Genomic DNA, 72,089 nt, shown 5'->3' with positions numbered 1-72,089 from the left:
ACACAGGTGGAGTGTTCTGGGAGGGGGGAGCAGAAGCCAATCAGAACACAGCACGGGAAAGGGGGGGGGCGGCAAGCGTAAAAGGGGTTCACAGATAGGGAGGCGGGCAGGAGCTATTCTAACACTCTTCTCACCAGCATTGCAGAAAAGCAAGAGCGTGGGAAAGAATGATATCTGAAGAGATGTAAACTCAGAATATTCTACGCTGTATAAATTCAAAAATACCAACAAATCCTAAGCAAGAAATTGAAAAATCAGTCTAAACCTAGAGACATCAAAGGCATTCTGAGGAACAGTGGAGACAAAGGCTTGTTGAAAACAGGGAGGACACATGAACTTCAAAGAAGGAAGGTTTAGACAGACATCCGACTTCTCCACCGCCTCAAACTAAACACGAATGCCAAGCCCAGATCCCACATTAAACAAAACTGTCTTTTAAGAATGAGGAAAAAATACAAATCAGAGCCCCGATGTGTACAAACTGTGTACAAACGTGTACAACATTCTCAAGGCATAAGACATAGGAGCCAACTGAAGGTGTGAGGCAGAAGATTTAAAGACCTAAACACGTGTAATAAACCTAAATAAAATGAAATATACAAAATAACAATCTATGGCAAGGTTAAAAGAAGAATCTATAACAATAACTGACATACAGTATTCAACAGGAAAATAATGAGATTGCACCTTAGTTACACAGTGTACTAAAAAATCAGTTGCTAGTGGATGAAAAGCATAAATGTGAAGAGGAAAATTATCAGACTTTAGAAAATAATTTGTAAGACTGGTTCTTGCATGCCGTGATGAAATTTCCTCTCAGGTTTCCCCAAGCATAATGGAAAAGCCCGATAGACTGAGAACTTCTGTCCATGCAAATTTCCATACATAGACGGAAAATATGGATTGTGAAATAGAAGATGACATTTGCAAACTACGTGACAGAAGAAAATGCTGGCATTTAGAAAAATACAGAGCTACACATATAGCATCATTTTTTTAAAAGCCACAAATTCAATTTTAAGGAGAAAAAAATGACTTATGCAAACATAAAACAAAAAGAAAAAACTGAAGAGATCAAACTCAATCATAATCTTCACAGGAATAAAAATTTAAACTACGGTGAAGTACCATTACACACTCTCCCTATTAGCAAAAAATGAAACACCTGGTCGTACAAGGCCCTGGCGTTGATACAACACAGCAGCAACCCTTCTGCTGCTGGGGGGGGGGTGTCAGTCAGTAAAGCTCTCTGAGCAACAGTTTGGCGCCATTGGATAATTTTACTCCTTGCTACAGGAGAAACTTTGGCCAATAGGCCTATGCCAGGAGCCACGCGCTGGGATATTTCCCGCAGCGTTGCCCATTGTAGCTGAGGCAGGAATGCTGCAAGTCACAAGCTGCATATGGCAATGAAAGAACTAGAGTGATGCAAATGAATAATACGGTGACGCCCAAAAAGATACATCAGGACACTATTTACACATAGTTCAAAACCCAGTCAAGCGACTCTTGTGTTTTCCAGAATCTCTGTGGTCACCACAGAGTCGAAGGTACTTCTATCAGCTTGCAAGAGGTGACTGTCAAGTTTTCAGGGGATTGTTCATCATTGGTGACTTGCAATTTACCATTGTGAGAGTGTTTATTTATAGCACAAAAATCAGAAAATGCTACCGGTTAGAGCCTTGGGATATTTTTTTCTCCAGAGAACTACTTGTTGAACATTTGTCAGCATACTGCCGGCCGAGGGGCACCAGACCTTTGGGAGTGATCCCGGCGGCCTAGTTCTAGATTGGGTGGTGTTAATCAGCCTTCCCTCCCTGCATAGGCTTTCAACTCTCATGCATTTTTGTGTTCTTTTCTGTGTAGGTGAGGTCTCACAATAAAAACAAAACGTTTCTCTATGTATCTATACGTCAGGCTTTGCCACATCTGGAATGTCTTTCCGTGATGAGCGTGACACGTGGTCTGGCCTCGTGGCTTCCCAAGCCGGCCAATGGCCGAGCCCGGACTGTCCAGTTCGGAGCCCACGCTTCTGCCGCACGGGAAGCTGCCTCCGGTGTATCACTGAGCTTTTGTACCCTTTCCCATGTGCCCCTTTTCAGTGTCCTGCTCAGGAGGCTGGGGGACGGAGGGGAGTGGTGCAGAGTCACTGTCGCAGCACTGGAAGAGCAAAAGCATGAGCCCATCCTGCCAGTCGCATGGTGGGGTTGGTGCCCCAACGGTTCCGAGACCGTTGATTCTAAGACGCCTGGTGCTCTCAGTGTACATGACCTCAAGCAGCCCCGCGGGGTCACGAGCACCCAGAGGCTGGGGGTGTGAATGCAAGTGGTCAGCATGCTCTGCTAATAATCACTGGATCGTATTTTCTTAGTGCCTCCTTTAAGACTTCTGGAGAGAATTGTCAGAGTCAGAGACATTTTAGATTACGATTGCTTTTAGGTTTCACTTGATACTTTAGAAACAAGTACACTATAAATACAAATCTCTTTTCTTCGATAGCTTAGTTTCTGTTCCATGTCAGAGCATAGGTTTTATTTGTGGTATCTGGATTTTTCTCCGTTAATTTTATGCCTGAATAGATATCTTTTCACCAAAAGATATCTTTTGTGTGTTGGGTAAGTGCATTTTACTAACAAAGTAAAATTAAGACTGCTAATTAAAAACTTGGTATTTAATATCACTGGCTGCAAGACAATATAATTTACAGCTTTGAAATTCCCTGTGATGGAATACAATCTTTCTTCACTTTCTTCTGGGGGGGAAAAATCATGCCTTATTAAGCAGACTCCTGAAACTGTCACGCTCTTATCAGATTACAGAAAGCACTAATCCTTAGGCCACTCATCTGACGCCCCATTCCTGAAGTAATCCGTGTTGGGTCTTGGCTGTTCTCTCTGGAGTTTGCGCCTTTGGAAGGGGCTGAGATCAGCCCTGCTGTGCAAAGTTACCCTGGCTTCGTGCAAAAGTGTCTTAACTGCAGATGTTCAACAAGAGTAGTTTGTGCTCATTGAGTCTCTTTCTTCCAACGATCAGTGGGACGGGAATTGTATCTGTGACCTTTAGAAGGCTGAGTGGAGGTGGTAGGAGAAGAACTAAGGATGATAAAAAAGAGGGAACAGAATAAACGAGGCCTTAGATAAACTTCATTTCATTCACGCATGGGTGTTTTATCTACCCAATTGCCACACGCTTCAAAGTTGTATATTGCATAGCTAGTCTTTTTTTTTGTCATTGCGAGAAAAAAATATTTGTAGGTGAGAGAACTTAGTTCTTAGGATCACGAATGACTACTCCTAATAAAGGTACGTTATTTTGGAAACAAAATCAGTGGGAACTGGGAGGATCCAGGTGGAAGAAATGCCTGCAAATGCGGCTTGAAAAACACTCCGAACGGACGCGAACATCACTACACACACGGCTTCTATCGCTGTTTCCATGGAACGTGTCCCGGGAAACGGCGATCTGCAGTTGTGGGGCTCCGAGCCGGGAGTGAAGGGAGGGCCGATTTTGAAAGACTAGCCTGTCAACACACTGTGTTCCATAGAACACGCCACGCCACAAGATGCTAAGAGATGCTCCAAGCAACCGATCAAAATCAGTCCGTGTTTCCACGATTCAGTAAACTTTGGAAAATGTGGCTAAAATAACTTGGGTTGACTCTGTTTGGGCAAGACCTCTGCTCATCCCACGGTAGAGACCTGATTCTGCACAATTTCCCATCACCCGGGACCGGGGCCAAGGGCCACTCTCTGTGTCCGTGTGCAAAGTAGCAATCTCTGGCTATACATCACGTGTATTTACAATCTTGAAATGTATATTAACGTCTCATGCAAGAAAGAGCTCAGCGAAGAATACTACGATGAGCATAATCAGACGGATGTTCTCAACAGGCAGCTGGGAAGGGTGTCTGGGGGCATTTAAGGTCAGTGAGCGGAGTGGACTGAGTTATTGAGGAGAGAAGTATAAAGGTTGACAAGCCCGGAGGCACAACTATAAGCACACTTTGTGCATACCGGCAGGAGGAAAAGTCAAGGACATGGAAAAAATGGAATTAGAAGAATGCACTGGCGTCCAGCAAGGACGCGGGAAGGCTGGTCACCTCTGTCGTGGCCACGGAGGGGGAAGCAGGGACGTGGTGAACTAGATCTCTTGAACTTGGTGATGAGGGTGTCAGTCCTGATCAACAAGGGGGCACCTTTGCACTGACGAGGCAGAGCCCAGGCAGGTGGTGGACGAGTGAGTGTAGAGACCTCGCCCTTCTGGGCTGAAATTCTATTTTGAATATGAGAGTAAAGAGGGGTGGGGGAGCCGTGGGCCTTACACCCGCAGGAGAATGGACCCACGATGTGGAGGAGGGAACGGGAGGAGAGAACAATGGAGACTGAGCCCAGGGCAGCACACGGCAAGGGGGAGGGTTGGCCAAAGGAAGGTAGGATAAGTAGGCTGACTTCCTTCTGTAAACTGTCAGGACAGACACTCATAAATGCTTAATTTCAGGAATCTCTTATCTCTGGTATTGCCTATGAGGCATCACGTTTAACTGAAGGTTTTCTTCTTATCATGTGTTCAGGTTAGTAGCAGGATTCAACATTTAGTTATTAAGGGTTGAGAGGTATACAAAGTAGCTGATTATATCTTTATCTTTTTTTTAAAATGAGTGACATTTTTTTCCTTTTTTAAAAAAGATTATATTTATTTATTTTTAGAGAGAGGGGAAAGGAAAGAGAAAGAGAGGGAGAGACACATCGATGTGTGGCTGCCTCTGGAACATTCTCTACTGGGGATATGGCCCACAACCCAGGCATGTACCCTGACTGGGAATTGAACCTCAACTTTTTGGTTCGCATTTCACACTCAATCCACTGAGCTATACTGGCCAAGGATATCTTTATCTTTATTGAGACTGTAATCTAGAACGTCATTCATAAGGACATTAAAATATTTCAGAAAATTTAAAAATACAGAGAATAAACTTGTCTTTAGTCACTCAGGGTTAAGTCCTTGATCTACATATACTCTTTGTAGTATTTTGCCACTTTTCAGTCCTGTAAATAGAAATTGATTCACTTGATACTGATATTTGATAAGCATTAATATTATAATTTTTTCAAATCAAAACAAATATTAACACAAGACCAGGATTTTAAACCTCATTTCAGCCACAAATATATTTATTTTAACTTAATATAATTATATTAAAGCCCACAAACAGTTTATTCTTGTGGGTTTGACTGAGTTTTTGTCAGACGGGTTTTTCCGTGGCTACGTTGAGATAATTGTCTGAGAACTGGTATTTTAAGTATTTTGATGGGATGATGGACTGTTGTAGGGTACAGCGAACACTGTACACAGTGTCTGTGCCTCACCCACTAGTTAGCTTCATTATAGCCCGCAGTTAATTCTGGTGAATAACTTATGTAAATGATGAAACTCGGGTGTTTTTTTTCTGCATTTCCCAACAATGAGATGTGAGAGTAATAAGTGTGGCAAATTTCTGACAGCAGGTACATGTCTTTGTTGCATTTTGAGAAAAGAATAATCCAAATACAAGAGTTTATTTAGCTTGGAGGTTTTCCTTTTCCAAAAGCTTTGAAAGTACAACCGAGAAAAAGCAGACGAAAAAGAGCTCCAGGTCTGATTCACATCTTAAGAACAAAGAAACAAATGAAAATATGACTATTGTCTTTAGCTTTATGTGATTGTGTGCAGTATCCTTCTATAATCTTTTCTGGTAATGAGGCTTAATAGCTGTCTTTGAGATATTAATGGAAATTGTCACAGACGAGGGAGATATTACTGCCTCTAATGAACTGAAGTAAGACTCAAAGGGGAAAAAAAAGAACAATAACTAAAATCGGCACAAATAAAACGAATTTAGCTAGTTTCTAAAATTTAACCCTATAGATGACTCTGACATCAACTCTAATGATGGGAATGCAGTATTTCTCAGTTTTCTCGAATTGCATTTGTCCAAGGCAACCGGCAGTTTCTTTTTTTTTAAATTTTCCATTTATGTGGTATTTAAAAATATCTTGACTTCAATTCTATACAATAACTAAAAGAAGCAATTTTTACATGGTTCAAAGGGTAAATCAAATCACTGGGTTCATTGCAGCAAATCAGAGGACAGATTATAAGGGGGAAAAAAACCCCCTAAACATTCAAGTAAACCAGTGATTAAAAATATAAAAAACAATGTAATAACTTTAATTGGATTCATCTGCATATTGAGCAGATGTTTGGAACATTTCAAGTTTAAATCGGTGTTTTTAGCAGCAGCGATACTACTGACTCTGCCTTTTTCTTTTTTTTTTAAATATTTTATTTATTTATTTTTAGAGAGGGAAGGGAGGGAGATAGAGAGAGAGAGAGAGAGAGAGAAACATCAATGTGCGGTTGCTGGGGGTTATGGCCTGCAACCCAGGCATGTACCCTGGCTGGGAATCGAACCTGGGACACTTTGGTTCCCAGCCCGCGCTCAATCCACTGAGCTACGCCAGCCAGGGCGGACTCTGCCTTTTTCAATGCTCACCTTCGGGTTCAACTAATTTTCAGAGAAATCAGAGCTTGAGCATTATCATTTCATAAATATACACGCTTTCCCTTGTTTCTCCAAAGCTGACTGGCGAGTGGCTGGCGGGTAAATGCCGTAGCGTGGGCGCTGCCACCTAATGAAATGAACGCTGGACAACTGCGCTGTCGGGCAGAGAATTATGAGGTTAGAACCTAAGTTATGATGGCAACCAGGCTTCTTTTACTTCTTTTTCCAGGGCACTCCCTGAGGAGCAAATTGTAAATAACGCCATGCAAACTTCCGAAGAGCGAGATGCATGCCAGGTTTCTGCCAGCCGGGGCCGCCGCTGATGTCTGATGGAGAAACGTGATTGTTAAAACGTCCCTGGTTTACAGTCCTGAATAATGCCGCGCTAATGAACAGGCTCCATGTCAGGCTTGAAGCGTCGGTCCCCTAGCAAGGATTCTTTATGATGTGGCTTATTCAAAAACAAAACTAGAAACGTGGAGACTGTTCTCGGCCCGACCTGCCTGCAGATGGATGCTAAATGTTTATTACTCTTTCTATGAAAATTGTTCACAGCACATATACAGCTATTCTAGTAAGACCTGACTGGTGAATGGATTGGTCTTGAAAATGGCATTCCATGTAAATCATTTATTTTGATTCAGGAGTGGAAAAAAAACAACAGATTTCTTATCCATTGCTGCATTCTTTTTTTTTTTCACTGTGATTTTCAGACATGTAGAACATTCCCGAAATTTTTAGACAGTTAATGCTGATCCTGTGCTTAAGAAGAAATACTTATTTTTCCCCTTTAACTGTGGGTATTACAAACAGGGATTAGTGGCCTCTCACTGCCGAGCTGTCAGCAGGGAAGCGGCCGGAGCTATTAACATTCTGTCCTAAGTGGTCAGGAGCTTCCTCCGGCGCTCGTGTCCCAAGGGCGCTGCGCCCTCCCGTCTGTGCTGTTTCGCCAGGACAGTCCCGTCCTGCCCTTTCTGATTGGCCAGTGCTGCTCAGCAGGCCCATGTACTAATTTCCCCGCAAAACCACCGAGTCTCCTCTGTTTAAAAAACAAGTGAAAGCTAAGTCTTCAATGAAGCTGTGCTCATAGGGACCTTCTCATTTGACTTCTACAGAAATACTCCGCTCCAGGAAAAAGAAAATGAAATGCAATGAATAGCTTTTGGACTACCTTTTATTAACCAAATAAGGCTCCATGTCATGCTGGTTGGTATCAGAACAACTGTTAAAAGTATCAGAAGGCCATTTGTGTAAATACTCTGAGGATCCCGCCAGGCCCCAGTGGGGTCCAAAGGCTACACAACATCCTCTTCTGGCTCTGGGCCTCCTCCCAATTGTATGCTCACCGGGTGTTCTGGACCCGTCCTAGTCTGGCACTTGTTTGCTGAAAGAGTAACACGAGCCCTGGCTGGCGTAGCTCAGTGGATTGAGCACGGGCTGCGAACCAAAGCATCGCAGGTTCAATTCCCAGTCAGGGCACATGCCTGGGTTGCAGGCCACGGCCCACAGCAACCACACATTGATGTTTCTCTCTCTCTCTCTCTTTCTCCCTCCCTTCCCTCTCTAAAAATAAATAAATAAAATCTTTAAAAAAAGAAAGAGTAACATGACACTGCGTATTTATAAGAAGACTGTCCCTATATCCTTGGTCACCTCGCTCAGCTCATTGACAAGGTATCGCATGTTCTCCCCCAAATGCCCTCACTGATAACTCTGTCTGAGCTGGGAATCAAAAGATAGAACGTGTTTTCCTAAGTTTGAGTATGTACCTGTCACCCGAGATCATTCTCATGAGACAACTGGTGATATGTTTTTGTAATTAATTCGTTAAGTAATTATTTCCTTCAAATAACAATCTGTGGAGTTCCTGTTTCCTGGTGGGCACTAGACGTGCGAACTGGAGCACTGGCCACAGTAGGCGCAAGAGCCCTGCCTCTACCCCCGGCACTGCAGAGAGAGGAGAGGGGACGTGAGCAGCTAGTCACGGTGTGTCAGATGAGGAGGCGTGCCGTGAAGACACATAAACTGTAAGCACGAGGGTGGCGAGAGCGGCCTGCTAACGCTCACACACCCGAAGCATCCATGCTGGGAATCACAACTTGGGATTCACCCTTCGTCTAGCAAACTCTTAGAGCGGACTGATTAGTCAGAGATGAGAAATTTAGTTGTGCTATTGGTAACTCAACTCTGATGCTTTTCTTCATTATATTTTTGCTCATGCTTTAAGCTTTAATCTGGACCTTCCACTTTTACGTGTTTCTAACAGAGTCATGTGAGTTAGCAAAAGGAATTCTGCCATCTCCTTCAGAGAAGGTTTTTGGGAAGACATAAACATTTAGCCAGGTTTCATTTAGATTTAGTTCTCTCTTGAGTCACATTCATTGCTAAATCTCCCTCAATTCTGTTAGTTTAGAATGCATAGATAGATAGATAGATAGACAGACAGTAGGTAGACTTACAGACAAACAGAAGCAGAGAGAATTATATTTCGGTTACTGGGATAACAATCTTTCAAATATTAGACTTCCACTGACAAGCACAACTCTTCCTGAACAAACTTTGTATGTGGTACTGCTTTCACTGCGAGCAATTCTGATGGAATACATTCCATTTTAAAATTAGTTTTATTGTGGCCAGAAAAGGCTGGTTTTGTGGACTCTGAGGAGCCAGACTAATTGTGACCCAGTTAGAATGGGACAGCCTTGCCTTTATTAAATGAAGTCCGAGGTTAGTGTCAGACAGCATTTATCAACCTCGGTCCCGCTCCTGGCTTCGCGGGGAGCCGTCTGAGCACCCGGGGTGTGCATGCGGCCCGACAAACCCAGCGGGGACAGGGGCAACCTGGATGACTCTTTTAGAGTCCGGTGACTCTTTCTTAAAAATTGATTCGTCTCTTTGACAAATCCACTCCCCCCACTCTTTTGGAGTGTAAGTGACATACATTCCCTTGAGAAATAAATAATCTTATAGCAACTCTCATACATATTTCTGTCTACCAGTACTAGCCTTTTTAACAGAATGCCCATTTAAATATTGTTATCCAAAAGAAATAAAACCTTCTTTTGTGTGATGTGCACTGTGTACCAACTTTTAATTTGTATTTCTTGAATTTTAAAAGTTAGAATTATTTACAGTGATTTACAGTTTCAGGGGATTCTAATTTATAGTAGAAACATTTATTTTATTGATTGGTAAATGAGTTTCAAGTGATTATGAAACTTTTGCAAAACATAAATCCATTTTTCCACTTCCATCTTCAGAAGAGTAAATTGCTATATAAAATTAGTTTTGCTTCTCATCCTAACTAATTACATACAGGAAGTTATAAGCAATAAAAGCCACATGGTACCGGGATTAGGGAACATCATACTTCCGTTTAGCTCATGTTTCTGCTCTTTTCTACTAATAGTCACTTTCTCACATTCGACAACTTATGAGTAGCCTCACATGAAATATACCTGTTTTCTACTGCGAAGAAATATTCTATTGTGTGGATAAAAAATAGAGTCTATTTGTAATAAGAACAGACTGTCCAAATGCTTAATTGAATCTCTGACAGTGCTTGTTCGATCATTTTCACCTGTAGCCTCATAGTAAATGAAAATAAAATCAATCATACAATAAGACAAATATCTAGAAAATTAAAATAAGCATATTAACACTGATGAATTGATTTGAATGACAAACATACATACTGAGGACATTTTATTATGCGACTAATAGTGTTTATTTTAAATATCTCCCACCCTGGCTGGCGTAGCTCAGTGGATTGAGCGCGGGCTGGGAACCAAAGCATCGCAGGTTCGATTCCCAGTCAGGGTACATGCCTGGGTTGCAGGCCATGACCCCCAGCAACCGCACATTGATGTTTCCCTCTCTCTCTTTCTCCCTCCCTTCCCTCTCTAAAAATGAATAAATAAAATCTTAAAAAAAATATCTCCCACACTTGGAGTAAATAAGATCTCTTTTGATATTAAAAGCCTTAGTGTTGCTGCTTTGACAAATTAAGATACATCATTTATTCATTCCCGACTCCACAAACATTTATGGAAATGATCTGTGTGCTGGGGTGTGGGCTAAAAATGTATACGAAGAGTTTCCTGGCATTTCCTGCTAAGGTGAAAGGCAGGCAACAAAGTCAATGATGAGGATGTAATGGGACTGTGTAGTACCAGAAATATGTCCGGGGGACAGAATGTAATAAAAGGGAAACTTTGCACACGGGTCAAAGAAGGTGTGGCACCAGGTGTAATACCTCAGCTGTGCCTTGACAGATAGCTAGAAGTTCACCAGGCAAAGCCAGATGGAGGGTGAGGATGGGAGATGTTCCAGGCAATGGGGGAAATCAGGATCTTCAGTAGCGAGCAAGGATGACATATGCAGGGAGCACAAACCAGTTTAATGTCATCAGAGACAGGATCCTCCCTTTCCAGGGATTAGGCTTGGACTAGCTCACAAAGAGCTTTAATTAATTTATGAACTCCAAAATGATTGGTAGAGAATCCAAGGGAGTTTTCAAGTACTGTGTTCTTTATTATGATCATCTTGTGTCCTTCAAAATCCTACCAACACATGCTACAACTAGTCTTCAGATTCCCAGCACTCAAACTGAAAAGGTAAATATGTAGATACTATACTCAAAGGATAAGAGAAGCCAGTGCATTTACGTGGGTTGCGCAAGCATTTAGAAGTGGAAACATGGTATCCCTCTTGGCTCTCTTGTTTTCTTGTGTTGTGTTCAGTACAGATAAAAGAGATATGTAATCATCTAAATCAACTAGCTCATGTTGGCCAGAGCTTTGCCACCAGTCCCAGGGGTACAGCACACCACAGGGTCCAAACGGATTCAGTAAATACCGACTGAGTGCCCTCTACGTGCTGGTGGCCAGGGCTACGCATACAGATAAGATCCACTTCCTTCCCTGGAGGGCTTTCTGATCTCCCTAAGCGGGATGAGACATAAGCAATCTGAAGACACAGAGGTGAATTACATGAAAGGAACAGCACATGCAGGGTGCCTGGGGTGCAGAGCGGGGTCTTCCAAGAAGGTAAGCAAGACTCCTCAGAGGAGTTGGGGCTCAGCCCTGTCTAGAAGACGAAGTATCCTTTAGTGGAAAGAGACTACATGAAAAAGCAGGAATTTCTGTGCTGGTTGCAAGAACGCAAGGCATTTGAAACTCTTAGTGTCGAGTGTGAAGTGAATGGATGAGTCTAGGAAGTTGAACCTATGGAGCTAGCCACGGACCAGCAAGAACAGAGGGGTCTCCCATCCATCTGTTGGAGTCTGGAGTCAGTACTCTGGGCAAGGGAGACATTAACTGGTTGTTTGCAGTGATGGGGCACAGTCGAAGCTGTATTTTAAGTTTACGTTGAGCTTCGGTGAGCTCATGCTCTGCAGGGTAATGGGGAGAAGACCCCCGGTTTTGAGACAGCAGGGAGAGAACTCACAGCTCATCACAATCAATGCTAACTAGCTGGTGTTCTACACACTTTTGTTGCATAAAGGAATGAATAAACAGAGATTTTGGTGCTCATTGGAGGCAGAGACGAGCCTGGACCAGGGCAGTGGTGGTAGGGAGTGGAGAAAAGGGAAGAAAAGAAATACAGAAACTTTTTCTAGGAAGTAAGGTTAAAAGAACTTGGTGCTTGGTCCTGATAGCGAGATAGAAACATTTAGAATGGTCAGGGAGAAGAGAGTATTTTGGTCAAGTTAATTAAAAAGAACCTTTATGGAACAGAAATGTACAACACACATAGTCTTGCTTCTTAAAGGTGCATTTATGTTCTTGGCTCCTACATCCAGCATTAGCAGGACTCCAAAGGGGTTATCGCACATCACCTTTTTCTTTTGGATGAATGTGCCAGGAGATTATAAGATTTCTATGGGAAGAAACTGTATTTCATACTCTTGAGTTTCCTACGTGCAGTGTATAGCACAGGACTTCATTAAGTATCAACTGATTGGCATTATTTTTCCAATTTTAGTAAAAAAATTACACAGTGAAGTTTTAAGAAATATAATTTCTTGGGCTGCGAACCAAAGCATCGCAGGTTCGATTCCCCGTCAGGGCACATGCCTGGGTTGCAGGCCACGACCCCCAGCAACTGCACATTGATGTTTCTCTCTCTCTATTTCTCCCTCCCTTCCCTCTCTAAAAATAAATAAATAAAATCTAAAAAAATAATCTGTCTGAAAAATAAAAAGAAATGTAATTTCATTGCAAGTGTGTGATGATACATCTCTACATGATAGAATCCCTCTACAATACTATCTTCACCATGTTGCAGGGACAAGGTATAGTTGACATGTTCTCACAATTACTTCTTTTTGGTACTCGGGGAACTCCACCCCCATGATCAGCACTGTGGGCAGATCACTCTGATAATGTGCTGTGCCAGACAGAAGCGATACCTCCCCCTTGCCCTGACAGTTGGTCCAGCGTCGGAACCCAGATGGGCCCATCCTGTTTACCACCCCCTGAGCAGCCTCTCGCTTTCTCCTGGGGCCGACAGTCTTTGCTAGACTCCCCGTCTCACTTGGGGTGGATGTGTTTTCATGGACCTGACGTGTATCTTACAGAGTCTGTGCATTTACCTCAGTACCGGTGATTACTGAGGTAGGAGTGATGTTACAGAAATAGCCATCTTTTCCTTTAGGGGAATGAGGAGAAAATATAATTGAGAATGAGCAGGACTCCACATTCTTTACAAGGGGGGTGTGTTTTAGCATGGAGGGCAAACGACTTTAGCTACTCATGGATTATGTGAAGGGGTCTGTGCATGTTGGTAAGAGGAATTTGAAAAGTGGGAAAAATGAACCTAGTCTATATACCTGTAAATTAATGTTATAATAGTTACACATATTTTGTGTTGTTTTTGCCAGTAGAAACTAAGCATGTTGATGAACCGTTAAGGAAGAAAAAGAGGAATGTAATACCCTGGCTGGTGTGGCTCAGTGGATTGAGTGCCACCCTGCGAACCAATGGGTCACCGGTTCAATTCCCAGTCAGGGCACATGCCTGAGTTGTAGACCAGGTCCCCAGTAGCGGGTGCGTGAGAGGCAACCACACACTGATGCTCCTCTCCTCTCTCTCTCCCTTCACTTCTGTCTAAAAATAAATAAATAAAATCTTTTAAAAAAGAACTAAAAGAGCAATATGACATTTTCATGGTTACATTTGTTACCTTAACACCTGAACTTTCTTGCTGTAAGAGTGAAGGATGTATATGCAGTCTTATTTTTGCGGGTGGCCATAGGTAAAAATTCTGATGGAAACAAACTCCCCTTGAATGGGAAGCTTCTAATTATCACAAAATCAATAGTGAGTTATAGTCCTATAACAATAACTGATTCGCTGGGTTTCACTTGGGTGACTTATTTAAACCTACAATATCTTTTTTGGTCTGTTTCATTAAATGGCAAAAGGCATTTATATTTAAATCTTGCTATTAGAAACTGCTGGTGCATATATAATTAATTAACATACAATTTATTCCTCAGCTACTTCCAAAGCAGCTTAAGTTAAAATTCAGTGGTGAATGTGGGAAGAATATAATTCCTAAATATTTTTTGAATAAATGAATCAACAAGTAAAAAATTATTTGATGTGGCTAATGCATACTCTACATATATGTACAATGTTTAGATTTCTACTTATTATAAATGTTGAAAATATTGAAAACATCCTCTGATTTTATATATTTACATAGCTACTAGAAAATCTGATATTGTTTGTAGTTTTTTTTCAAAATTCTGCTTGATTCTAGACAATTCTCTTTATTACTTGAAATGCACGTTGCAGAATAATTTTGACAACCTATAAACATTGTAAATAAGAAAATAACTGTAATCTTAATACAACAAAGAGTAATTCACATGGGACCTCAAAGTCAGATGTGTTCTTTATACAGCAAGAGGGAAGACAAGTGGATTAAGAATGAGCAGAATCTTTCAGCCCGGGAAGCTGTGTGGTCATAGAGCCATATATTTCCAGTTGTATCACTTGGCTCTGCGTTCAGGAGAGTATCACTCAGCTGTCCCTGTCCTGAGCATTTGGATTTTTAAAAAATATATGAGTCTCCTTTAAAAGCTTTCAGGCATAAACCTTGAAGCAGTAAATCAAGCTTACCTGAGTATGCATTTTAACTGTCTAACCCATGAAAGTGATACTCTATTTGTTTTGTGCTATTTGATTCCCTGTTAAATACTTTAAAATGCAGGTTCCTGTCTGGCTGTGCGGTGTGAGGGTCCTTAGTATCTAAGAGGATTCAGTTGTCATGAATGTATTTAGAGGGTCTTAAAATACTCCCCTCGAGTGGGGTCGTTTTGAAGAGCAGTCTATTCATGGGCCTTCTCTAAAAGGTAAAAGTTGGCAATTATAATGCATCACGAAGGCCCATATATTTCTCCTCCTTCTATCTAGTTCAAGTTCGAGAGTGCACTAAAACCAAGCTACAGGGAACGTTAAGAAAAAATAGACTTATGCATTATCTTCACTTTTAGGATGCAACCCAAACTGGAGTAATTGCAGTCGACATGCTTGTTAAATTTCCTGGAATTCTTTTATTGGGCAGAATGCATTCATTCAAAACTATTCATACATATGTTGTAAAGAGATTTTTCTTCTTCCATTAAGAAATTCATAATAAATGGAGCCCTGGCTGGCATAGCTCAGTGGATTGAGCGCAGGCTGCCAACCAAAGTGTCCTAGGTTCGATTCCCAGCCAGGGTCCATGCCTGGGTTGCAGGCCATAACCCCCAGCAACCGCACATTGATGTTTCTCTCTCTCTCTATCTCCCTCCCTTCCTTCTCCTAAAATAAGTAAATTAAATCTTTAAAAAATGTATAATAAATGGAACACCGATATGGTCAAGTAACATTTACCTATGAATAGAAAATAGAACCTCAAACAAACTTAAAAGGAGTCACACATACCTTTAAAACACTTACAATTTGGTAACCAATGGTAATATACCATACTAAATTAAAACTGAGCTGACACATCGGTTCAATTTTTATATTTTGATAAAATTTGATAAATTTGATAAAATTTTATCAAATACTCTAATTAAGCTTGCAATTTAGGTCTGTGACAAAGCAGTACTTTTATTTTGATGTTGCGCTTTGAATCAAGGTTTACATTACTGCGTTTATCTTTCAGCATATATGTAATCTTGGATAACTGTAATTATTCAACAGGAACTTATTTATTGCCTCCCAAATTGTGTGTTCTACTCTAGGCACTAGCTACATAGTGTTGGAGAAGACGTTTTATTATTCAGTGAATATTTATAAAGTGCCTCTCATATGCCTGACATTGCTGTGCGCCCCAGGGCTATGATGGGCAGGGGAAAGGGAGAACCCTCAGCCCTAATGGTGTGAGTGTGTGTGTGTGAGTGTGTGTGTGTGTGTGATGGGAAGAGAAGGCAGAAAATAGACAAGATGTTAACTTAAAACCTAAGGTACTCAGATGGTCATCATTGCTCATTTAAAAGGAAAAATGTAACGTAGGGAATGGGCATGGGGAGTGTGTGTGGCTGCCGCGGTGGGTCTCCAAGCTCTGGTTGGGTGGCCGGGGCAGTTTTCAGGGGGACTGTGACACCTGGAGGAAGGCCCGAGAAGAGATGTGACTGGTCAGCGAGCCGCGGAGATGCAGGGAGGACGAGCATTCAGGAAGAGGGAGTGGCAAGGGCAAAGGCCCCCCGAGCTGGTGTCGGCCTGGTGACCAGTACGACAAAGGAGAATGTGTGTTGCCAAATATCTCAGGGGATCATCAGAGACGGATCGGGGTGTGTGGTGGGGAGGGTGCTTCCAGAGAGCTTCCCAGCCACTGCAAAGGCTGGGCTTTTCCTCAGAGGGAGATGGGTGGCCACTGAAAGGCTTGGGGTGGTACAGGGCAGGAGGTGAGTTGTATTTTATTGGATTGTTCTGGCTGCTGGGTCAAGAACGGATTGAAAAGGGAACGGCAAAACCAGGAAGCCTATGTAGCAGGTAATTTGTGATAATTCATGGAGAGATATTGGTGAAGCAGGCCAGAGGAAAGGGAAGAGACTGGCATCAGGATGCATTTAGAAGGTAAAACAGCGACTGGACATGACGATCATTTGACTGTGGGATTTCCCAGGAGCACAGGAGGAAAGGGAGCTTCCAAAGACCTCGGCCTGAGCAATGAAAGGCATACATGTATCCTTTTCTGAAATGAGGAAGACTACGAGAGGATCGCGTCAGGCATGAAAATCACAGCTCCACTTTGGTGTGCTAATTTTGAGTCAAGATAGCTGGATATTACTATGGAATTTAGAGAGATTATCTGGGCTACAGAATATAACCATTCTTATCCTGAGAATGACATGTAACGCCTCGTTTCGGTGAGCCCACCAAGGCTGCGAGAGCAGATAAAAAAGGAGAGGCTTAGCAACGGCTTCGTGGGCTTCTCCGACATGCGGAGTGTAAGGCAGTGAGAAGGGACCAGTGATTGAATCGGAGACGAGCTATTCCAGGGAGGTAGAGAGAAAATCAGATGGGTAGTGTGTTACCCTAGAAGCAAAGGGATGCCGTGGGGACGAGGGGATAATCAGCTGCGTTGCATGTGGCTGATAAATCAAGTAACATGAACACTGAGAATTAGTCACTGGATTTTAAAACTCGGGGACCATTAGGGACCTCGGTGGAAGCAGCTTCAGTAGTATCACGTGGAAAAGGTCCAATTCACGCACATCAAAGGGGGAAAAGTGGGAGCAACAATAATTGCATAAACCATAAATTATCATCAACATACATTTTTTAAAAAAGAGAGTTAAATGGAAGGAGAGATGCCTAAGACAGTAAGCTTGAATTTTCTCTCGAGTTTTTTCACAAACTGAGAGAGAAAAGGATCAAGAGAATTTTTTTTTTCACGATTGAAAAAAAAAGTGTGTGTGCAAACTGGCAAGAAAGACCCAGTAGAGGTGAACGTTTGAGATACAGTTGCCCCTGCCATGGAGGGTGTGCGAGGTGATGGTCTAGTTGCCGAACAGCGAAGCCCCCCATCAGGTGCTGGGGGGGAATAGGACAAGCCCTCGTGAGACGGGAAGGGAAGGGTAAGGAGAGGTCGTTTTTACGGAGATGGCGTGGCCACGAGGAACCAGGCCCCATTGCATGAGGCAAAGCAACCCCTAAGTGTGAAGACCCTAAGGCGGGGGTCAGCTTCGTTTTCTGCCCACAGAGCAAAGCATTTTAGAGGCTTGTGGGAGGAGTTTGCAGTCTGTCCTGGGAGCAGGGAGAAGGGCTCTAAGAAGTCGCGTGGGGCACTCTGTGGGGACAGGACTCAGGAATCAGACCCGCGAGGAAGCAGGAGTGGTCAGAAGTGGGTTTCGCTGGCTCGGCTAAGTCAACGGTGATGTGGTCTTAGAACAGCCGTGGGGAACGCGCAAGAAGGCAGAATTTTAATGTTGTTTCAATGGAAGCATTTAGGCAAGGCTTTCAAAGCACTCTTCACAAGAGCCTTCCATAGTCATAGCAACTGGCAATCAGTGAGCAGTCACCATTTTTCTGAGCATTACGGTAACCGTCTCATAAACAAGATTGTACTTATTTTCACATCCACCCTAGGTGACACAGTTATTCTCACTCGGAGATGAGGACACCGAGCCACAGGCAGGGACGCACACCTGCTGAGAGGCACACAGGGGGCATGTGCAGGTGGGTCTGCAGCCTGGTCTGCCGGCTCTGCAGTCCCCCGACCGCCCCCAGCAACCCTGCTCTGTCTCCCACTCTCCTCCGCGTTGCGGGCCTTGCACAGCTCCTGTCTGATAGTTCCAGTCTGTCCCTAACTCTTGTTACAAATCACACGGAGGGGAAGTCTTGTCCTCCCTGTTAGGTGTTCATGGGTCTCAGAGAGTGTCTCCGAGTTCCGTTTCAGTGGTTAAACAACTGTACACCTGCTGAGGGGTGCGAAAGATTTTTGTAGCCACCAAAATCTGGGGATGAGGATTCCCGTTTTAATACAGTGGCTATAGGGAGGGCAACTATTTCTTGTCGTGTCTGAGACAGCTGTGGGGCACACGGGCCGAGCCGCACTGCCTGCATCTGCAGTTCTGCTCTGCTAGTTGTGCGGCCTTGGGTGGGGTGCTTACCTCAGCTTTCTCATCTGTGAAATGGGGGTTATAGTAGTACTGACTTCAGAGTTGATATGGGAATTCAATGAATGAACAGTTAGTTATAAAGCACTTAGACGACTGTGTGGCACACTTAGTCAGAGCTCTGTATTTGTCAAATACGCCATTTAGAAGCATCGCACTCTGACCTTTCGCTAGTTGGTAGTTTCAGGTGAAACAGCGGTCCTGCCTCTGCTCAGAAATCCTGAGGCGGCCTGGGCACAGTTTAAGAAGCCAGGTCTGTAGATGGTTCCAGCTGCTTGTGCAAGTGTTCGGAGACCAGCTAGGCTCGCCGTGCAAATTTGATCGTTTTTATCTGAATGAGATTTTCCAATGCAGCTGGTCCAAACCCTTCTCTCCACGGATGCAAAGTCTCCGGAGCAGACAGAGACAGGCACAGGTGGGCAGTTCTAGAACTCAGATCCCTGGACACCTGACCCGGTTTTGGAGACACGTTGCAATCTTTTTTAACACAGTGAGCGGGGCTCCAGTTAGGATCCCGCCAGCAGTTACTCCTGGTTATAACAAGAACTTGCCATTCCGTAGAGCTGCCCTTCCTCTCGTGGGCTCGGGTCAGGGTTTGTGTGTCCTTTCCAAGTGCAGCCGGCTGTGTCTGGGGGCCAGGGGGATGACAGAACTCATCGCAAGTGTGAACTCATGAGAGGTTATTGCCCTGACGCTCTGTCTCAGGTTTTGCCTGCTTACACAGGGCAGCTTCAAGTCCCTGCAACGCACGCCACAGAAAGGGTGCGTGTTCAGAGGGGCATGCGGTAGTGCATACGAACTGTCCATTGACCTTGAATTTGCTTATTCTAAGCACACGATGACACTCTGCAGTGAGCCACGGGGAACTAGAGCATCTCCATCTACAGTGAGCGATAAACTTGCGTTCGTGACTCAAAAACACTCCGTGGACTGAACACGGAATAACTTAAACATGTTTAGATACAGTTATGTCCCAGAAGAGGTCTGAGTGAAATTACCAGTAAAAGAGCTGGAGGTGGGTTTGGAGACATGTGGAATTATCAACACTGATTAGAACAAGGATGAGATCCCTTTCCGCAATTGAATCACAGCGGCCACCAGGCAATGCCGACGGGGACCCAGATCCCAGGAAGTGCTCGTCAGTGACCTTCAGGGCAGACACCCAACCCTCCCAATAAACCTGTGAGGAGGGCGCAATGAGACGTGGGCGCACAGCCCCACTCAGTGGTAACCGTGCATGCCCGCGGAGGATGCTGCGCTCTGCGGGGTGTCTAGGAGGTGATCGGACCGGTATTCCAACTCAGTGTGTCCCACCGCCGAGGCCAAGCTGTCCCTCCCCACTGTTTTCTGTCCCAGCATCTTGTGAGGGTCACAGCACTGCACGGTGCGTGGGCTGACCTCGCTGTGTTGTTTTTAGGGGGGTTCATGTGTATTTCTAAATCAACGATCTTTAACACCCAGACAGCTGAAAAAACTTTTAAATCACATCTTGTTTTTTATAATGGATGGAGAGCAGGTTCAATTTAAAAATCTGTTCCAATATTAAAATTGAGAAGCACTTACAAAGGATGCTTTGTATATTGCATTATTTCTTCTGGTGCTTGTAACAATGGGTGGTTGAAGTTTGTCTAACGCTCCAAGAAGGAGCTAATAATTTGCTGATATAAATCTAACACTGGGTATTGAGGAAATGGAGAAAAGATTGGAAAGTTACCAAAAGCAGCCTTAGGTATCAAACTGTTTGTACCGAGCTGAGTCTAAGAAACCAATTTACAATGTGAATATTGAGGAAAATCTAAAATGCTATTATCTCATTCAAGATAATTAGCCTCATTATTTGTAGTTATTTAACCACTGGAATACACACAAGTATTGATCAGGGTTTCCAGATACACGTCAGAGGATCTTTATTCCCTAGAAGAGATCATATTTCTCAAAAGAAATACAATTTACCTCTAATGCTATTACTTATAAATTCTAATTTTAAACAGAGATGTTGTTGTAGAAGGTGTCCTGTGACTATCGATGAACAGGTTTTACAATTTACACAACAGCTATAGTTATGAATATTTATTAGGAGGAAGTGAAATCACGGAGTGAATGAGCACCATGCTCTCCTTGCCCCCTTCCACAGGATGTGTTTTCCCATGGGCTGCCCAGCCATTCACCTGCTACAGAGCGTGGCTACGCATCATATTTTCATCATTTACCACATAGCCCTCATCCTGGGACTTATAAAATCACCTTTGTTTACTATTTTACTTTACCTTAGTTTCTAACACCACAAATAATCATTAAGGTCGCAGGTAGACACTTACGTAAAGACACATGGCATGGTGGCATTTGAAGACTAAACTAGGTCATGTTTTGCCCTGGCTGGCGTAGCTCAGTGGATTGAGCGTGGGCTGCGAACCAAAGCATCGCAGGTTCGATTCCCAGTCAGGGCACATGCCTGGGTTGCAGGCCATGGCCCCCAGCAACCGCACATTGATGTCTCTCTCTCTTTCTCCCTCCCTTCCCTCTCTAAAAATAAATAAATAAAATCTTAAAAAAATATTACAAAAACACAAACTAGGTCATGTTTTGCACAAACAAGTGGACCGTTCTGTGAAAAAAAGCTCCTGCCTGGACAGGAAGCCTAAGATAATATGAAAACAAAGTCTGTAACCTGTAACAAATGTAGGGCAACTACACGCATGTGTGATTGGACCTTGGCCAGGGGAATGCGCGTATCAGTGTGCTCAATCTTATGTTCAATTAATATTGTAATTACTCCATAATTAATATCAATGACATTGATGTGAGCAAATGGCCCTTGTTTGATAAACGTAGGGAAGATGCTTTGAAATATAAACATATTCAATTACTAGGTGGATTTAGTGATTTGAAATTTAGTTTCTTTAAAGTTTGTATGTTTGAAGTTTTGATATTAGGAAGTGCTGTTCTGAGATTCGAGAGCACAGAAAGAAATGCGCGCCTCTGGGGTCAATTAATATGTGACAAAGGCGGCAGAAACACACAATGGCATAGAGATAGTCTCTTTGATAAGTGGTGTTGGAAAAATTGGGCAGATACATGCAAAAAAATGAAACCAGACCAACGACTTACACCATACAGAAGAGTAAATTCAAAATGGATTAAAGACACAAATGTAAGTCATGAAACCATAAAAATCCCCCAAAAACATAAGCAGTGAAATTTCAGACATTTCTCATAACAATATTTTTGCTGCTATATCTCTTCTGGCAAAGGAAACAAAAGAAAAAATAAATAAATGGGATTTCATCAAATTAAAAAGCTTTTGCACAGCAAAGGAAACCATCAACAAAATGAAAAAGGAAACCTACTGAATGAGAGAACACATTTGCCAAAGATACATCTGATGGGAGTTTAATTTCCCAAATATATAAAGGACTTATGCTACTCAAAACCAAGCAGACAAACAATCCAATTAAAAATGGGCAAAGGACCTTAATAGAAATTCTCTAAAGAGGGCAGACAGGTGGCCAATAGAGAAATGAAAAGATGCTCAATGTCACTAATCATCAGAAGATGCAAATTAAAACCACAATGAGATATCACCTCATACCTGTCAGAATGGCCACCATCCATAAATCAATAAACAGCAAGAACCGATGAGGATGTGGTAAGAAGAGAACCCTCATGCACCGTTGGCGGGAATGCAGGCTGGTGCAGCCACTGTGGACAGCAGTGTGGAGATACCTAAAAAAATTAACAATGGAACTGTCTTAAGACTCAGTAATCCCACTTTTGGAAATATATCTGAAGAAACCTGAAAGACTGATTCAAAAGAATATATGTACCCATGTGTTCATTGTAGCGTTATTAGGACAGCTATAGTCTGGAAGCAGCCCAAGTGCCCATCAGTGGATGAGTGGATAAGAAAGCTCGTCGTGGTACATTCACGCAATGGAACACTATTCAGCTGTGAAAAAGAAGGAAATCTTACCTTTTGCGACAGCATGGATGGAACTGGAGAGTATTATGCTAAGGGAAATAAGCCAGTCAGAGAAAGACAAATACCATATGATCTCACTTATATGTGGAATCTAGAGAACAAAAAAACTAACAACAAAATAGAAGCAGAGGCGTGGATGCATGGGACAGACTGAAAGATCTCAGAGGGTGGGGCTGTTTGGGAGGATGGATGGAAGTAAGTGAAGGGAGGAAGCAAAAGCGAAACAAAACATATATGGCATGTGTGTGTGTGTGTGATATACATGTATTCAACACAGAGACGCAGACAATGGTGTGGTGACAGACAGAGGGAAAGGGGGTGGGGCTTAGGTGGGGGTGGGCAAGGCGAGCAAATGGCACGGAAAGAGACTTTGCTTTGGGCGACGGGCACAGGATGCAGTGAGCAGACGATGCTTTGTTGGCTTGTACACTTGAAACCGGATGGTTTTGTGAACCTGTGTCACCCCAAGATTCAATTTAAGAGATGTTGTTCTGAATACCAAAGTTGTCCCAAAACACCAACTGCAAAGCTAACAGCTAATACAGAAAAGTAATCTGTCATGTCACAATTGTGCATCGGTGTAGATCAAGTTTTATTTTACAGTAGAAATTAAATGAAATCGTACACACAGCACTCATGGAGGAACACTGTATTTTTAAAAGCATATAGACATTATGTGAGAAAACTCAAAACAAAGACTGGTTTTGAACAGATTCCGTAAGTATTTGCAATATTAAAATATTTGTCTATACTTGGAAATGAAAAAGTAGAGAAAAATTATGATTCGGTTTAAGATGTTCTTAAACAGTAAGTGTGAAATAAAACTCAGTAATTGCATGAAATACTTGAATGTTACAATGGGCAGAAGGCAGTAGGTAAAAAAATAAACACTCTCCATGTCCCTGTATTCCCTTCTCAGAGGTACTATTACTAAGAGGTTCCTCACTTTCCATTCACACACACAACTCTTAAAATATCATTACAGACTGGATTATGGTATAAAAATTACAGTATTTGCTGTTCTCAGTTCAAGGGGGAAAGTATTCACATCTGACTGTATCATTGAGTCTTTATGCAAATCATTTATGTAGTATTTTTTTACTTACAAATTGATTTGCTTAAATATTCCAAGTTGTAATTGTGTGTACCCAACGAATACCTCTGTCCACAAAAGAATAACTTGTATTAAAAGCAGATACTTCAAATGTAAATAACTGCTTATTGTTAGTTAAATGGGTTTGGCGCAGCCTTGTGTCATTATGAAAATTTTGTAGGCGCAATATGAGGGCCTTCGGAGTTGATGGTCACCAGTACAGGGCATCCTTAACTACCGTGAGGACTGACAGATGGAACAGTGATTTCTGTTAGGTCCTCGTTAGAGGTAAGCCAGCCTAGACTTGGCTTCCGAGGAGTTACCTGCAAGCTCGCCCGTATACCCCTGCAGTCCGTGCTTAAAACGGGGGCTGTGATTTGTGCGGACAGCGTGGTGTCTAAAAGCTTCCTGGCTCCAGGCCCAGCTTTTCAACCGTTCTTTGCAGGGTAATAACTGTTAGGTCTCGTAATTTATTTTACTCTCGTCCTCTGGGGCTCCTGGCTGCAAGTCCCAATTCAAGTGGAAGCCCGGTGATGCACACACTTTTGAAGATTTGTAGATTTTAGTAAGACCCCAGTGAGAGCAGAACTTACCTAAAACTTACACTAAAATGTATGAAGGTGTGTAATTAATTTCACTGAAAGATTCAGAAAAAAAAGTCATTAACAATGAATTTGGAAAGGACTGAGAATTTTACCCTCCCTTTGGCAGGTGGGGAAAATGCCGAGGCACTGAAAGAGATAGGTTTAAAAGAATTAAAGGATTATTTATTTTTATCCCGGTGACAATTCACTACTTCATCAAAATATACGCTGATTCTATGAATATTTTATGACTCATATTTACAGAATGGCTGGGCTTCACAGAATACTTTCTAGATCTAAGTAACGCTACTAATAACGACAGAGTGATAAAATGTGGGAGGTTTTAGGTATCTCTGCCCGTTAACCGTCATGATGTATGCGTGTGTTTTCCAGGGCTTGGGATGGAAGATTATCACATGCATCGCAGCGGTTCCACTCCAGCGCTCGGATAGGAGTGAGGAGGCCCCACCGAGGCCTTGCAAAGGAAATCGAGTGAGACCCCTCGCGTGACGGGCAAAGCCCTGGATCTCAGCGAGATCAACATCCCCGGGGGATTTATTGCGCGGCGACTATTGCCCACCATCTGAAGCCTGCCCGTGAGAGCTTATAAGGTGATCTAAACGCTAACCAGACGTGCGAGCGCTTTTTCATACGCTCTGAGAGAGCGTGTTTAAAGGAAATTTGCTCCTTGGAGAAAAGCCATTTTCTCCCCATTTGCACCATTCGGGCCTCTGCTTGCTCCTGGCAGCCGATCCGACGGTCGGACCGCAGGCCGGTGGCGTTAACACCGCTTCTGCCAATCACGGGGACCGCCGAACGTTCCAGACGAAGATGTGCGCTTCTTGATGTGAAAACCATGTGCAAGGTGAGCGCAGGCCTGGGAGGGCCCACCAAGCGAAGTGTTGATGAGCTTGGTGAGCACAGCCTCGTGACCGTGACCACTGTGGACTGGCGCGCTTTCGGTCCCCAGACCCGGGAGCTCCCACGACTCAGGCCGGTCCCACTGCTGGCTGCGCAGGGGGCCTGGGGGTCGGGACATCTCCGTGGGGATGAGAATGGGACTAATCACCTTCTCAGATCTGTTGCTCCTGGTTCAGGCCGCTCAACCATTGCTCTATATCCTAATGTCGTCCAGGGTTTTTGAAGAACTGAAAAATTGAGTTTTTCCCCCTCCCATACAGGAGTTACATAGACATGGTGTGTTTCACCAAACCAAAATTTCTTCAACATCGATGAGGGCAAGTGTTTACACTGAGAGGGGAAAAAAATAACCCTTTCCCTGTTATATTTCAGTGAACTCATAAAATATTCAGGGTTTCCATTCTGAAATCAGGAGCGCTGGCACCGCAGGAGACTTGTGAAACCGGGTGCACGTGGCCCAGAGGAAAACCTGAGGACGGATTGCCACCTGGGGTCACGCCAGCTGCTGGCCTGAGGAGCATGCCTGATGGCTCCTCCTTCGTCTTCCTCCTTCCCACTGAGGTGTGCGTGGTTTATGCGGGTTACCGTGAAGGTCATCGGACTTCGGGTGGTGGGCACACAAGGGTCAGAAATGTATCATAGAAATGTCTACTTGAAACCTACATACTCTGATTCACCAATGTCACCCCAATACATGTAAAAAGCATTTTGAAATATATATCTTCCCTTGGAAAAACTATTCTAATTGGACACAATTGAAGAAAAAACAGGGGTTGACTTTGTGAAACTTGCCTATAAAAATGTTTCCGGCAAGGAATGACTTGTAGTTTCTCCCAATCGCCCTCCACTCGCCACCACGGCGAAGAGGTTCCAGAAACACCAGCCATAACCGTCATTTCAAAGAGCTGTAAGGATAAAACGGAATCACTAGCCTCTCCCCACTGGCCAATGCTTGCTGTACTTTTTGGCTAATGTCCTTCTCTTGACCCCTGGTCTCGTCTGGAGTGTCATCTGGAGTGTCACGTCCCTTCCGGTCCTGTCTCCTGAGTCTCCTCCAGACGAAGGCGGGTATTCAGATGCCTTGCCTTGGTGGCCTTGAGTACTGAGGAGCCCTGGGCAGATGGTTTGCAGAATGTCTTTCAGTGTCGGTTGCATGATATTTCTGCCATGACTAGACAGCAGGGAGTTTTTTTAACATATTTCACTTCTTTTTAAAAATATATTTTATTTTATTTTTAGTTTTAGAAAGATGGGAAGGGGAGGAGAAAGAGAGAAAGAGAAACATCATGTGTGGTTGCCTCTCACATGGCCCCCCACTGGGGACCTGGCCTGCAACCCAGGCATGTGCCCTAACTGGGAATTGAACTGGCGACCCTTTGGTTCGCAGCCTGTGCTCAATCCACTGAGCTGCACCAGCCAGGGCCAGCAGGGCATTTTATGGAGGTACGCTACAGGGGTCAAGGGCCACTTCTCACTGTGCCTTGCCATGGTTACAGATTAGTAGCATGGCATCACTGTTGATCACCTGCCTGAGCTCGTGCTGGCTGAGTTTCTTCACTATAAAATTTCCTTTTTTTCTGCTTTCTACGCTACAGTCCTTGGGAGGAAGTCACCACATACAGCCCGCGTCTCAGGGGCAAGAATTATGCTTAGCCTCTTTGATAGGGAAGCATCTACCTAAGTTATTTAGAGGTCTATTTTTTGCACACATTTGTCTGTTTCCCCCCATTTATTTATCCAATCATTTATTTATATCAGTATGGACTCATGAGTATTTATTTTGTGCTTTGTGTTATATTCCAATACTACATTATCCTGCTGCCTATCTTGTCCCAGCCTAAGCCATTAGGAATTTTGTTGGTTGGCTCCTGTGTCACTTTGACATACCCCAGTTTTGATGCTTAGGTCCCTCCCTCCCTCCCTCCATTCCTTTCTCCCTCCCTCCCTCCCTCCCTCCCTAGTGCCTCCTTGCTTTCTGGCACTATGAAACGCCCCCAGCTGATTTTGTATGTTCCCCGTGCCCTTTCAGATCCAGCTCCCAAGGAACCCTGGTTCCTGTAACTGGAGAAGGGTATCTGATACCCAAATCAGGTGCCAGGTGAGCCCGTTGCTCCGGGGTTACTGTTGCATATGGGCCCTCTCAGCTGAATTTTATTTCTGTGATTATAAAGGGCCGCTTCACCCGATGTGCTTATTTGACACTGGTATGTCTGCTTTGCTCTGTTCAAGTCTATTACTCATTTTTAAACCTGGATTGCTTTCTTATTGTAAGTGTTGAGAGTCCTTTATATATTTTACATAGAATTTCCTTGTCAGAAATGTTTTTTAAATGGCTTTATTGTCCTGTAATTTGCTCATTCTAAGTGTACATTTTAATGATTCTTAGTAAACCTCTAGAGTTTTATAATTAGCATCATTATTGTTAATATTACTATTATTTTTGGGTTAAAAATGTCAAGCTTATTTGTAATGTACTGAAACATACCACTATTGAGCTTTTCATGTATTGGAAGATAAAATTTTGCGTATTTTTATATCCTTTTCTTTTTTTTTTTACTGCCTAAAAGATTTTTGGATTTGAACTTAAATTATGGGTATTACACCTTATCACTGAGACACTTTTAAATCTCCTCTTTAAGGAACTATTTTTATGCAGACCTTATGTTGTATGACTTTAAGAGTGATTAATTTAATGTGTCTTTTAACTCCTTTCAGTTTACAATGCTTTTGAGATTTCTGACTCGGTGAATTTATAAACAACTAATAACTGTAATTAAACCCTGCAGGGTCAAGATGGAATAAAGGGAGATCTAATCACAGGTATACGTTTAGTTCGCTCCGCCTATGCTTAAAAATTCAATTTTATCTCTGTTAGAACGTTGTCCTTGTGTCAGTGGACAGAGTCAATGAGACGTTGTGAGCAAGCCGAGGGCGGGCTAACCTCAGGCTACCTTCACCAGCTGCGGCGATTAGAACGCGGAGGAGAATTGTCGCACACGGGGACCCATGGACCGGAGGCGTGCTGGAGCCCCGGGGTCCGGTTTGGCTTGCCGCTCTGTAAGAGAGACATTGACAAATTGAACCTAATACATAGGGCAACCAAGATAGTAAAAGGGCTAGCCGTGGTGTCACATCAGGAATGTTTAGAAAAAACTGGAATGTTTAGTCTGCAAAAGGAAAGAATGATGGCGCTGTGGACTGGTTGGGGGAACATGATAGCCATCTATCTTTAAACATTTACAGCACCAACAAAATAAAGAGGAGTTGTGTTTTTGGGGGGGGTCACAAACAGACTCACTAGCAGTGGTGGATTAAGTGCAAAGGAGACAGGGCATGACATTAAAATGAGAACGTCTTCAAATTTAGAAATTCTAAAAAAACTAAAAAAAAATGACTCCAAGGTCATCAGCACACAAGAATCCTGTTTAAATGTCCTTGAAGTTTGCTAATGAAAATTCTCCATAAATCTACATTCCAATCTACATTACCATTTTCTATGGTAATTGATAAATATATGATTTTAATAATAAGTTTTCTGTTGGTCTGGATGTTGAATATAAAGTATACTGGAAAGAATCATTAATGGATGATTAAATACAAATTTTAAAGATGAATAGCTTTTTAAAAAATATTTTATTTATTTATTTTTAGAGAGGGAAGGGAGGGAGAAAGAGAGAGAGAGAAACATCAATGTGCGGTTGCTGGGGGTCATGGCCTGCAACCCAGGCATGTGCCCTGACTGAGAATCGAACCTGCGATGCTTTGGTTCACAGCCCAAGCTCAATCCACTGAGCTATGCCAGCCAGGGCTTTCAGCAAAGCAGCTTTTAAAATACAAGTCAGATTATGTCCCACTGTGCTCAAAATTTTCCAGCGATTTCCATTTCACCCCCTGCTAAACCTTTACAAGGACCCACAAAGTCCTAGTAACTTAGCATCCTCCACCCCTCTGGCCTCAGTGCTTAGTATTTCCCCCTCACTCACTGTACTCCCGTCACACTGCTCTTCTTGCATTTCCCCCCAAACGTACCGACAAGGTCCCTCAGCAGGACCCTTCATGACTGCTGTTCCCTCTGCCTGTAGCTCTTTCCCTCCACACACTCATGTGACGTGTGCTCGGGGTTCCTGCAGGTGTCCGCTCAGCACTCACCTTTCTGGTCAGCCCCGCTGTAGGCAAAATCACACCCCTGCATCTTTTCCCCGATTTATAGTTCATCCTTACCACTTCTCATTTACATAAAGCGTAACATAATAAAATTATTTACAATTTATTTATTTACATCTCCTCCTAGATGTGAGCATTGATTTTTGTACACATTGCTCACTAGCTAGATGAGCCCAGGCAGCATGGTTGCTTGATCAATATTTATTAAACAATTTGGGGGGGATGTTTTTTTGAAAGTCCTGAGCATTAGTTTAAAAACTTAGAATTAGGCTTTCTTGACTTTGGGAAGTGTGGGGGAGTTTTCTGAAGTAAAAGTTATGCTAACAATGTGTTGTAGGAGGATTCACCCCCAATCTATGGTTTGAGTATACAGAATGCTCAAAAGCTGCCAAGGTTTAGGAGAAAAGGACACCTGACAGTGTGTTAATTACACTAATTTACAGCAACTGGAGGACAAAAGGGAATGGAACACAACAAAGAAGACACTGACTATAAACAAAGGATTAATACCCAAGGTTGGTTATTGGATACAAGGGGGGAAATCAAACAGACTTGGGCGTGAGATTAGCTGTACCGGGGATACAGGGTCCCTCAGAGGACAGGAAGATATTCAAGAAAGAGCTCATTTAAGGGGAAAACCAAAAGCAGGAGCTGACATTGCTTATAACATCAAGTAATAGCAACAGTAGAAAAGAACACCGGTTTTACTACTAATGAAATAGCACTGGTTGGCAGTTTTTAAAATGGCTTACTTTTTCCTTTGGAGTGATGAAGAGAGACACTCAAATAAAAATATACAATCTATGTTTGCAGATAAAAGAAATGCAGAAACACTGAGGACACTGATTTGATACATTCTACACGTACTCTGAGAAGTTAAACTGAAGGAGGGTGGGTATTCCAACAGAAAGAATGTAAAGAGAAAAGAGATGAGGTAACAATGGAGTAGAAAGACAGTCAATTAAGTTTGGCAAACAAGGGTGGAAAATTTTCCAAGATCTAGTTGCTCACTTGTGTAACTTAGGAATGTTGAAGGTCACACAATTCAAACAGTGACGTTTGCAATTTATTTTAAAGTAGAGTACTGAGCGCATAAGCCATGCTACAAAGGGCTATGATAGAATAGTGTAGCGGGTGATGGGGCACACCGCCCCGATGCCTTTCTGGAGTGACACTCTCATTTGTCCCCTTCCCGGAAGCGTGGGTGGCTGGCAGCGCTTAGCTGAGTGACTCCCCCAGAGTGGCCCTTGGCTGAAGGATACCTGTTCACCTGAGGTCACATCCCCTCCTCTGGCGGCAGGTCGAATCCCAAATTGCCAGTGAGGATGTACGAGGGCCAACTCCCTTGCATTAGGGTCGGACAGGTGGGAGGGACCATCCCCCCTCCGCAGCTATCAGTGGACACAAGGAGGTCTTTGTGGCAACTGCTGTGAACCAACCAGCCCTCCTGTCCAATCTCACCTGACGCCCCCTCCCCCCACGTTGCTGTGCACACTGCTCTCTGTCCTCTCCCTGTGTGCACACCGCCCCCAGGACACCTGACCTACGGCAGATATGTGTGTCAGACACCTGAGAAACAGTGGAGAAAATACGTGCGCTACAAAGTTGGGAACTGCTAACACTCACGTTTACGATAAACAAAGGTGTATATTACTTACATTCTTAAGTTCACCTAAAGCCATTTTAGTGCCATAGGGTTCATTGAACATCCAGTGTTTACAGAATGCCGTACGATTTGATACTGGGAGCATAAAAAACAAGATGGTCCCAGCTTCTAAACCTCAAGATAAACACATTAAACTCATGAGAGAGCGTTGATTCGGAGGGAGGCTGGAATCCTCCCCGATTACAACCACACACCTGAGTCACGGCCCGCAGATGTGCACCAACTGGTGAAAATGCAACGCGACTGGGAAGAATGTGAGATGATACTAGTCTGTGTCTGTGAGATATTCTTCCAAAAATGCTCTGAGCATCTGTGGACTGTTTAATATTTTAACTACATTCTCAGTCTCTTAAACAGGTGTGCATCTGTAGTTCTAAGGACACAAAAAGAATATAAATTGGCTCATAGCCCTATCATCTTGTAACATTATCCTCCTGATCTTGGATTAGGACTGTATACAGACGGGCAGCTCCTAAGGATATTCTGAGAATGTCAGTTCATGGTTCAAAGGTAACTACCTGTCAGGGTTTTTAGGAAATATAATCTGTGATTCTAACACTAGAAACATTGGCATGATGATATTAACTCGGCCTTTTGGCTTTGAATATTCCCTATAAAACAGTTCCTTTTTCTCCCAACCCATCTAGCAAAACCTGCACGAACTCAGTGTCCCAACTCCCAGCACTTGCATTCTCTCTCACAAGGACGTTGCTGGTAACCTGTGCCACTGTCTGGTTAAGCGCTCAGTGAATCTGGACTGCAATAACACAGGGAAGATAAAAGGAGGCACTGTTGCTAGGTGGAGAAGACCTACAGCAAGGACAGAAGCCACAAGAAAAATAATGGAAAAGTGAGAAGGGGCGTTCACAGGCAAAGGTGCTGTAAAAATACTAGTACAGTTGTTTACCATGTTCTTACATATTACTCAGGAAAGAAATTCCAAGCTTCTTCAGAAACTCAGAATTCACCTGCTTCGCCCATCATTCTTAAATAATCTTGTTGTGAAAGTTGAAGTCCGTTTCTTGTTTTTATATCTTGAACGCTCCCGGTGGCCCACAGAGCAGCCTGCATTAAACTGTCACCATTCTAACCGAGAAATCATGGAATCAACTGTGTTTTCTGCCACCTCCCATTTGGTGTGAATGGCTTCATTTGCTTTTGTCATTCAAAATAGACATAAACTATTCTCATCTATATTGTTTTCATAGTTCTCGCCCTGAAGAATCTTACATTAATATTGATATTATGACCAGGATTGCTGTGTCATTATGGAACAATGGAAGGCATTTTTAAGCTAAAAACATTCATACCATAATGACACATTATTTTGTCCCCAACACATTCCTAAATGGCTTCCTACCTACTTTTAAATAAGAAATACGGGGGAAGAGTACAATATTCTGCACAAATACAGCATTCCAAATGGCAATGTTTGCTTTATGTCGGATTGTTAACCTAATGTCTCATCCTTTGTTCTTAACCTGATTTGTTCACCATTGCTTGTGCCTGGAGATAGAAGAGGCTCCTATGTCGTGCTTGCTTTCCTCATTTTAGGACTGTTTACACAATTTGTAGGGAATGGTCGGTTAACAATTATTGGATTAAATTTTTATTTACAGAGTCCTGCTCTGGGAGTAAGATTGAATCAGAGAGTTTCCTTGGTGAATAAGCTCACATGGCTTACTCCTACCCATAAGGCCCTGCTAGATGGTACATTACCTTAATCAGTGTGCGCAGTGTGTCTGGCCATGCAGAGTGGCAGAGAGAGGCTCTGCTCTTCCGGGTAGGTGTCTACTGACCATGACATTTATGCAAGACAGATGTTTCCTTTGGAAAGGGGGTTAAAAATGGGGCTTGTTGTGACAAGTGTAAATGCTTAGCCCAAGTATTAATTAATAACTTTTTCCCGGGCATGTCTACAGAAACAACACACCATGCCGGCAAACACCCGATTGAATATCAAAAACTGGGATTACTCTTTGTAAGTTCCACTTTTTCCAGAAATATCTTAAAACAAAGCCATGGCAACTGTTAAATCCCAATGGCCACCTGACTGACTATTTGTATATCTGTCCATCTGTTTGCCCTGATGCATTTGTCTGGAGCATTACCTGTATTTCCTCATAAGTCTGTGTCCATAGTTCAGAAAGGACAGGGATTTAAATGGTAGCGGCTGGTTTGACGCACATCACCAAAGCCTGAAATCACCAACTGTTTGCAAAGCACTATATATCCTTTGTATATTGTATTATTTAAGCCATGTAATAAATGGAAAGAGTGAAGTATTATAACAAGATTGAAATTATATTTCATTCAACTGAAAACAAGGGTGCCTAAAATGTATAAAGCATATACACAGTTTATACATAAAAATACATGAGGCATTATATAACATATAATATATATAACATACACACATATAAACTATATGTATATGCTATAAACGATATATGTTATATATATATAAAACATATAACAATAAAATACCCAACTTGGCAAATTGCTTACAGAAATATGGAGTGATTACTTTTGGAAAGAGGAATGAGCTTACATGGTGAAAGTGATATTTCTATTGATCTTCATAATTCTCTATTGTTTAGGTTGTTTTAATAGGTACACAGTTTTTAATGAGCATCAACCTGTTTTCACGCTTTAAAATACGCCAGCAGTGAGAGGAATGACCACACTGCTCAGGAAATGGCTCTGAGCCCCTCCCGCGTGGGCGGGTCAGCTGGGAGTCCTCGCTTGAGGGAAGGGTGCTTGTGTTTGTCATCCATCATTTTGTTCTTTTTGGTTCATACAGCTTCTAAATGATTTTCTGCAGATTTAAAGATCAAACAACCTGTATGTATTTTTTTCTTACTTGGGGAAAAGAGAGCAGTGTCCATGTCCACCAGTTTTTTGAATTTTTTTTCCAGGGAACAGTTTTTAGGAATTTCTCAACGAGGAATTGGAAAACTGAAGTGGAAAATAAAAATTGCTGGATAATACATAAATGTCCCCCAAATTATATTCAAACGCAAACATCAACAACTTATGAGTCGCAATTATTGGTACACAGCAGCTGCAGTGCACAAAACACTATGAATTTTTTATAGCACCAGGTGTGAACATTATGAGTGGGGCACAGCTTTGTTTAGAATTAATAATGTGCTGTTAAATAAGCCAATAAAAAATTTATCTATTTCATTTTTACTTCGGGCAACATTTTTTCCTTTATAAAAATCCTTTCTTCATTTCTAATTCTGTAAATAATTCTTCTATCTTGATGGTAACATGTGGTTAGTGGGATCCTAGTGGTTGAATGATGACTTTTGAATGGTGACTTCAGCTAGAGACATTCTGAAATTTGGTGCAAAGTCTCCGTAATTTCTTTTTCAGGATCATGAAGAAGGACAAAGTTGGTTTTACAGGAGCTGATAATGACTACCTATTCTTGGATGTGGTGACCATTTGTAGAAACATTTTTACCTTTAACTTGCTCCCAAACTCTCTAAAGAAGATAAATACCAAGTAGAAAAGCAGAAGAATCCTGGAGATTATCACAGCTTTTGTCCCTGGAAAAGGGACACATTTTCAAGTCCTGAGCACAGCGGTCCTGAGCACATGTTTTCAAGTTGTTTATCACTTGAAAGACATTGCCATCTTGGTAAAAAGTCATAGAGAGATAAACATTAAACATATACTAAAAGCATTAAATGATACCTATGTATATAATCTCCGACTTTACTATAGATAAATTGAAATTCATGAAAAAAATATGTTAGAATAAATTTACACTTGAGAAAATTCTTGTCTTAGTATTTATTCCATTGATTAAATAAAGTCTATAGTCATTTAATATGTACAATCATAAAATCGTGGTGCTCTAACAAAAAATCATTTGAGAATCTTTCCATGAGGTATTCATTCATTCATCAATCGCCAATCTTGAGTACTACAGTTGTATATCCAACTGCCTGCTTGATAGCTTCATTTAGAAGTTTAAAAGGCGGTGAAAGTTAAATGCAGCAAAACAAAACAAAACAAGACAAAACAAAACAAAACAAGAAGACCTCTGACTCCATACGCACAGCCCAAACCCCTCCTCCTGGGCACCCTTTCTCCATAAACAACACCACAGTACCGTCAGCCACTCAAGTGAAAAACCCCAGCAGGGATCTGAGATTCCTGTCTTCCCTTATCTTATATGTTTGATACATTTCTCCCCAAACATGAAAATCCAACTTCTCTTCATCCCTTCAACTGCTACTCTGCTCTAAGCTTCTGGATGTCTTGGCTTCATTTCTTCAGGAACTTTCCATTAGAACTCCGGAGCTCATACCCCTTTAAAGCACATTTTCCACACAGCAGTCAGCATGATCTTTAAAAAAAAATCAGCTCATACTACCCCCTTCTGAAGCTTCTCATGCCTTCTCAGTTCACTTAGAATGATGAAATGCAAACTTCTTTAAAAATTTTTTTAAAGATTTTATTTATTTATTTTTAGAGAGGGAAGGAAGGGAGAAAGAGAGAGAGAGAGAGAAAAACATCAATGTGCAGTTGCTGGGGGTCATGGCCTGCAACCCAGGCATGTATCCTGACTGGGAATTGAACCTGTGACACTTTGGTTCGCAGCCCATGCTCAATCCACTGAGCTATGCCAGCCAGTAGGATGATTGTTTTTTTTAAAAAAGATTTTATTTATTTAATTTTAGAGAGAGGAGGAGGGAGGGAGAGAGAGGGGGAGAGAAACATCAGTGTGTGGCTGCCTCTCACACTCCCCCTACTGGGGACCTGGCCTGCAACCCAGGCATGTGCCCTGACTGGGAATTGAACCTGCGACACTTTGGTTCACAGCCTGCACTCAATCCACTGAGCTACACCAGCCAGGGTGAAATGCAAACTTCTTAATGTCTTCAACACCCGACGCGATGGATTCCCGTCTGTCCTATGTCCTGCCCCCTTTGCCCTTTCGTCTCCTCTCCTGCTACACTGGTCTTCTTTCTGTCACTCAAAAACACCGCATGCACGCCTGGACCATACTCCATAATGATTATTTATGGAATGAATCAGGGACTGTTTGGATCTGGGGGACACAAAGAAGACCAACACACCGAGTCCCATCTCCAGAAACTTACAGTCCAGTGGAAGGAGACACAGCAGCAAACAAAGAAGAGCACACATATTCTGGATGGCATAAAAAGCCACCAATAGAGGTTAGAAAACTACGAAGAGGAGTTACCAGTTTTACTTAAGCGCGATCTGTTGAATTTGGTTTCAGAAGATAACTAGGGAGGCATCAGTTGGGGGGCCTGGATGGAGGGAGATGCTGAGGCAGGTGGAGGACCTCTGGAGGTTCACCAGGGACCAAAACCGTGTCAGAAGTCAGGGGACACGTGTCACTCAGCCTGGCCCGACCCAAGCGTTAGACCTGAAAAAAGGCCCACCCTTCCATTTCACTCTGAACAGACAATATGGACAAGCAGAAAAAAAAATACTATGGAGGCTGAGCCGTATCAACAAGTGAGACATGTATTTCTTTGGCCAGTTCAGACTCACGGGGCCCACACAAACACATTATTCTTTGCTTGCTGACCCAATATTTCTAGCGTCTACACTCCATCGTCGGCGCTGTCCCAACTGCTAGAAATTGAGGACTGAAAACAAAAATCCTCACGGTCTGGTTTGGAAGGCAGATCCAAAACGAGCAAATGAGTTCTTCCTTCCTCTCCAAGGCAGCAATACAGTTGCGAGGACAACCCAGGCAGGGTACAGGACCGGAGCAGGGGTGGGGGAGAGGACTGCTGTGTCACCCCAGTGATCGTGGAAGGCTTTCTGAGCGGTGACAATCTGAGTGGAAACCCGAGTACGCTGAGGCAGGAAGATACGGCTGCGTGGAGGAAGAACATTCTTTTTTTTAAAAATACATTTTTTAAAAGATTTTATTTATTTATAGAGAGGGAAGGGAGGAGGGAGAGAGAGAGAGAGAGAGAGAGAGAGAGAGAGAGAAAGAGAAACATCAATGTGCAGTTGCTGGGGGTCATGGCCTGCAACCCAGGCATGTACCCTGACTGGGAATCGAACCTGTGACACTTTGGTTCGCAGCCTGCGCTCAGTCCACTGAGCTACGCCAGCCAGGGCATGAGGAAGAACATTCTTGACTGCAGAAGTGGCAAGGACAGGGCCTTGAAGCATGCAGGCAGTCGCACCCCTGGAGCAAGAGCGGGGTGGAAGGGTTCCCGGGGCGCGTGGACCAGGGAGATGGAGAGAGCAGAGTCAGAGCGAGAGCCTTGGTCGTGAGAGGCCTTGCAGGACTTGAGCCTGTTGGGGTGACATGGGTGGCGCTGGAGGAAGTTTTGCGTGGAGGAGACATACCTGATAACATGTTATAAAAGAATTATTGCTTGGAGCGTGTTGAGTGAAAGACAAGAAGGGAACTCACGGACTAAGTGGTTGGCTGTAGGAGCCGCCCAGGCGTCGGATGGTCTCGGCGTGGACTGCAGACAGAGTTTTGTGGTTTCAGGGTGCGGTGCTCAGGACTGCGGGACGGCTGTCGGCCGTGAGGAAAAGGAGAGATCAAGAGCTTGTTCTGGGGTTGGTTCGTTTGTTTTTTTTGTTAGAAAACTTGGCTGGATGGTTGTGCCATTTTCTTATGTAAAGAGATACATTTGCAGTTAAAAGTCAAAATTTCTATTTTTGCCATATTAGTTTTAGTTTGTGATACCTATTAGTTAAGCAAATTGAAATGCCATATTTTGCTGTGTCTAATGCACACCTACAGTATACCCATGGCATGTGATCACTACACCCAGGTATAATGTGTATCCTTGTTTTCTCTTACAAACTTGGGCAAAAACCCTGCACATGATACATGGCAAAACACGGGTATTTAGACTAGCAGCAAGGGGGCATTGTGATGGAGTTAAAGTGGTGCACGTTTGCAAGTACAGAAATTTGATTTGATCACTTCAATGAGTTGATGAGCCTAAGTGTTTCAATAGATAGTAACCCAATTCATAAGAATGGATTGCAAACCAAAGCTGAAACTAGAGGAGGGACACCTCCAGGATATTGCTGTTTATTACAGTTAGCAACAGCCTAGTTAGCAATTAGAAGGCTGTATGCTGAACCTGGAATTTGAGAAAATGGAATCTCACGTTTTGATGAGTTTTTCTTTAAGGAAAGCATGAATCATGGTCCTGCCTCATCAGCAAACATATAAGCTTTTCTAGTGCTGACATACTAAACTTATAACACACAAAAACATGCTAAAGTTATAATATATACCACCTCTCTGAGTTGTGCCAACACTGATTGACCTCAGCTCAAAGGAGCTCCAGTTCACATTTGTCTCTGTAAAAATCACATTTCAATCCAATCGTTAAGGGTTTACCCTGCCCGTGATTAAACTTTGGTAAATCCCTGAGGATCAATAATGACATCGATAAAAAAGAGTAAATTCACTTCATGATGTCCAAGGACATTTATTCTGTTTAAACTGTAGTAATCATTAATTCCCAAACTCCTGGTCTGGCTAGACTTCTCAGTGTAGAATTCAGTGCACTTTTCTCAATATATTTACTTTTATGCTCATTCATTTAGGATGATAAAATTAGAAAACTGGAAAAAATTCAACTTTGAATAATATTTTATTGCTTACATATTAAAATGATTTTAAATTCACAGCAACATAAATAGGAACAGCTTTCTACTATAACTAAAAATTGATTTTTGGTGAATTTAAATGGCATTTTAATTAAAAATAACATCTACCTGTAATCATTTTACTGGCTAAATATCTCTTAATTCTGTCTAAATTCATGTCTTGTGAATTAAAAAGAAAGAAACTGAAGATGATTTCTAAAAATAAAACCATAATAGATATGACCTTCGAATTTTATCCCTTTCTATTTAATGAATACAATTAATGTTCTGTCGGGGTAATTTCTCTGAAACTACTGTACTCATTATGTTAAATTTTCTCTAATTATTATTTTCAGGCAATTTGGCACAAATAGACCAAGTTCAAAATTACAATCCTCGCGAGTCTCTGGTGTTTGATCAACAGAAAGTTATAAGTTTATGTATATAATCACGATGTCAAATCAGCAGCCGACTGAGTGGAGCCCGGCGGAGCCGGCGCTTTCTCGAGGCTGGAGCCCTGAATAGGGGTTCGGTAGGTGTGTGTTTTGTCCCCACCTGGCCTTCCTTTTGTGCCACGCAGGAGCGCTCTCCTAAATGGGAGCGAGCCCCGCTGCTTGACTCACGTAACCACCGAGGCTGGATTCAGTTTGGAACTCATTAGCTGAAAGGAGGCATTTCATTGTTGCCGAATAATACACTTGTGCTCGGGACTGGGGGAGAAATAACAGCCAATGATACAGATATGTTTGGGTAGCGAGCGGTCCCATTAGTAACCCAAGCCCCCACTGCACTTCCCGAGAAGGAAATAAATATTCTCAGGGACGATAAAAGCTCTGGTCTGTACCCTCGGTTCACACTTGATTTCATTCTCTTTTCCTGAGAAGTTGTGAGCTACGAGCTTTGACAGTGGGAACAAGGGATCTTGATCAAATAGACCTGCAAGGAGAGGCCTTCCCTTCCGAAGGCGCTGAAGAGGATCTGGCCTCGGAAAGGTCTTTGTACCAGGGGACCCAGCCCAACCAAAGCTTTCTGCCCTAGGGGCCTGTCGTACAAATAGCAATTCAAAAGGAGTACAAGGGGCTGACTGACAGAGGGGAAAGAAATGCGCTTAGGTTCAAGGGAGGTTATGTTTAGTTAAAAAAAAAAAACAGGCTGGTTTAAGGATTTCTTAAAACGCTCTGAGAATCTCAAAATGCTGTAATCAAAAGCAATTGTAAAAATTTACTTTGACATTTGTTTTACATTTTGGAATCTTATGAAAATCACATCTCAACCTTTTATAACTTTTTTGTGTTTGAAGACACTTTTAAAAAGTCTTCAGGGAATAAATACATTAAAGACATATTGCTATCATGACAGAAAGTCAGAGGTATATAAATATTTTGATCGAATTAGTAGAAAGCCTATTGTTGGAATCACTCTGAAACTAGAAAATATGCATCATTTGTGATTTCTTGTAAAGCATCTAAATAGATACAGGGCACCATGTAAATACCTCTAGCTGAATTCTAGCCGTGACATAGACAAGTGGTCAAATAGAATTCCTTTCCAAATATTGAGGTTATTCCCTGGAACAACGACAAATGTGGGTGTCCACATGTCCCCATCTCGTGTAAAATGCGACCCAATTCCACAGTCCCTTTGCAAGCCAGACGTGGTGTACTGATCACATTTAAATTAGGTTAGTCTCTGCTCACACCCCGGCGAGAGATTATGAAGATTTAAGTTTCTCCTTTGCAAAGCTTCCGTCCAGGGCTGCCAGATTCTGGAGGATTCTCAGGACGCGGTTTGTAATTTAACACTTCTTGTGAAATCACTGCACCAAAGGGCTTGTTCCATCTCCCTGGCGATCCCACGCTTGGCCCCTGGTCGCAGAGCCCGCTGTGGCTGCCACGTCGCCCTTGCTCACCTGTTTGAGGTTTCTCCTCCTCCCTTTCTCTCTGCCTTTTCCACCAGCAGACAATCCGAAGTGGGTGTCACTGAGGTGTCACCAGGTCTGTGACGCGTGAAAAGCTCGGCCAGTTAACATAAAACAAAATCCCGGAGGTTCCATGGAATCACGTTTCCCCACTGCAAAGAAAGTTGAGAAGCCAGCCAGGTAGCCTGAGAGTGGGAGTTTGAATGAGGACACTTTGCCCATGAATGGAAACTCTACATTCTTTGTTATTTTAACAGGCTGTGTCTGTTCTCCTTGAAAGAAATTGTATGAAGGAAGATTGGATTAAGTCGTTTTTATTTTATTTCAAAGCACTTGTACACTTTTGCAAAGATCAGCTTACTTAGCCGAGTAATAAACTCTTGTTTTACAATAATACTAGTGTATATTATATCACTCTAGCTTACTACAAAATACAGAATTAGAGTTGTGGAACAAAACATTTGTTTCTTTGGTGAATGAGGCGTATATCATTACCTATTCACTCCGCCAGGTATAACGTGAACCTTTTAAGCTACTCAAAAGGAATGCCCGACTAGTTAATCTGCTTTAGGAGAAAAAGAAAAAAAATAGCTCTGTGCCTACTCAGCCTCTTTCTGGTTTTTCTTTTTCTTTTCTTTCTTTCTTTTTTTAAATCAGCCATTTTCAGTCCCAAGGAAGTCTGCGTGTATGTTATATTTTCCTTGCATGTGTGTGTCTTTGGGAAAGTTACAGAAAATGTGTCCTGTGTGTTTTCCGATCGCATTTCACACACTCTTTAGAGGTGGCGGTGTCACGTGGCTGGCGGTGTTCGGGGAACCGGATACTGACTTGGCTGTTTATTTCTCATCACAGAATATGCAGATTTTTTTGAATCGTAAATAACTTAAATTACAATATTGTTTATTTTGCAGGCTTCCAAGTACCTCAGCGTATGACTGTTATTATTCATTTATAAAACTTATTACCGTCTCCTTCTTCAGTCTCTTGTATGCCGCTAAAGCTTTACTTTTTGAAAAGCGTCCATCATTATGACCCTAACATGTGCTTAGACGCCGCCTTAAGTAGATGAAATCTGTTTTCATAATTTCTGTTTCATTACCTGTAATCTTCCTTGTTTTCTCATACTGGTCAATTCTTTGATGGTTTACTTGCCTCTCCCCACCGCCCCCAGGAAAAGAATGAGATAATTTGCATGCCTTTTGCTAACTGGGACCTTAAAAAAAACCCATATATTTCCAGTTAAAAGGTCATTTTCCTGAAGTCTGTCAACTGGCTCCCTCACACTCCCTGAGGACACAGCCGCGCCCCACACTGGTCCCTGACATTTTGTCTGCAAAACAACCTGAGAAGCAGTTGTGGGTGGTCTCAGCAAATACGTGAATTAACTACCTGATTTCTGTTTCCACTAAATGCTTCAGGTGAAGTGATTCTTTCAGTCAGCACTGATGCTCCCAGACATGTCCCTGCAGGTGAGCAAACTGAACTAAACCTCGCGCTCCGGTGTCTTTGCATGTTGCACACCGCAGCACCGCAAGACAGGACGCCCCGTCTGAGTCAAAAATGCTAATGGCCTGTCAGCTTCTCCCGAATGAACACAACTACTGGTACAGAAACGTCCATCACCCCAAATTATCCCCTTAATAAACGTTAGAAAACTTAGGGCATTCTCGGGTTCTGAGAATGCAGCTTGGAAGAGCCCCATCTTACCTGAGACCCCAGCATTGTCCTGATCGGTGTCATTGAAAAAGATGTCATTGTTCTCTCTATGCTCTACAATGACTGTGTGTATCTCTCCTTTTCTCTACACTTAGCGAGTTCAAGGACAGTGGGCAGAAAAGTGTCCCGTGGGAATGCGGGAGCGGGCTGTCCCAGGTTCTGTGTCCCATCTTTCTGCCCCCGCAGGCCTGCGTTGTCACCGTTGGACACCGAGCGCACGAAGGACACCCCCTCCACCGAGCTGCCCAGGCTCCTCCCCGGGCAGGGCCCCATCCCTATGGGGACCAGTCTCCCCTTCGAGCTGGTGGGGTTTTAGAATTGTATTTAATTCGGTGGCAACCAAACCTTGATATTATGAAAGGCCTTGTAGGGATGGAACAGGAGGAGACAGAGAAATAAGAGGAGAGTGAAAGAAAGGAGAAAATAAAAGAAACAGGTATGGAAATCGGTGGAGGAAAAAATACCCGCATCTGCTTTGACAGCGGTCCTACCGGTACGTAGCTTGTGCATTAAAAACAGACAGACAAACAGAAAAACAAACCTTCGGTCTCCCTCCCACCTCCGGGGACTGACGGACACCGATGTGTGCGTGCATGACACCACGTTTCCCAGCAGCTAGCACTGTGCAGGGCCCAGAGCAGAGGCTCCTGACAGGGAGGCGGGAGTCATGAAGGAGCTAAGGAAAGGCCCAACGGGATTTGTATCCTTTTGAGACGATGACGTGGATGGGAGAGGAAGGGCCTGGGAGACAGGGTCCAGGACGTAGTTAGCACTCAGGACAGTAATGGGACAAAGGACAGAGTTGGCTGTCACTGGGTTTCCTCTTCTCTGGAGGCTGGAGGCGGGACATCACGACACAAATAAGTTTACACGCAAATAAATGATTTAATTTGGTAAAGACTGCGATAATTTTAAACTTGGCACTCTAGATACATGAATCTGGGTGTAATTTTAATTTGAAGTAAAATTAGGCCTGATTTAGGGGCTGGTAGGGCTGGGTATCTTCTGTAATTATTTATAGTGTTTTGTTTGAATTGTTCAAATTCCAGACTCCAAAAAGACAAGAACCCACAAAGATTTACATTGGAAGAATTTTGTGTAAATTATACTTAATGAACTCTAAATGGCCTCCCAACACCCAAAATAAAAATTTTACAAGATCACAAGCATTTAACCTGATATTAACATAGACTACAACACCAGACCCCTAATTAGGGCAATAACAATGTAAAAGTAAGAAAAGTCTCACAAATATCAGATGGATGAAGCCTTTTTTTTTCACTCTGAGGGTAACGGCACAGACATATCCAGGGGGCAGACGCAGTCTCTGCTAGAAAATCTTGTGCGGTTTCACTGTTGGTTCATTCACTCGTGGCGGCCAAGGGTCGCATCTGGACAACTTGAACATCGGGAGCTCACACCCGTATGTCCCCAAGTCCTGAGCACTTCCCACGTGTTCACATTTCTAATTCTCAAAACGACCCTCCAAACTTTCACAGATGAGAAAACCGAGACACAGGTTCATTGATTTGCTGACGACCACAGCGCTACGATTCGAGAGCAGGGGCACGGTTCTGAGCCTGGCAGCGAGATGCCAGGGGCCTGCGTTAACATGTTGCTCTGAGGCCTCTTGACGTGAAAAGAACCTCCTGTTCTTTGCAAACAGTGGCACTAGTAGATGAACAATCAGTGTGTAATTGAGTGGGATTCTCTCATCCGCGGACTGGTGGCAAATGGCACCTCCAGGCGGAAGCAGCAGGGTGGGGGCCACCCCGTTGACAGGCGCAAACAGGCGCAAACAGGTGAAGCTTGTCCACAGCCATCACGAGCTCCTGTCCGCGACACCTTGCTCAGCAGCGCTGACCTGCCCTCCCCGACGGAGGGCCTTTCCTCAGACGCCCACGCTCAGACGTTTCCCCGTGTGTCAGCGCCAAAGCCCCGCGTGCACACCCAGCAAGGCTCTCGGTTTTGGGTGTGTCTGAACTTCCTCCACGCTCCAGCATCGGACCACAGTTACGCTAGTGATAGAGGTGTTCCAGGAGACTCTAGGGGGCAGAGCTGGCCACGAATGAGCACTTCTACAGAACTAGATGATGTGCTTAAGCAAACACACTTTCCTTTTTGCATTGGGTGTTATTTCTCACTTGCCCCTGGATCCGAATCTACCCGCATCGGCCTCCAAACAGCAGCGCCCCGCACAGTCGGTGCACAAAGCCCTCTGCTCCCACGGGACAAGAACTCGGCTCTGTGTCCTCCTCCTTCTCTGAGGTTGCTGAGCTCACCTCTCCCTCCCACCTGCAACGCCAGGCTTCGTCGAAGGCCGGTAAGCGGACTCTTCCCTTGGCTCTGGAGTTCTCTCATCGTGTCCCTTTCCTGAGACGTGAACTTGGACGCTCCCAGCTGCAGGAGCTCTGGGGCAAGTCATGAAGTACGCGTAATCTCGAGGACAAGTCCTCTTGGCGAATACATCAAAACATGAACCTGCCGCAATGTTTGAACCCCTTTGTGAAGAAAAAAATACAGAAGGGGCTTGCAAAGAAAGAAGAGGTCTCCAACCCACAAGGTTCCTATCAGCGAAAATGACGAACGCATCTTGTGACACATCCTTTGCTGGCCACCGGACAATTGCCTGGGCGACTTCTGTTTGGCAATTCCTATAAGCCAGACAGACTCCCTTTATCCAAATTTCGTCTGGAGGTTACTTGACCAATGCATGCCCTCTGTCCATTTTGTCAAGTTGTGCATTTTTGAAGGTCAAGAGACAAAGACGTTTTCTCCTTTAAACACACAGTCCAGGGACAGGTATATATTGCAGGACCTCAAAATATTTCACACATTTTCTCATAGGGTGTCCACCTTGGTGGAGTGACTGTGCAAGTTGGAAATCGCTATTAATGACCAACATTTCCTGTGCTCACTGCTTTCTGCTTGCTGATAGATTTTTTTCTGCCAATATAAATAAGACTTACACAGCGTTAATGCCAAATGGAAAAAAAATGAATATGGATTATAAATCAAAAATATCATTGAAGACATGTTGGACCCATAACCAACTAATGAGTTGAATTTAATAGAATTCAACTGACTGACTAATGGTGAATTTAATGGAACCAAATGAGAATACATTTAACTTATATTTCCTAATTAATGATATAATTAACTCAATTTGTAGCAGAAAATGGAACCTTGTAAGATCACTTGAAGATCAATAGAGATTCAAGGCATCTCCCAACCAAATGCTACACTCGGTGAAACAGGAGAGTTGATAAAATACGCGAAGGCCTGTTCTGTGATTCCTGTATTGGTCGTGAAGTTGGGGAATTAGACCAGGCATTTGAACATAAGAACACCTGTTGGCCGTGGTGTAGTAAGGGGTGGGAGGGGTATAACCCTTCTCGATGGGAAGGAATCTTTTATCACTGAGATTCTTTAGAGTTACCAGCACATCAGGACAATGAAAGACAGACCTGTCCTTAGAAGGTTTATTATTTGTTTTAAACGCTCATTTGGATAATGTAACCTCTCAGTGGGTAGGTCCCAAGTAGGCAGATTCCATCCCTGCCGTTTTGGTATACAACTGCATTTGGACTAACGTCGCAGTGTGTTTTTTCTTAAATTTTGCTCAGTAACTAGGCTCAGTACAAACACGCCAGCATGTTGACAACTCGCACAGAGACCAATGCGGGCCCAGGATGGGGGGCCATCGTTTTCCCTGGAGGTGGGCATACAGGCGTCCCGGGATTGAACTGGGCGCTGAGCGGCCAACGTGAGCTAGTCTGCTGGAGTCCCGGGAGAGAGGCCCGCAGCGCCCCTAGCGGCCACACGGGGAGAAGTCATCGCTGTAACTTCTAGGCCAAGGCTTGACCTGTCTCAGGAAGAGTGTTTATCTTGCAAAACAGGACACATGGGCGGGGGGGGGAGAATGACGGAAGCACCGAATAATAGACACTCGGCAATATAGACAACACTATTTCTTAATTGGGGAGGGCTTTGGCGTCCCTCGAATCAAACTTCTTAGGTGAGCACTGGTCTCACATCTACAGATCGCTGGCTCCAGGTTTGGGTTCCCCAGTGGAGACATTCCAGTAAGTAGGAGACATGGGGTCATTGCCACCAAATAAATAATGTGTTTGAATAGTTGGGGAAAAATCCCTAATAAACTCAGGGTTATTTGAAAATGTATGGATTTCATTTTGGAAAAAGAAATCGCCTCGGTTTCCCAACTGGGTTGTGAAATGCGAGTGCTGGCAAGCGTCAGTGCAGGCTGTGAAACACTAGGGAGCGCTGGAAAAGATCTACGTCAGCCTGGTTTGTAGGGTTTCCATTTCAGGAAACCACCCATTCAGGCTACCCCGGCCCCCCACCCCAGGGTCCCCAACACGCCTCCCCTTCCCAGGGCGTGGCACAGCCGCCCTTCACAGGGACAGCCGCAGCCCGCAGTCCCCGTCCCCGCGGTGGTAGCCGGAGCAGCTCTGTGGCCAGAGGGAAGCGCTGCTGTCGTCCTTCCAGAAAGTGAGCTCGCCCTGCTCGTGTCTTGCTTCTCTTTCCAACTGGGATGTTCCGAGTGAGCTAACACACACCTTTGAGAGGACCTGGAGGAGCAAGGGCCGGTTCTCACCTTCCTGCGGGTTTCTCCCCGCATTCCCAGCTCCCCTCTGGGCTGCTGCGGGTCTGCCTGTGGCTGCTTGAGCCCCGGGCCCACACGCCTAACATCAGGAAGGCTTCGGCCAGTGAGGTCAGTGTTCAGACCCAGCCCCTGAAGGCCAGGGCTGCCCGGCTCTGCCCTGTGCTCATGCCGGTGGGGATCGTCCTTTTCGTTCTCTGCTTGTGTTCTCACCCTCCGATTCAAACTGATGCAAGACTTCCCGTTCTCTCTGCAGAAGGACGGCTCTGTCCATACAGAAGGGTGTAAGAGTCTTTTAAACTTGTAATCCTACCCCGTATGTTTCAAAATACCATTCACTAAACACATTTTTTTTCATGGAAAATACAAATATTTGCCAGTCTCGCTTCACGAGGGAAAGCAAACCTTTACTCGCAAATCGTCCCCCTTCCTGTGCTGCTCCCCGGGCTTCAGGCATCTCCTTCGCCATGCAGCTGGCCCCAGGGGCCTTGTCTCAGCGAAGAAACCGAGTTTCCATTCAACAGGAGGCACGCTTTGGTTCTCACAGGCCCCCTTCCCTCTTCGGGGTCCGTTTCTTTTCCGCTCAGGTGCGGATGTCTCTGCACAGCTGCCTGCAGCACCCTTCCAAGTCTTGCGCAGAAAATAAAAATATTTTCCTATTTAGTTATAGCAACAAAAAAAGCAGGCTTGCCTCTCCTACTCTCTGAGCATGTGAGTGGCGGTCCCACACTGTCCCCCCCGGGAGCCTGGCCCCAAACAGCGCAGTGCAGGCCGCCTGCCAGCCCATTTGCGCAGAAGTGGTGTTGGCAGGCGCTTGCTTTGGCAAGGGATCTGTTTCTTTCTCAGCCCAAGGCCATGACAAGCCTCCTCTTGTGTCTGCTCTATGTGACTCGTTGCCTGTCATTCTGCGCTGACTAGGGCCACCTCTTCCTCTGCTCGGTGCAGGAGGGGGCTGGAACAAACTTTCAGTGAATGTGTCTTATTCCAGGCTGGTTCACCACTCTTTTTCTGTTTTACAGGTTCTCTCTCGGTACTGGCGTTAGAAAGCTATAAAACATTAGTCTGTCTTACTCATCAATAGTTAGGCGACTTGGTAAATGGCCGTGCACGAGTGCCCTTGTCTCTCCTACACCTGTGCACACTGCTTACAACCACTGAGAGTGACCACACATCCGGAAGTTAGATCATCCTGGCCAGAGTGTGCCGGCAGAATATGGAGAGCTTGCGCATTCTTATTTCGGTACTGTTTTAGTGCACACATTCTATTTGAAAATCAAAACGATTACACTAATCTCATAGCTCATTGAGCTCATTGAGATCTTCCTAAATGAATGAATAGTTAGCCTCTGCAATCAAATACAACTTTGTTTAATTCCTGCCCTTGTAAACTCCCAAGTAATTCTGGGAAAAGAACCTGTGCTGGTCTCCACTGTGTCATCTTTAAAGATGGAGATTAAAATAAAATTTACAGCATTGGGTTACTGTAAAGATTGGATGCTATGACATAATCCACATACAGCACTTCACATATTGCCTGGCATTCTGTGCTCCATCAAGATGATGATGAAGATGGCGATGATGAAGATGGCGATGAGGACGATGATGACAATGAACTCCAGTTAGTAACAAGCCCGCTTTCCTTAAGATTAATTATCCATTGGCTACTGGGTGACAAAGTCCTAATGAAACAATATAATATAGCTCTAAATGTAATTTTTTGCCACTTGTTCACTTACAGATGCAGAAACTATGATTTAAATAAGCGAGGCAGGAGTCACAGATTTCAAAATTAGAGGAAGGTTCGGGAATAAGCTTTCATTCCTTGCCCGGGGCTGGCCAAGTTCTTGTTTTTCCCTCTACGTTGTGTTACTTTTCTGTCTGACAGTTTTCTTTGTCCTTTCCTTCAACAATAAAGTTTACCAATGGAGTGTAGATACTGAGGCCAGATGTAGAGGAGGAGGCGATGAGGGTGGGGAAGAGAGAGCATTCTGCATTCCCATATCCACAGAAAGCTCACTGAAACCCACCCTGGTTAGATTTCCAGGAAAGACAAGCTTGAATAGGGACTAGTTTTCATTACTTGCTACACCCATCCTGGGAAATGAGGCTGGACCATATGTAACCAGTGGAGGCTTCTTGTTTTTATTCCAGAAGCACCCTCGGGTTGACCTCTTCACCTTTATCCCAAGACTCGGCTCGCTTTCTGTTTGCCCGTCTGGCGGAACTGTGAGCTGTAAGCAGAAAGCCACGCCCACTGATCTCTTTCTTCTTTAGCAACTCAAGCTGAGAATGGGCAGTCAGGCAATGTCTTTCCAGACTCCTTGAGAGCAAGGGGTAACCAGGTACGACCCATGAGATGCCTCCTGGCAGCTTCTAAGAAGGGTGTTTGCTCTCCTATGAAGAGGAATAACACCAGAGGAGAGCTCATTCTCCACATTTAAAAAGTTTTGAATACGAATGTTATCTCAAGTGAAAATAACCATTCCCCCCCCGCCCCCCACGAAATGGTAACCACGAAGACAATAAGCCAACTGCTAAGAATAGTGGGTGGAAAGACAGAAAGGAACTGAATCCTTGGAAATATCATGGACCTGCTGACCTATCTTGAGATTACATAATCGTAGGTCTGTTGTTAACAATGACTGCTGTGTTTTAAGTCATTGTTAGTTGAGTTCTCCATTGTTTATAGCAGATGCTATTTCTAAATAACAATTCTTGGTGGAGAGTGTTAGGCATGCGGGCAGAATCTCCGCCTAAGTGGAGGAAGATTCCAAATTCTTTTCACCTGCTAGCTTCAGGGAAGGGGGAAAAAGTGGAAATCCACAAAGCAATCCATGGAGAAAATTTACAGATGATTCAAAAGTAAAGAGATTTACTGCCTCAGCAGAGGGTCTAATTATAACACGGGTAATCCTACCATTAGAAGCTTTCCCTTTCAGCAGGGTAGGTCAATTTTCTGCCTTTGATTGAGTCTTGAACCATATTACACACCATCTAAAAAGCTGTGTTTAGAGTTTCATTGAGCTTCGCAGATAAAGGAGAAACCCTGATCATTTGCCTTAGAGATGTCTCCTGATTTTCTGACACTTTATATCAGAAGTCGCGTTTTGTTGGCTGAGCTGTGTGTGTTCTCATCAGCCATTGACTCTTTATGAGAAACTCAAAAGAACACATTCAGTGTCTCCGAGGGCCCCTCAGAGACAAGGAACGTGTCGATGTACGTGTCTGTTTGAAAGTGCACACTGAAACTTCTGCACAGTGTGTTTGGTGTACATGTTTTGGAAAGGGCTTTAAAATGCACGTTCCTTTTGACCATGCAGCTACACTTCCAGGACCCTAGATTTCCTCACCGTGTTAATGTCAAGGTGACTGCAGTTACTTACTTCTATCGAGAGGGAGAGTCTAAATCCTCTCCCTGTAACTTCAGGACGGCTCTCGTGGATCCCCTGAGCAGCAGAAAATGGCAAACGGGGTGCGATGGACCTTCAAAGCTTAGCTCATAGCACACGTTGCAGCTTCCATCTGGGTCTCTTGGAACAGGCTTTCTTGACCTCTGCGTTGCTCTGTGAGCTGCCCAGCTCTGTGGAGACTTCCGTGCTGAAGAGCCAACATGTAGGCGCTGTTGCCAACAGTTCCCGCTGATCCCAGCCTTCCAGTTGTCCTTGTCATGGTGCCATCATTCATAAGAGGGACATTGGCCCTGGCTGGCATAGCTCAGTGAATTGAGCTCGGGCTGTGAACCAAAGTGTCGCAGGTTCGATGCCCAGTCAGGGTACATGCCTGGGTTGCAGGCCATGACCCCCAGCAACTGCACATTGATGTTTCTCTCTCTCTTTCTCCCTCCCTTCCCTCTCTAAAAATAAATAAATAAAATCTTTAAAAAAAATAAGAGGGATGTTGGCTTGAATCCAGACCAGCACGTATGACACCCAAGTACCACAGAGCAACTTTCATTTATGCAAGGTGAAACAGAGGAATCACCTATGAACTCCAGACACAAACCTTTGGGATAAAATAAACCACTATTTTAAGCAGCTAAATTCTGCGGTAGTTTGTTATACAGCAATAGATCACTGTCATGCTCACAGAAGTACATACAGAGGAGAATGCCTATTGAAGCATTATGTGTCAAAATCAAAACATGGGATGTTTAAATTCCATAAACAAAGCAGCTATTAAGAAACCTGTGGTAAATCCATGCAAGAAACTACTGTACATCAGGCTGCTGAAATGACTTAGATAAATATATGTCTTTATGTAAAATGATGCCCATGTTGTCTGAAGCTTATACCGTTCCAAGCTGAAAAACACAATAATATACAGTATGAATTCACACGTGGAGATGTTTGGATAGATGAGTGAGTGTGTGTACATCACACCCGTACAAGTCTGTACACAAGGCTATTAGTGGTTTCAGCATCATGGAGATGAATTTTCCTCCTTTGGCCTGTATGTTTTAGCATTATTGCATACAGATGATTTTGTTATTGTTATTCACTTACATTGTTTAGGCAGTACATATGCATGACAAAATTTTGGAAATGAGCGAAAAGCGGCAAAAATGTAGACACTACAATTCTAAGCTTTTCTGTGCGTTTTTCATTTTAAGTGAAGTTCAAGGGCTACATTGCTTTACATCTTTATACATTCGGGCTTTCCAGATTTAATATCATATCATCTGCAAATAATTATTTCGCATTCTCCTCTCCAAGTCTTACCAGCTAGACTTGGGCCAGTGTTCAACAGTAACGGGGTCCCCCTACAGCGTTGGATTAAGCCTCAGGTTGTTTATTGGGCCAAGCTTGACCGTCTACACTGCGCTGAGGAGACACTTTTATTTCTGCATATTGAAAACTTGTACTAGTTAATGGTTCTTGGATTTTCATTTTAGCCTTTTTGGGTATCCGATTGGAGAAGCTACATTATTTTTATATTCAACTTGTCCATGTGATAAATTTTATTAATAGATTTCATAATAATGGATAGTTTTATTCTCAGACTAAAGACCATTTTGTCGTAGTTTCTTTAGGATTTTGCCTGTCTATGGTCATAAAGAATTGGTTACACATATTTCTTTTCTGTGTATCTTGTCAGCTTTTATTTTCAGAATAGTCCCTGCTTTTTAAAGCACATTTGGAAACTTTCCTTTTTTGTCTGTGTTTTCAGTAATTTTTGCCGCACAGACATTGTGTGTGTCTTGAAAAGTGAGAGAAAGTCAGTGTAAAACCGTCTGTCTCTGAAGCGCTTTTTGTTTGTGCTGTGTTTTTGACACTTTCCAGTAAGTTTACTTCATGAAAACTTTTCTGTTTAAGTCTCTGTTGAATTAGTTTTGGCTATTTCTACAATTTTCTTTAAAATTGTCCATTTTCTTGGAATTATTAAATGTATGAGTATCAATTATGTTCTGAAGACTATCAGTGTTAAAATGTCCCGTTTCTCATTTTTGAAATAATGTAATTAATCAGGGTTTTTTTCCTGTATAATTGTATATGAAACTCACATTTATCATTCCCATTATTTGGCAATGTAATTGTTTCTGCTTGAAGTTCTATTACATAGTTACTTCTGAATTATTTAGATTTTGTTAATTTTCTTCCTCTAACTTAAGTAAGTCATTAATAGGAAGTTTCGTTTATTTGAAGAATAATGAAAACACTCTGAATATAGCTTGAGTCACATCTCATAAGTCTGATGTGTGTTTTCTTCTACCCATTCTGTTAATGGTAACCCGATTTTATCCTTGAGTCATTGTTCTTTACAAAGATGTATGTAAAAATTTCCAAGTGTTTGGGCTTTACTGATGCTGTTTTCATTTTTTCTTGGTCTTAAATAATAATCGTGGAATATGGTCATTTAAGTAAAAATTGATATGTGGTTTTAAAATTTTTCTTCAACCAACTTATCAAAGTTAATAGCACCTTGAAAACTTAGCCACCTTTGTAAGAATGTAACTTTCCTCTACTTCCACCCCCAACCTTGTGTGACGCTAGCCTTATAAATTCAACTTGGAGATAAGTCCCAATAATTTTTTTCTCTGTTATTGCTACCATTTTTTAAAGAAAAAAGTTTCTAGAGAACATTCTGGATATTTGTTTTTGGTACCTGAATGGGATACATTCTGAGTTTAAACAAACCGGAGAATATCTTTGCCTTGCTTTGTACAGGAATTGTAACTCGGCTGGGTATAGAATACAGATGCTATTACTGTTAAGTTTTATTGCTCTTACTCTAATTTCTTATTGTAGTAAATAGGGGCCAAATATTGGAAGCCAACCTGATAGTTTCTATATCTTGGGAGTAAACATTCACTGAGGATTAAGCTAATTTGATGACACAGTCTCTTCTCGTCTAAAATCCTTCGGTTCTAGAAAGAGGACAGACACACTTTATAGTCCTGTTTTATCCAGCAATTTCACTTATATTGAATAAAGTTAAGAAAACCCATTTGATTTAGTGATGCAGCCTAATTAACCCACAAAATAAATTCTCTAAGTTTTATATATTTTATTGGAAACAGAATAAAGAGGAGAGGGTGGGAAAGGAGAGGGAAGGAGAGGAGAGAAGAGGAGAGCAGAGAGGCGAGAAAGAAAGGGTAGAGAAAAGTTAGGAAGACTGACTTTCTTTTGCCATGTGTATAAAATTAGCCAGACATTTCTCTTACAGAAGAATTAGCTATTTCAGATGCCAATAATATGGTTTCTAGTCCTAAGAAAGATCTCCCAAATCGATAATAGATCAATTAAATTGGTATATTTCAAGAATTCTTTTAGACTCAAATATACTGCATCTCCTCCTCTGCCTCCTCCGAGAAAGCCTGACTGTCTCAGGCAGCCAGTGCCCTTGGGAGTGTGTTTGCCGTCAGGTGAAGTTCATTACCACTGTCTCTCTGTTCGCCTCATCGAGGAGGGCATGGCTGTATAACTAGCAGAAGCAAATCTGAGGAGCGTGGCAATTTTAAAAATTGACACTATTTAAACAGTGTGGTTCCTTCCTTGTATTTCTAAACATCTCGCTGGATGATTGTGAATTCATTGATTTGGTTATGAACCCTGGGGATTTTCTTATTTTATCTAGAAAGAGAATGTAACATTTTCCCCATGAGAATCAATTAAAGTATGTATTTTTCTCTATGGTGTGTACATCCTAATAGCCATTCATAATCAGTGATATCATCAGAATTTTTTTTTTTACTGATGGCTGAGGTTTTTTGAACAACTAAATGGTCCTGATTTCTAGGCACAAAGTATATATTTATACAACTAAGTTAAATATCAAATTCACTATGGTTAAATAATGAAAATGAATGCCCAGAGAAATACACAGATAAAAAGATCACTTACTGATTTGGGTTTATATGTAAATTAATTTGTTACAGTGTTTTCCTTGTGAGCTAGGGTGATACCCAGGAAGGGTCTGACCTAGACTAATGAGATTTTGGACATGTTACTTAAACTTTTGAAATTATTTTCCTCATGGTAAGATAAGCACAACCTTGCACACGTGCACACTTTTTTATGAGGAATAAATACAATTATGTAAGAATGTCTTACATATGGCCCATGTTTAATAGAATGGTGGCTATTCTGAATGGTTGTAGGTTTTTCCATGATATGCAAGAAAAACATTTAAAATTGTTCTTGTATGAATGTTGTTTATAAACACAAAAATGTTAGGTCAAGAATTTCATCTTACAGGGTGCATATATATGCAATCATATTTTGAAAATGGCATATACTTATTTCCAGGAATGTGATACATATATCACAAATCATATTTCAGAAAGTGATCTCTTTAAGAAATAGTAAAAGGAAGTGGTTCAGAGTGTATCTTTAAATTTACATAATTCAAATATTGGCATATGTTGTTTAATTGAATTAGTTTTCCCCAGACTTGCCTGACCATGGGGGTCCTCTGGATTGCAGTCAGGTAGGATTTCTTAAAAATACAAAGTCTTGGGTTCCACTTTAGATTTGATGAAGAAGAACCTTGAGATGCTTGACTCATGGTTGCAAATTTATTTTGGGGAAGTATTATGTGTTTTGGGGATGTTTTAAGATTAGTTAAGTCTGGGGAAAATTGAATGGAAAATATATCCAAATAATATAGCTATGGTTATGAATAAATAACTAACGAGACTTTTAAAAAATAGAAATGAGAAATGGCACAAATGCTTATCCTAAATACCTTCACTCGAGGGGTCAGTTTGTTGTGTTATTCAGGGCTGCGTCTCACAGCGGGTAGGCGCATCAGGCACCCGTGACGCCTTACTCCAGACGCTCTCTACGGCATGGCTCAGGTCTTCTCCGAGGGACGGGGACCCGCCGGCACAGACACGGACGTTGTCCGAGTTAAAAAGCCTTCCCGCGCCCAGTGGATGAAGATTTGGGGTCCGACGGGTGCCTATCTGGACCACTGAAAGAAACCTTGATGAAAAGGACAACCCTCTTGAGCGCAGGCTGGGAACCAAAGTGTCCCAGGTTAGATTCCCAGTCAGGATACATTCCTGGGTTGCAGGCCATAACCCCCAGCAACCGCACATTGATGTTTCTCTCTCTCTATCTCCCTCCCTTCCCTCTCTAAAAATAAATAAATAAAATCTTTAAAAAAAAAAGGACGACCCTCTAGCAGAGTGAGAACAAGAATTAGACCTCTCAAAATAGAGTATTAGCTCCCCATCCATTGTTTTCTTTTCTTTCCAAATTGGTGTGCATATTCCCTTATCATTCTCTGGGTCAAGAACTGTAACCAATAACAACATCTCCACCAAACACTGGCAGAAGCGGTATGTCATCTCTCTGCTTCTCTAAGTTTTCATTTTACTGTTTAATCAAAAAATTTTATCATTGTATAATTGACATATAATATTACATTCGTTTCAGGTCTACAACATGATTCGATATTGTATGTACCATGACATCACCACACTAAGTCTGGTTACCATGCATCACTATCCATAGCCACACAATTTTTTTTGTGATGATAAATTTTAAAATCTACTCTCTCCACAACTTTTAAACATGGCAGTACAGTATTATCAACTGTAGCCACACTTGTGCACTGTACTCCCCCGTGACTTATGTATTGTATAACTGTGAGTCTGCACCTAAACAGTTATTTTAGTGCAACAGGCTAGGACGCACGTGGACCGCAGACGCTGTTCTGACACCCACGGGAGAGCAGGAAGGAGTGGGGGCGGGAGTCCAGGCAGGGAAGCGTGCAGATTGGGCACTGGTTCACCTTGAGGGACGGGAGGAGTGGCCATTCTCGCTCATGGGAGAGGAGCTCAGAGGCTAGCATTAAACACGGTATTATGCATGTATTTCTGTTTTTTGAATCTATTTTTATTTGTCTATAAAATTAGTTTATATAGGGTACTAGCATGTCATGAAGTGATAAAAGAATTATCTGCTATTTTGTACTTGAGATTTAAAACTTCCTCTAGAGCTGTAACTAACCAAAACAATCACCGATACAATTAAAACAGATGTCAAATGTCAAAAGCGGAAGATAGCATTCGCTAATTATTAAATTCTAATCTTTTGGCAATTTCTACCAAGTTATCCATTTCCCATTTTGAAGGTATATCATTAAGACTTAATTGTATTTCAATTTAATTACCATCCATTATAATACATTATAATTTTTGTATTCATAAATTAATCAAGGAGAATCTTAAGCACTGCGGTTTCTCTGCACCTACCGTTGATTGCTTCACCCTTCGCTCACATGGTGACTACCACAGATTTCCATCCCGTCCCCACCGCAGAGCCGACTCCGGGTTAGTGCTCTTCATTCTGGTGCAGCCTCTCGTGTTGGATTAATGGCCCTTCTGTTAGGATTGACCATACCCCTTTATTTCCCCCCTTGGTCGCTGCGCCTGCTCGCACTGCATCAGGCCTTACACAGAAGGATCCTGGATGGAAAGTGGTTCGTGAATGTGCCAGTCTTCCCTCTGCAGTCCCTGTCTGCCAGGCCGTCCCCAGCCTCTCCCAGCCCTTGTCCCTGCAGGCAGGGGGCTTCCCGCTGGGCTCAGCTGAGAGAGCTGGTGGTAAGGTGGGGAGAGCGAGCTCATGGTGCCCCTTCCCACTGCTCCCTCACCTGGCACTGCGTGTCCGACCACGGGGAAGTTCAAGGCTGTCTTCTTCCTCCGCTCCAGCTCTTTTTGCACGCACGTCAAACCAGTCGGCACACTTCCTCCGTCAGCCCGGCTGTGGTGAGGATGCCTTTTCCGCTGCCAGTGCTCGCTCCTGGTTTCAGGTTGTCCTTAGCCTTGCTCTTCACCAAATCTCCTGACTTTAACCACGGAGGGAAAACTCTCCTTCCAGCACACGCAGGACTGTTAAAATAAGTGAAGAATATCGACCCCTCTGAAAACGATAATTATGTGATGATAATATTAAGAATCTTGAGACTCCACGGTCCATGCATACGTTTATAAACTAAAATGCACATTGTAAGCAAATATTCACAAACCCTTCACTTCTCGTTGAGTTATGCCACTAATGTGCACCTTCTCGGATGGCGTGTACCTTGTGAGAAAACCACGGCAACGCCAGGAGGCCGGCAGGTGGCTTCAGATATGTCTGTGTTGCCACCTCCGCCTCGGTTCCGTCTGAGGCCGTTCTCTTCCCGGGGAACACGGAGCTGCTGCTACTAGGAGCCCCTGTGACTTCTAGGACTTTTTCATGCTGGATGGGATCGAGTGTCCACTCGTCAGCTCACAGTTGCCTAATCCGATGTTTAAAATTCTAAATGCATAAAAAATATGAAAATACCAAATGTGTAATAGTTTGAGGTATAAAACTAGTTTTTTTTGAGGATTGATAACATTATTTCTAATTCATTAATGGTTTAAAGGTTCCTTATGTCAAAAATTGAGAGATTAAAGAGGATTACATAAGACCAGTCTACGTAACAACCCTACAAACCATGGCTGTCTAATATATACATATCAAGTGAGACACGAAGGAAAGCATATATATAAATTTGGAGTGCACAGTGGTCACATAGAAAAGAAAGGGTGAAATGAATTTCAATAACATATTCTATTTAACCCAACATATCTAAAATAGTATTTCAACATGCAATCAAAATTAAAAAATACTTATGGACGCTTCATTCTTTGTTCATACGAAGACTTCAGAATCTAGTGTGTACCTTACTCCTGAAGCGCGTCTCAGTTAGGACAAGCCACGGCTGAAGTTTTCCAGAGCCCCCCTGTGGGTAGGTGCCACGCACCGGCCAGCACAGCCAGCACCAGCCAGGCACGTACACCTCTGGGGTGGGAACGGGGGACTTGCTTCTCGAGATATTTCGCCTCTGGCTCATTTTCCCTTGCCTTCCCTACTTCATCCAGCCCTGGAGATTCCGTTTCTTAGAAATCCAGATACCCAGGCTCTTCTGTATGTTTCAGTAAGAGTCACCAGAACGGATCTCTTTGTAAAGACAACAAATAAGTCCTGTTCACAATGCTCCTTGTAAAGGAGAGCTAGTAACCGGAGGCCGGGAGGCTCTGGCTATCACTTACCGAGCTGGCGACAGGTGGCAGATGAGCCCTCCCCTCTGACCACAGCGCTGAAAGAGGGGGCCTTGAGCTGGGGGGGGTGGGGGCGGGGATGGGGTGCAGCAGAGCCCCTTGCCCGGATCTCAGGCGCCCCCCCGACAGCAGGGTGAAGGTTGCATATGGATGGTAGGTGTTCTGACCTTTGCACTCTGATTTGGCTGTGCGTCTATTATTTTACTCCTCCTTCTGCCCTCACCACTGGACTGCTCTTGGGAGCTGGTCACCCAAGCACCCATACTCGATGTCTCCCTCTCACTAGTAAAAAGACCCAGCGAGTTGTAGGTTTGATCTTGATTTAAACATTAGTGAATGGGAGTTTACACTTTCATTTGTTCACGGGTGAACGGATTTTGATTTTCCCCCTGATGTTCTCGTGACCCTTTAATGAAAACAGGCCCTGCCAGTATCATGGGGCACCCAACCACCGAGGGAACACGGCAGGTGCCGTCCTGGGAATAGAGTTGGGCACCACACCTATTCAAGCAGGTATTAAGTGAAGATTGGATTCCACCTCTGAAATTATACTGACCTTTATACCCAAACACTAGCTTCCAAATTTATCATCAGCATGATATTGGGAATTTCTCCTAACTCCCTAAATCTCAATGATCTCATCTGTAACCTGGAGGTGATAATGGTCTTTCATGTACTGTTTTGAGAGTCAATCAGACAATACAGTTAATGTGCTTAACACAGTGTCCGGCACACAAGAGAAATGTAATGAGTATCAGTTATCATTGCAATTATCATTACAATTGTTTTTATCACTGAGCCACTCCCAGAGTCCCAGGCTAAGGTAACTCCTTCACTCACGCATTCGTTCACTTACTATTTACTGGGCAGTGTGACCCTACACCGGGCGCTGTCCTAAGCAGGGAAGGCACAAAGGCGGGCAAATGGATGCTGGTTCTGACGTCACAGGCCTCCATCTACTAGGAGATACAGACACCTGCATGACCCTCCCAAGGTGCTTTATCGAGGATGCACGGGGTACAGCAGCAGAACCCCAGACCTAGATCTGGAAGGCGGTAGCAGGCACCCAGAGAGCTCTTGGCTGAGAGTGAAATTTAAACAAGTGATGTTGGTGACTAGTCCAAAGGCAAGAAGAAGGCGGCCCGTTTCCAGACGGAGGAAACAGCCGATGCCCAGAGAGGAGCAAGTGTGGCCCCTCTGGGAACAGCAAGGGGTTCAGAGATGCTGAAAGGCACAGCACGGAAGCAGGACGGGCAAGGTCTGGCTGCAGCGACGTGAGCAGCTGCCCATCCACGTCCAGAAGGCCGGGCCGAGCTCCTTGGCTAAGGAGCGACTTCCTCTCTCTTTGCTCCCGGGGTGGGGGCTTCCACTCTGTTGCTGCCTTTCCCATCTGGGCCCTCGTGGGCGCTCCGTTATTTCCTCTCTGGGCCCCTCGGGCCCCCCTCCACTTCCTGGCACACGGAATGGCTCAGACATCCTTTGGGCTTGAAAGCACTTGGTTGCGTTTCTCTCTAGTTACTATCTTTTCTTAACCAACAGACATGACTCAGTCTCGCCTGTCTGAGGCTGACGCTGAATAGAGATTTCTCTTGGGCAGCTCTGGGTCTGGTGGTCCCGTGTCCCGGCTCGAGAGGGAGGCGGTCCTGTCTGGGAGGGGAACTTCTGGAAAGCGGCCCCTGGAAACCAGTCTGGTCGGACGTGGAAAGGGAAAAGCTAACGGTGTATCGTCATGGTGAAGTAAGCTTGCAGAATTTACGATCTTGGGGGACTTTCCACTTCTCCAAGAGTACCTGGAGAGGAATCATTTCAGGGTGCAGCAATCAAACTTCATACTCTTGAAGAAGCATGTGACTTGGGAGTAGGGAGGGCTGGGAAAATGACTGTGATAGGGTTAATGCATCTTACGGTACTGGGTGAGAAATTATCGGCGTAATGATAAACTTCCTTTAGTACTCTGGAAGTTTAAGTTACCTAAGACCTTTCTTTGTCCTGCAACTAATCTCATTTCATTTTTTACCCTCTTCGTCTTTCAAAAATATTTTTCCAGAAGATAAAAATATTAACATATGGTATTTGCCTTTCTTTTTCATGCTTTCATTGTTAGAATAAGTATTTGTGACTCAGTTGCACATGAAAGTCCTGCCAAATTTTTTTCAGGGCTGTGAGTGACTAACAGAATAAAAGTGTGGGTGATCCAGGGCAGTGAGTGTCATGGGTACGATGAGTAGCAGTGAGTTCTAGAAGAATGGGAAGAGAACGTAAAAAATCAGGCATCAGCCCTTCTTCGCCATGCAACTAATTTCATTTCATTTGGTGTTGCCTTCGACTTTTTAGACAATTTGCTTACTTAATTTTCTTGGTCTAGAAAACTTCACTATTTTCACACCCACAATGATATCTCCCTTCTTCAGGTATGGAGACAATCTTTAAAATCATCCTCTTAAAGGGTCTGTTCTTCTTCTCCCACATAAGGCTAATGACTCGGAATGCATTTGTAACACATGTAGGCACTACTGTTCTCTCGCTTGGCTCACGTGTGTGGTGTGTGACTGTGCACGTGTGTGTTTCTCTTAGTTTACTGAGAGAGCTGAGTACATTCATGTTCTCGGTTATTCACACATCCTTGCGCACAGAGAACATTACATAAAATCTTGTTGAATACATATACACACCTGGATGTTATTCCTGAACATGTTAAATATTTGCAGATTCTTCCATTGTAATGATTACTTTGGAATAGAGGTAAGCTTTATTAAGGAAAAAAACTTAAATTTTACAATCCACACAGGTCCTAGCAGTATATTCTAGTAACAACTCACTAATTATTTTTATTAAGACTTTTAGAGTTCATGAATAGACTTGCAAAGGAGCTGAACTGACACAAGTAGATAATGAGTTCATGCCCACATCTGGGCCAATCATCTGCCCTGCTCCCTGGTAAGTGCAGTGGAGCTGAGGTCCGTGTGGGAGCCTGATGAGAAATGAGGAGTTTTTCCCAGCCCTGGCTGGCGTAGCTCAGTGGATTGAGCATGGGCTGCGAACCAAAGCATCGCAGGTTCGATTCCCAGTCAGGGCATATGCCTGGGTTGCAGGCCACAGCCCCCAGCAACCACACATTGATGTTTCTCTCTCTCTCTCTTTCTCCCTCCCTTCCCTCTCTAAAAGTAAATAAATAAAATATTTAAAAAGGAAGTTTTCCCAGACACAGCCAGGTCAGTGTTTCTCTCCTGCACTCTCTGACTTTGTATGACTGGGCCACGCAGCTCCAGCTAGCACAGCTCCAGCTAGCTCAGCTCCGCTGCACCGAGCACCGGGTGAGAGGGGCCGTCTGTCGTCATGCGCGCCCGGGTTAAATCCTGACTCGCCCTTTCAGCGTGTTGTAGGGCAAGTTATAAAACTGTCCTGAGCCACCGCTTCCTCTTCCATGAATTAACTGCAACCACAGTACCGGCTTCATAGGTCAGCTGCGAGGATTATCAAATGCTAAATGCAGAGCTTGGAAAATAGAAACGCGTGCCTTTGCGGAAGCTGTGGCTACAACTCTCGCTGCTGCTACTGTTAGGGGTGGTGCTCCTAGCGCAGTGATTCGTGGAGCGACACGATCTTCCTAGGCTGAAGGGCTCCTGTAAGTCAGCTCTTCAATTTTCCACTCCACCAAATATTTAAATTTCTTCTGCGATGTCCCTGATACATCATTATCCGATTCTACTTGAAACCTGCCCTAAGTGGGGATTCTCTAATTCCCACGAAAGTTCATTCTATCTTTGGACACTTCTGACAGCTACAGCGGGTTTCGGGTGTGTGTGTGTGTGTGTGTGTGTGTGTGTTCTGCGTATTCCCTCCATGTGTCCTTCGTGACCTTCACCCCTGGGTTCAGTGTGGCCAAGGAGGGCTGTCACAGAACAATTACTGCCCCCTTCCTGAGACAGTGCTTCCTGCGTGGGAAGGCAACAATTGTTCTGCTTCTAGAGCCAGGAAATACTTTTTTGCTTTTCTCAAACTTGACCCTGTTTCCATTCTGATCACCACCTGTAAGCATGCCCCAGTGTCTCAAAGTCTTAACCAGTGCAGCACAAGGACTTGACAACGAATTCAGGGCGATCTTTGCGAACCAGGTTTCGTTTGGCTGTTTCGGAAACCCCCTTCCGTGGTCGCCTCCTACCAGGTTCGCACTGCAGTAAAACCCACCCAGCCTTTCTGCTGCCAATACTGTGTAGGTACGTTTGTTTCCTCTTACAACTTAATGTTAAAAAAGGATCCAAAAGCAGAATTAATGCACACTCTTAACCCATCCATCTTTACGACATTGAGTAGGACAAGACTGGGGGTAGGGTCTTGCGTACTATCGCCCTTCACAGTTAAATAAGCATTCTTTCATATGGCCTTGCTTTCAATGTATGAAAATGTTCTCTCACCCAGCCCACATACGTGGCTTTTAATCACGGGAGACTCTGTCCAGGATGTTGTCACATGAATTGTAAGAATTCTGATACGTTAAATTGATGGAAGTCTCCTTCTCTGCCTGGGTAACAGGGACGCTACCAACTCATTTTCCCTGTGCTGACGCCCAGCCGCCATAGCTCCCGCTCTCTGCTCGGAAACATTGTTTTAGATCTACCTCAGGACTTCTCTCAGTATTGTTTGTGAAGCTACACATATATCTATGGTTTAAAACATGTATTATTTGTTTGAAAGTTGAAACTTTAAAAAAAATCTCTGGGGACCCATGCACTATCTTCCAATAAACACTGTTTTACCCCTCTTCATTAAAAGCTCATGTTCTTTTCATAGAAACAAATAGAAAGATGGATGGACACATACTTACAACTGCTTCTATTAGTTACTACTTCATCTGGCCCTAGCTTTGTCCGTGAGGTTAGCATAATCATGTTTTATACTCTTCGCCTCTTGTTTTGGCTATGACTCCTTCTGTAGATATAATTTGGGTTTCCTAAGAACTGGAAGCATGCAACCCACTGTGGAAGCAAGGGAACACTATCTTGGAAACTCCTTCATACTTATCGAAACAAGAACACGTTCAAAGGAGAGAGGCAACACAGGTGCTTAAGCGATGCCTATTTTCCTATCTGAATAAAATAGAGAATGTAGACAGTAATTTACATCTTCACTTGGTTCGGTAAATGTGATTGGGTTAAGGATAAACAAGGAAGAAATGAGACATCTTTAACTTCACTTAAGAAGAGTCTCTTTTCTTCTTGACGCACTCCTCCAATCCACAGACACTTATGAGCAGCCAGTGCTTCGCACGTGTTGGGGCAGGGACGCAAAGATGTGGAAACACGGCCGCTGGCTGCAGATCGCTCACAGTGTAGTGGGCAGGAGGCCCATGAAGGGCAGCAGAGCCACACTGCATTCCTTCAAGTGTTACAGTGAAGGCAACTGGCAAGAAATCAAGGGGGAAGCTAGCAAAATCACCCAACCCAATTAGCAATTGAACATGGGTTAGAAAGCCTTCTTAGGGAATGCGACATCACAGGCAAGAGTCAGAAGACAAACAGGAAATAGACAAAAATAGGTAGAAGGGGCTGGGAGCACAGAGATGGCGCATCACACCAGCAGGGAGGAAAGAGGAGGAAGGAGGGGAGGAAGTCCAGGAATAAGAAACCGTACGTTCTGCAGCATTGAGACATACGCTGTCCGTGTGTTCGGGGGACCCTGAGCACTGGCTGCGGCTGGAGAGCAGGGCGGTTGCTCGGCATCTGCGGGGCAGGTGCGAGGGCGCTTGTGTGAGAGATGCTGATCCACGCGGGGCCGGGCGATGCGGAAACTGGTCTACCATGTTTCATTCTTATTAGATTTTCAGAAAGGCAATGGCACGATCGGGTGGGTGTCTCAGAAACAATGACGTTGCACGGCCTTACTCGGATGTATGGAGTGTGTCCGAGAAAGTAGAAGACACTGACCCATTTGCCCCGCACAGGTTTGGTGTCCATGACTCCGTGTGGGTCCGAACTCCATCCGAACTCCTTCACGGTGACTGCCAGCTCCCAAGGCCAAGGGGACTTCTAGGCAGCAGATGTAAGCTCTAAAAACTCACGAGACTATTATAGAATCTCTGGGTGCTTCACACACGGAGTTTTGTAGATTTATCTTTTGTTCTACTCTATGCTGACACAGCCAACAGACCTGCTGTGAAGAATCCCGTCAACTCACCCAGCTGCCTGGGTGATCTCCTCACGCTGTGAACTTTTCGCCAATTGCTCTCTCCCAAAAAACATTTTGTTTTGTTTTATTTTATTTTATTTTATTATTTTTTTTAGAGAGGGAAGGGAGGGAGAAAGAGAGAGAGAAACATCAATGTGCGGTTACTGGTGGTCATGGCCTGCAACCCAGGCATGTGCCCTGACTGGGAATCAAACCTGCGACACTTTGGTTCACAGCCCGCGCTCAATCCACTGAGCTATGCCAGCCAGGGCCCAAAAAGCACTTTGAAAAACATATCTAGAAGCCTATGTATAAAAATGTTTACAAAGCTATTGAGGCTTCTATACAAATATAACCAGAAAAACTGAGCTAACAAACAATGGTGTATTTTTCCGACAAGCAATTTTATTTTAATTAAACCAAAACGAGTCGATGTTAGAATTCCCTCGTCTGGGGGTTATTCACCTGGCATTCTTGCCTGTGTGGATCACAGCTAAACACCTAAAGATAAGGAAAAAAAATCTTCTGAGAAATCAAATAAATATCCGAACTCTCCTGATCAAAGCCCCTGTGGTTTCCTAAACCATGCCTTCCACACCCTGACTCACCGGATCCTGGGGGCTTGTATTTTACCAGCAACTTACACACGTGGGGGGCTGCCAGGAGCACGTGTGTGTCAGGGGATGGGTTTGTGCTCTGGGGTTTTTCTGAGGTGCATTTTGGAGGCAGAGATTATACAGTACTTGGTGACAGGCGAGAGAACAAGAAGCAGAGACATGAAAAATATCCTGAAATCAGACAAAAAAAAATTCAAATGGCAGTAATCTGTAGCCATTTGCAGTATCATTGTGTCTATCCGAAACAGACATCCGATCCATTACGTTGACTTTTCTCCAAGAGTATGCAGAACAGTGAAATCTCAAAAGGATTTGTCATGCCAAGTGACCAAAGCACATTACAAATGTTACAAGCTGACCTTCAGTTATTTGCGGAATCACTCCCAGATACTGAACGGATAAATGAAGTTCCACAGCTTTTGCTCAAATAACAATTTGCACACATTCGTCATTATTTCTAGTTAACACATTTGTTAAAAAATGATTTAATAAATAGTAGGAAACCCAGGGCTAAATAACACATCAGCACCGTTTTCTTGGTACTTATTGTGAGCTTTCTACTTCGTCCCAGTCACCTGTGGTTTCATGTCATATTTAAATAAGCGTAGGAGGCAGCTGGGTTATTCCTAATTTACCCATGTGGAAACTGAGGCTTGCGATTTTGAGCCAAAGCCGCGCAGCTCAGTAAAGTAACTGAGCCGACCTCCAAACGCGGGTTTGCATTTCCAGGCTCCGTGTCTGTCGCCTTCCGCGCACTGTTCTGTGTCTTCGGGGCTCCTGGGCTGCAGCGAGGGGCAAGCCTGTGGGTGACACACTGCAGCCCTTTAGGGAATACGGATCAGGTTGCAATTGGCTCCTTCTTCCCAGCATCCACTTATCTCCTTAAGTGCCAAGCTGCTCTATCTTTTATCTTTTTAACACTTTCCATTGTCAGGGTGTCTGCAATTTGCTGCCTGGCACTGGGTGGAATGAGAAACAGTCGTTACCGCGGCTGCCACCAGCGCTATTGTAAATCACTCTCATGGTGGCTGGAGCTGCCGCTCTGCTTCTCTTCTCCATCACTTCCCGCGCCCGTGGGCCGCTTGCTGCCTCTTGAGGTTTCCGGCTAAAGCGAGGCTTTCGTCGATGAGCTGTGGTTGTGGGATATCTGCGTCTACCGCCAGGTTCCCCAGTATGAAATAAGAATAAGTGTCAGAGCTTGTTAACTACGGCCGTTGTGCTTCCTCCAGTTTGAAACTGTAGGTGTAATTACGGGATCGATTAGGATCCCTTTCTCCATCAAAACTCTTGTTAGGGTGTTTCCGTGTTAGCCTGAATCTGGGAACCAGAGAATTTCTGAAGTCTGAGGGCTAAACAGCTAGTGTGTGTGTGTGTGTGTGTGCAATGTGCATGTGTGTTTGTGCATGCGTGTATAGCATATAATATGCATAGCAAAAGAGGAATGAGAAAATTTAGGGATTTAAGACCATGATGACTAAGGCCTGAATTAATTGATTAAATCCCAAGAAACTATTTGCCATCTTAACTTATGTGTTCTTCTAAACACAGTTTAATTGCTGGTGGCTTCTAAAGCACCGCTGTGATTATAAAACAATACACAAATAAATGCGGACCAGTAGCTCACCAACAACCCTCAAGCAGCCGACGGCGGGCGGGGTGGGGAGTGGGGAGTGGGCAGCACTGGCAAGTGCGGCACAGTAAATGAACAGACGACCAGGAAAACATCCGTCGAGGTAGGGGTCGGTCCAGACATTCCCCCCTGCAAGCCGAGGCCCTCCATGGATCTCTCCTCAGGACCGGGGCCAGGCGCACGTCCTCACGCCTCATTTGCATAAGTCTGGGAGCCCAAGAGGCAGAGCTGTAAAAACAGACTTTGAGCCCAAGCCTAGGCCTTTGCAGACTCAGAGGTAAGAGTTGTTTCCGCTGGACGTCTGGTTCCTGGCTCAAGTTAGGGGTCAGGGTCATGGAAAGCAATTCCGATCTTTCACAAAGGACAACACAGAGGCGAGTCGTGTTAGGACAAAGCGCACAGACGGGCAACAGGTGGCAGAGAGACGTTCTCGTCGCCCACATTCGGATTTTCATCATTGTTTCAGTGAGCAAACATTGGAAACGGACACCACACGTCACACTGGGGTCATTGTGTCGTCTTTTCAGTTTGCGTGGTTACAGCCCCTGGGAACTTTCCCACACACACGTTTTTGACCACGATGGTTGGTCTTTCATTTGAACGTTGGTGTCACGGTTTCACTCAAGGTCCACTTCTCCTAAGGACTTCTGCTGGGCGTTCTAGGCCACAGTGGTTTCTCTTCTCCTTAGAGATCTCAGGATCTTCACCACTTGTTTTAACGCTTGATTATGTATTGTCTTAAAGGGCGTGGTCTCATAGAAGTTTAATGCGGGGTGAGGTAAGAGAGCTTCCGATGAGGGAGTAACGGGAAGCAAAGAGGCTGTTTTAAAACATAGGGTGCTAAGTGCCTGATGGAGGAAAGTGGGAGAAGGGAGAATGTGAGGACCTCCATGAATTCTTGGTATTCATAAAGTATAGAATTTAAAGCGTGCTGGTCAGTTCTTTCAGAAGTAACTTCTAGAACGTTTTCCACAGGAAGATCAAGTCCTTGGAAAACTGTTTTGTTTTGCATTTTCTCTGACATCTAGAGCCGCCCGCAGTGGGACCTACTGCCGCGGCCCCCCTGTACCATGCCGCCTTGTGTGTACGTGCCTCTTACAAGAGCTGGACCTTGTCATCTGCTCCTATGACACGGTATTATTTTCCAACCTGTGTTTCATTAAAGTATCGTCTTACCAGACATTTTTTGAATAGAGTCTCCAAGTCACATGACTTGGGGAAGTGCTGCATAGCCTCAGTTTGTGTGGATCAGCTTTACCTGTACGTATTTGACATTGTCTGATATGATATGGTAATACACACGGTGTAAAGCTGTCGCAAAACTTTCTTTAATAAGAGGCGCATTTTCATGGGAAAAGTTAACTCACAATGATATTTGGAATTCTGGGTATTGTACACTAGTTGCTGATCTTAAAGCCTGTTTGAGCCATCACAGAGAACAATGCAGTTTTAAGGGAAGAGTGTCGTAACATCGCAGCTTTAAATATACCCTGCATAGAGATAGCCCGCTATCACGGCCTTGGCCTGTCCCCTGCCTTCTATCTCTCCCTTTCTTCAGTCACTTTGGGAACGCCAGTCCCCGTGGGAGCATGCCATTATGAGAGACGACGATAACGAGACAGGGCGAGCAGCGAACGCTCCAGGCTTCAGCTGCGTTTGCTCTAATCACTTCCTACTGCACTGCCTGAATGTTGCAAAAAACCGACTGATTCCAGGGGAAAGAATATGTCCCCGGGTTCAAACAGCAACAGCAGAAACAAAGGGAGTGTCTCGGAGTGCCCTGAGTAGTTCTCTCGTCCCCTCCCTCCACGCAGGGAAGACGTTGCAACCTCCATAACGTGTGAAGGGCAAAGGGGCAGCCAGGCGGTGTTGCTCTCTGCCTTTGCCTCCGGCTGCTTCGCGTGAACACGGTTCTGTCGCCTGACGTGGCCACGCGTGTGTCACACCCTGGGTGTGGCCATGAAACATGAAGTTTCCAGGTTACACCCTGCAAACTGTGAGAAGATGGAAGAAAAGTATTTTTTTTTTAAAAAGTGTATGTTAACTCCAACCTATTCAAACCTTGATGTCCAGTTCTCAGTGCAATATTGAGTTGAACATACTTTCACCTCTTAGACCACCTCCTTTTATTACGTTTTGGAACGTTGTTATTATGCTTTCCAGGGGTGAGTGTTCTCTGACTGCAAGCGCAGGCCACATCGCACGAAGGGGTAACACATCTCCACGGACTCAGAGAAGAGCTTTCAAGACTTTAGATCTGACGGTGCTTAAACGGCCGGGGTGGGGGGAGAGCACATTAAGATGATATTTGGGGGCTTTATTACCTTAAGTATACACAACAGATGTCTGAGGCACTTTACAGTGTGATAAAAACACAGGGGTAGGAGACAGCAGTGCCTCTTAAAGGTTTCTAAGTTTCAGAATGAAATAATTCTAACTCTGAAACACACTTCGGTGCTGGCCTAAGAGAGAGTTTTGGCTGCACTCAGAGTGGAAGGCGCATGCCTGGAAATGCCAACAGCTCTGATTGGCTGCCTGGGGGACCCACTGGCAGGACTGGCACCCGGAGGGGTCCATGTGTCTTCCATTCGCAACACTTGCTTCTAGATGAGTAAATACGGTTCCCCGGGGCTTCTGCTCATATCCGCATCAGCCCTGCCCAGAGAACTGTTTCATGTCACGCATTTTACAGAATATATAAATAGATAAAAGAATAACAAATGGTTGGTATACTCAACTTCCGCGCAATTCACTGAGCGACCCTGGTATAATAGGCCCTTGATCCAATAAAATAGACGGAATCACCAAATTTCAAAGCCCAGAATAAGAAAAATAACTCCTTTGCCACAGTTTTCCTTTGCTGGTATTTTAAAAGCCAGATGATCTAAGAATACACACATTTGCTTATCTCGCAAAGACATAATCACACTGTCATCCATTTCTGAACTGCAAAAGATGGATAGTATAACATGGGCTTAAAATGGATTCATTAATTATCAAAACAGATAAGTGTTTCATCAGGTATATACAGAAGATAACATTGATCTTTTCTCATAGAAGAAAAAGATTAAAGTAATTCTTCTCTACATATTGGGAAGAAAAAAGTCTGCTCCGCTGAGACTTTCATAAGGTGACACCAGATAACACGCTTCGCCACAGACGGCTAGCTTACACAAACAAAGGCACGGGCGGCTGGTTTCATATGCAGCCCAGGCCGCCGATTGCTAGAGGAAGGACATTCATTCCCACCATAAATACTGCACAACATTTATTTTGTTTCTTTCTAAACACGAAATCACCATAAAAATCTCCCGATAAATGTTAGGGACTTCATTTTTTTCTGGCACGCCTTTGAGAAATTGCAAAGGATTCTCCCAAACATGGTCCAACAGGTTGTCAGTAATGGTGGTGAGAAGACACATGTATGGAGACACCCCTAACACAGGGGCTGGGTTTGCGAGGCGTACACCATCAACTGGTGGTGTTGATTCTAAGCATTGAGGATTGTAGATTAAAAACAAATTTTATATTTTTCTGGAAATTTAAATGGGTCTATCAAAATAACTACGTTTTATTTTCTCTGCTAACATTGCTTTTTTTTTCTTTATAAAGTGTTTAAAACTCAAGACCTCTATTCACTTAGGTATGTCTCAATCCATTTGAAAGAAGAACAATAATGTTCTTCAGTTGTACGTTTCTGTTTATACAGGTTTGAATTTGCTTACCCTTTGTAATAGATTGTAAAATATTATATTTACTTTATTTCTGCCACTTGCTGACTGTAAGTGATCTCATGACACAAGCACCTTATAGGAATACTCTCTGTGAAAGCGAAAAAAGAGAATTTCCTTTGCCTGTTAATCTTTAAGTATCTGATAGATGCGCCGTATGTGTATGTGTGGCATTCTGTTTAACCGCATTATCTCACTGTTAGATTTACACTCATAAAATCCTGTGCAATCAAGGAAGTTCCTTTAAACCTAATGTATATTGTGATATTGATCACGCCGAACACTTGGAATTGTAGCATCATTGACTAAAGAACATACTGTTCTCCACGTTTGCAATTCACTGAATAATGCATTTTACTGCTTAGGGTAGAGACACATGAAATAATTCAGTTGTTAGCAAACTACTTAAATGCACTTTGCCACCCTGAGTGAAACAAATGTATGTGGATATTAAACGGAAAACACCAGAAATGAAAGCAGTCAGATTTGTGTGTTGTTTAATTTGAACGGCACACTCTATGAGTGGAATTTGAGTTTGCCCTTTTGAATCATGATCAATTCATTTGAGGACTCAAATAAACATTGATAAAGGGCTCCCGGGAAACGTCGACGGCGAGCACGCACGCTCGGAGCGGGGATACGGACGGACGGAGGCCGCTGTTTGGGGGAGGCAGCTCCTCTCCGTTATGCTGACGGCTCGTGTTTCTACACACTCTCAATTGTGTGGTTAGCGTTAAAAGAATTTCTAGTGACACGAAAAAGATAAACAAGAGTTCGTCTTTTGCTATTTTGCTAAAGCTGGGGTAAATTTCTAAAAATATTTTAGAGTTATTGGACTTGCAGTGTACAATTATTTCTGGGAACTGGAAACATAATTCTACAAAAATTTAAGATTGTAAAAAAACGATTCTATAAATAACCTGATGTATTTTAGCCAATGCCAACCAACACCTCCAAATCGAAATTACCCAGGGTTTGCCTACCCAATAGTATTCACGCTGGCCTAAATTTAATTGAAAATAGTCAAAGGCAAAGGTAAAAGGTGCTTGTAAAAATACATTTTAAATAAATGTATTTAAATGTAAAATGTTATAATAAATCATAATTATAAAATAATAAAAATAAAATAAATTCACATTGGAAATAATCTAAGAACACTGAAACTTTATTATCTTTTTTTCCTTTTATAACACCAAGTCTCACTAAATATTTTTATCCCATAGCTGCGTTATTTTTAGACCTAATTCAAGGGTTAACGTGCCCGAGGCTGTGAAAATTTATGACACGTGGCGAGTTATTTCATCAATTAAAATGCATCTTTTGCACAGCAAATATATCCCTTCGCCCCAGGAGTCCGTGTCCATAACGAGTGAGTACTAGGTCCCCTACCACGGCTCGAGGGAGCTGGCAGCCGACCAGTGACCGTGCGCTTCTCTGCTCCAGCCTCCCTCCGCATC

This window comes from Phyllostomus discolor, chromosome 3 (genome assembly GCF_004126475.2).
Source record: "Phyllostomus discolor isolate MPI-MPIP mPhyDis1 chromosome 3, mPhyDis1.pri.v3, whole genome shotgun sequence".
NCBI classification, from domain to species: Eukaryota; Metazoa; Chordata; class Mammalia; order Chiroptera; family Phyllostomidae; genus Phyllostomus; species Phyllostomus discolor.
Note: the sequence above shows the minus strand (reverse complement) of the source record.